The sequence below is a fragment of the Rhinolophus ferrumequinum genome, chromosome 18 (genome assembly GCF_004115265.2).
Source record: "Rhinolophus ferrumequinum isolate MPI-CBG mRhiFer1 chromosome 18, mRhiFer1_v1.p, whole genome shotgun sequence".
NCBI classification, from domain to species: Eukaryota; Metazoa; Chordata; class Mammalia; order Chiroptera; family Rhinolophidae; genus Rhinolophus; species Rhinolophus ferrumequinum.
The window spans coordinates 13,982,916-14,055,004 of record NC_046301.1 but is presented as its reverse complement, the minus strand read 5'-3'; the positions used below and the strand labels follow the sequence as shown (position 1 = coordinate 14,055,004).

General features: G+C 36.1%; 1 protein-coding gene across 2 annotated transcripts; it reads left to right on the top strand.

Moving 5' to 3' along the window:
- The first annotated feature begins 34,957 nt into the window (after window positions 1-34,957).
- PCDH18 (protocadherin 18) lies at window positions 34,958-47,634 on the top strand. 2 transcript variants are annotated; one of them, XM_033135367.1, is made up of 4 exons: window positions 34,958-37,947; window positions 38,740-38,825; window positions 38,916-39,079; window positions 45,717-47,634. In XM_033135367.1, the coding sequence occupies exons 1-4, from the start codon at window positions 35,461-35,463 to the stop codon at window positions 46,382-46,384; spliced, it is 3,405 nt and encodes a 1,134-aa protein (XP_032991258.1). In that variant the 5' UTR covers window positions 34,958-35,460; the 3' UTR covers window positions 46,385-47,634. The 2 variants fall into 2 exon arrangements, with proteins under 2 accessions (XP_032991258.1, XP_032991257.1); XM_033135366.1 differs by having other exon boundaries at window positions 38,737-38,825; window positions 45,717-46,535.
- Window positions 47,635-72,089: the final 24,455 nt, after the last annotated feature.

Here is a 72,089-nt window from a genome sequence, read left to right as displayed (position 1 = left end):
AGGATACTCCTTGTCCATTTTAAGTACCATGTACGGCTATTACCGTACCAGCCTTTTCCTCATTTGCATGCAAGTTAGCCTCCATTTCATTAAGCTGTCAGTGTCAGGCTAAAAGGAACTTTTCCTTATCTGAGCTGATAGATATCGGTGAAGCTAGTTCCCTTGTGTCTGCATCTTTCAGTGAAAAAGCAAGACGGGGAAACAGATTTATAACAATACATGGATGCAATGAATTAGAAAAGACAGTTTCAGAGCAATGACATGCTTTTTTCCCCCTCTGATGCACACTCCACTGAGATATGTCAAATACACTGTATTAAAGCTTCACAAGTTTTGAAAGCTTTGCCAACCTCTTTCTTTTGTTGGTTTTGTTGTTGTTGTTCTTTTCATTTTCCCTCATTTTGTTTTGTTGGTATTTCCTCTGAAGAAGGACTGCACTTTCTAGATTGCTGTGTTGTGAAGATTATAAATGATAGTTTCCCCTCTTACATTCCACATCTAATTGTTAAATGATCATTAACTCTATTTCTCAAAGGAAAACCTTACAAAAAAGTAAGTCTGTCACATCAGCAGAACAGCCCACATCCATCAATGAAGGCTGACGCTCTCCCAGTTTATCATAAAGAACCATGGCTAGAATAAAAATCATTTCAAAATTGGACTTATTCACTTACTTGGAGGAAACGAAAATAGGGTCGGTAGCTTTTAAGTTTTTAATCTTTATAGGCAGCATAGTGAAATAATGTGTCCCATAACACCTTATAACTATAATTGCCTGAGTCCAGAAGTTCTGTCCATTTGTCAGGGTTATTCAATCCTCATAAATAATGAGAAGATATATTTTCAGGTTTTGTTTAACAGGTATTATATTTTCCTAAGCAAGATCAAACGACGTAATACATTTCTATTTGGTGGTCAGGAATGTCCTTGGGTCCACCATTCCATCTAACATATGGACTTTTTCAAGAACATTGCAGAAGGAGTGCATACTATCTGTGTGCCATTCCCACTATGGAGAACTATTAAACTGAAATGCAACACAGAGCGGAAGCATGCAGATGGCTGTTGCGCTGATAATGGCCTTCCTTCTTGTAACACCCATTGTAGACCCAAATCATCTGGAAATACTAAAACAACTGTCATGAAGTTCAGCACACCTACCTCCCTACAGCTTCCTTGTGCTCCAAGCACATTCATTTTCTGAAGTCCATTTACACTTATTTGAAGTCCACTGTGGTCTAGGAAAGTGGTAGGTGCTAGAATGCACTGGTAAGCAGCCCAGAACTTACTCTACCCTTAGGAACCTTATAGTCTAATTTGGGATGAAAAATATGTGTAGGTTATTATAAAGTAATGTGATTTGTAATAGGATAATGATATATACAGATGGTTACGGAAATATATATGAAAAGGAGAACTCATTATTTGCTGGGATTTCTGGAAAACATTCCTGAAAAAAGAATGATGCATAATCAGGTTACTAAGTGATGAGTAAGAATTAGGAAAGTGAAGAGGCAACACAAAAAGAACCAAGAACATGGCTGGAACTCAAATCTAACATGACTGTTCTGTTCCTATGCTAAGCAGATTACAATGTTTCTACATTTATTCAGCACAGCAGTCTGATACAGTAAGAATTCTTAAATCTTATTGACAGGTAAGAACACTGAGACTCAGAGATATAATATCTATGGTCACACAGCTAATAAGGCAAATATCCATCTGATAAATACATTTCTCCCTCATTGGATTGTAATTTCCAGGAACACTGGAAACACCATACACAGTATGCACTCCATTTTTGATTATTAAATTAACGAACGTGTGAATGATTCCAATGCCATTCACTTATTGTTATATTATGCTTTTATTTTACTACGCAGAGGAAACAGTTTCTATAAATGACTGGAGGCTCGGTAAAGCATGATTGATGCTTTTAGAGATCTGCAAGTGCTTTAGCTTAACAAAAATTTTTATTTCTTATTTAGATGCTCCCAAATGTAATACAACACATTTCTTAAATTATATCTACGTTGCAAGACAGAAGCCTGTTACAAATTATTAGGTGTCTCCCTGAAAATGTGATTTAAAAAGAAAAAGTTAGACTTGCATTCCAGGGGAGACATTGACTAGATGTGTGATTATTGAGAAATAAAAACATGAAAGTTTTCCCATGTGTAAAATGCCATAAAATGATATCTCTCCACCAGCTTATTGTAAGGTTTAAATTGAACTGCCTTTGTATGTTATCCATCACAGTACCTGCCAATATTGAGAACTCAGTAAATGTGAGAATCCTTTCCCTTGCCCAATTTTTGAATTGAACTTATTACTTTTCATGAGTTGCTATTTTGTTTTATCTATCTGCAAATCAAGTTTTGCCAACCTATACAATCATTAATATGAAGTCTAAATTTTTGGTGGTAGGAAATTACATCATTTAGAATTGTTTTATAAAAACAACTCTAGTGTGTATGAGGTATGATCAACAAATGCGGTGAATGTTTAAATTAAAAATAGTTTATTACAGTAAAAGACACCTTGCCATTAACTCTCCTCAAAATACTCCTCTTCACTTCGAACACACTTATCCCATCAGTCTCACCACTTTCTGAAGCAGTTCTGGAAGTCCTCTTTCGTGAGTGTCTATAGTTGCACTGTCGTGGCTGCCTCAATGTCCTGAATTGATTCAAAATGTTTTCCTTTCACGGTCATCTTGACTTTGGGGAAGAGCCAGAAATCGCATGGTGCCTGATTCGGTGAAAAAGGTGGATGAGGACACACCATAATGTTTTTATTTGACAGAAATTGCCATATACCAGAAGGGAGGTGTGACACAGAGTGTTGTTATGATGGAGGATGAAGTAAAGATGCTCACGAAAGAGGACTTCCAGAACTGCTTCAGAAACTAACAGGAACGATGGAATAAGTGTTTGAAGCGAGGGGAAGTATTTTGAGGGGGATTAATGGCAACATGTCTTTTACTGTAATAAATTTTATTTAAACATTCACTGTATCTTTTGATCATAGCTTGTAAAAGTGAACTTTAATATCAGTTTCTAGTCATGTGATTTATTTGAAGAGAAGCTCCAAATTTTAGCTCATATTTTTTTGGAAAACAAAGACCATAAATTATAAACTATACAGCCTCTGTATATCATTTATTACAACGACTATATGTGTCATACCTAATTGATATAGGGCACTGTACAAGGTGCCTCAAAGAATGAAAAGCTAAGTGAGCCTATAATCTAGTCGGGGTTGGATAATAACTAGGGTAGTGTTAAAAAAATGATAAAGGGAGGATGGGAAAGATATTTGAGAATTTAGAATTACATATTTAAATACAGATTCATTGTGGTTGTTTTGGGAGAGTAAAGAATTAAATATGACATGTTTTACACCTAAGAAAAGGAAGAATGGCGGGATCATTAATGGAGAGAGGGAACTGAGAAGATAAAAGGTTATAGGGATAATGATGAGCTTAGTTCTATACATATTGGACTATCCTCATGAGATGGATATCATACAAAATTAAACAATTTTATAATGTAAATTATACAAAAAGCCCATGTGGAGTTTGATCTAGAAATGAGAATTTCAATGCTGCTTGAAAATGGTTAAGTGGCAAATGGGATTCCTACTGGAGAAAAATAGACTATTAATTGATAGGTAGATACGTAGGTAGGAAGGTAGGTACTAGGTAGGGAGGTATGCAGGTAGATAGATGGTAATAGGTAGACAGATTTTTAAAAGCCAAAGATAGAACATAAACTAAAGGAATATTTGTTTATGTATATAACTTTGAAGGAAGAAGCCTAAAGAGAAGTCAGCAAAGAAAAAAAGAATAAAGCAAAAAGAGAAAGAAAGAAAGAAAGAAAGAAAGAAAGAAAGAAAGAAAGAAAGAAAGAAAAAAAGAAAGAAAGAAAGAAAGAAAAAAAGAAAGAAAGAAAGAAAGAAAAAAAGAAAGAAAGAAAGAAAGAAAAAAAGAAAGAAAGAAAGAAAGAGGAAAAAAGAGGTCGACAAGAAAGAATTATTAAAGACTGCAGAGAATTCTGAGATGTTAACACTAAAAAGAGACCATGGAATTTGGCAAATATATTTTTGTTCACTACATAGTACTCAATTTTTACTGTTTCCTTCACACTATTTAAATTATTAAACTTATTAATATGAGGGATATTCAGAAATATTTGCAAATAGCAGAGTGACTAATCTTTTTACTATTTTTTATTTATTTCCATATTTCCTAAGTGGAGAGGGATCATTATAGCAGGTCCTACTTACTTTCACTAATCTAACTTTTGGAAACTTTAGGGAATAATTTCAGGTAAAATGGCATTTTACATATATAGGATAATAAGTTTTTTGGTAGTATGACTCCATTGATATTTTAATATTAATTTAGTATGGATTCTATTTTTATTAGAATATTTTCAATTTAATATCTTAAGATATGGTTGATTAAAAGAGTAGTAAGATAGGTCAAAATCAGGAGAAATAGTTAAAATTATAATGTTAGTCAATGTTAAAACAACATCCACTTCAATCTTTAATACATCTCTTCATAATTAAACCAATGTAAGCTTTTTTTTTCTGTTGTAAAAATCAAGCTTTATGTAAATTTGGTCAACAATTACAAATTATCTCATTCTACTTTAGCAAGATTTTTCTTCCCATGAAACTTATGTTTTTCAAATCTTCCCGAAAAGTCCCCTAAACATTCTTTCTTTCAGGAAGTTATTGCTTTTAATTTGTTGCCCCTGTATTATTAATGCTTGAGGCATAATTCAGATAAGCATTTTAGAGGAACATGTATTTTTAGCTAAGTATTTTACAATATTGTGATTTATTTTAACTATTATCTTTTGGTTTACATGGGAACTTTAATTGTTAGAAATTATGATGTTTTTAGCTGCGGAGAGGCAGGCAAATGCCAAGTAAACTGATATATAAAATAATGAGAAAGGATAAGTGCTACGTAGGAACTAAACAAGGAGTAGAGGAGACTGCCTTAAATGATGTGGTGTCCAGAAGAGTCCTGTCAGAGGAAGTGATCCCTACAATGATATCCCACTGTTGAGAGGGAACAAGCCAATCAGAGATTGAGGGAAGAACGTTGGAAAGGTAGAACGGCATGCACACAAAAAGCCTTGTGGTTTGAGTTTCTTCATCTGTTAAAGGGGAGTCATGATAATCTGTATACACATTTTTGAGAATGAAATAACAAAAAGCATATGTAGGACGAAGCACAGTTCTAGAAGCATAGTAAACATGAAACAAAGGTTATAACACTCTCCTAATGAGTAGAACTGTTAAAATACGAAGTTAGTACTGCCTTAGTGTTCTGAGCATTGGTTTGATTTTAGAAAGTGCTCTAATTATGAAGCCCATGTCTACCATCTACGACAAGCTTTATAATTGCAGGCAAATTGCTCATTAAGATCCTAGAATCTCAGATTCTTCTTCTGAAAAATGGGATCAGTCCTGGGAGTTTAGCCTCCCAGGCAGGGAAGACAAGGGCAGAGACCATGTGGAGGAGCAAAGGAAAATGATCCGCGCAAGGTCATTACCTCAGCTGTATAGATGAGGCGGTTGTGTAAGAGATTTTCCATAATTACTAAGTGCTAGGGGAGTCTGAGGCCAAAGTCCAGGATAGATTGTATAACTGTCTCTCACTGCCTCTGTATTTAAACACGTTCAATTCCCCTTGCAGTAAAATTCGACACCTAGAACTAGGTAGAGGACCCTGCATCCATTTAGGGAACTTAGAATGTGTGTCAGGCTTTAATATAGAGGTCCACAATCTAGGCTAGGGACACGGAGGGGTCTCCCGGGGGACACTAGGCAAGATGTAGAGACATATTTAGTTGTTGCAACAAGGGTGAGGAGAGGAAGAGTGTCTGTTAGCATCCAGCGGGTAGAGACTGGTATGCTGCTAAACCTCCTGTAATACTCAGGACAGCCTCCTATAACAAAGAACTATCCTGCTCAACATGTCACTAGTGCTAAAGTTGAGAAATCCAGGGTTAAGATAATAAAGAGGTACATATTCTATTAATGATGGAGGAGGTGGTATATAAAACAACAACGACAATTACAAGTATACTGGAAGGGGTGAGATAAGAAGATTTAAGACTATATAGAATGAGTTTCCTAAACCACAATAGATAAGAGTTTTTACTTTCTCTGGAAGCTGTAATCTATTAGAATGGCATGAGGGATGGCCTCTATAAATAACTGCTGTTTGATGTATCTCACGCTTGAAATATGATATTACTTTTGAGAAGTTGTAATATGGAGGAAGGGAATAAGTTTTAAAAACTAGCTATTTTGCAAACTCACTGTTCTTATGTATCATTTTTGAAGTATATGATGACAAGTAGATGAAAGATCAATGAGCTCTCTTTCAGGAATGAGGGATAAAAATTCAGAAGGCCTATATTAAATCTGATTGATATTCATGCTTCTGATTAGGAATTCGAGAAATTTAATAATTCAAAATCTTGTTTCCATCCTGCAGTGGCTTCTTGTCAGTGTTTTGGTCATTCAATAACTGAAAACTCTTGTATGACCTTATATTTTGGCAGGACGCACATCTTTTGGTGGAATCCATTGATTTTAAACTCCTAAGATGACAATGGGATGGGTAGCAAAAATTTATTGACTCCACTAAAACTGTGAGTCATGACAACCTACTCAGGTGTCTGACAGGAAGTAGGAAGAGCCTCAGTTAAAATGGACCTCTGCTAAAGCTGAACTGAGGCATGGTTACGAGCCTGAGGTCTGGAGCCAGACTTTCTGGATTCTAATCCAAATACAGCCTTTGACCATCTGCTTGTCCTTGAGCAAGTTACTTAATCGAGCTCCACTCTCATTCACTTGAACTCTAAAATGGGCATTAATAATAATAGTGCTTGCTTCATAAAGTTCTGGTAGGAAACAAATGATATGATGTGTGTAAAGTTACTAGAGGAAGGTTTCATATATCTTCATAAGTATTATCTTCACATAGGTCAGCTAATGGTAACTAGTATGTATATTTCAATTTGTTCCTCTGTAAAATCACATATTCAAAGCATATCTCCTTATAGGGGTGAATCCAAATTAAAGCTATCAAGTAGGTTATGTAAAAACAGCTAAACAGAATCTGCTGGGATTTAACAAAATATTTACTAACAATGCATACAGAACATCTTTCCTAACACATGGAACGAAAAGAAGGACCAAAGGCAATGGGCCTCTAGGAACACACGTAATGTGGTCTCAACTGATTTGAAATACAGGGCCCTTAAAAAGACTGATGCAACAGGTAACAATGAACAACGGCAAACTATAATATGGACTCCTCCTTTGTGAACTCTCCTTATGCACACTATGAAAAGTTCTTCTTCCTTTGAATAGAGAACATGAATTTGCCTAAGTAAACAACAATGTCTGTTCCAAGAGACAGTTTTTGGAAAGTTTTTGGTAGGACCTTCCTCACTTACAGGTAGCTTTGAATTGGGGAGAAGAGAGCTATGAAATAGTTGTCTCCTGGCGCCAAAACCAAGAAACATATGGGATAGAGAGGGTCAGGCTGTCTTGTCTGTTCCTGAGGTGGAGAACAATTTTTGCTGTTCCCAGCTGAGTTGGAGGAATGGGCTGTTTAGTGATTCAAACACTGTGCTGTTTGCTGTTCCTTCTCTCTCATCCTCACTCCACATTTGGAGAGGGGCAGGGAGCTTGTGAACATCTCACATCTGATCTAGGTGCCTAGGTCATTCCCCTCCCTTTTATGACACAGTGGGAGCAGAGGAGAGAATTCATTATCTTCCTTTTGAAAGAGGTAATATTCCCTGGACGCATTATAGAACATTCCTTGACTCTTTGGTCTTAGTTTTGCTGCAGGTAATGGGAGAATAAGGTCTGATCTAAAATTCAAAGACAAAAAAATGGGCTAGCAGCAGGAGCAATAGCATAGTAGGAAAGGTACACAACGGTATTCTAAGAGGGAAGACTGGGTCAGCAAGTCCAAGAGGAGTTCCCTGTAGCCAGTTTGCTGAAGTCTCAGAATCACACAACCAGACTTCTACAGTGCAAGAAGGCTATGGATTTTAATTTAGTGGCTACCCAGTTCTTAGATTCATATCTAGGAGTAGTGTAAAAGGTTGTGACAAAAAGTCTGAGACTTATATCTAGGACTAGTGTAAAGGGTTGTGACAATAGCACAGTAATGAAACTAGCACCAGTATAATAGAAGTTATTTTTCTTTTGGTTTCTGCTGAAGTAGAAGAAAAATAGGAATGAGCAGTCACTCTGTGATGAATACAGAACATCACAAAATCACTTTCCATCTGCTGACTAAATAGACAAATAACCATAAATCTTTTAAATGATAAAAACAACAAAATAAATGTAGTACATATATCAAGAAAACTCGGACAGCTCCTATCAGAAACCTAAGAGGAGATATTTGTTTAATTTTTTAATGTGCTGGTGTTTTGTTTTGTAATGAACTTAAAGCTAAGTTTACATTTTTTTTTTTGTTTTTTTAAAAAAGAAAAAATATTATTGATCAATGGAGAACTTTAAGTTTCATCTAATTATGGTACTCTCTAGGACAGATGATTTTTATTGACAAGTGTCTTTAGTTCATGGTTATAGTGACAATTATAAACAATACTGCTATTTCTTAAATAAGATACATTAAAAGTTTTACATTATTCCTTTTCCTTGTGCAGTATTTTTAAGTCAGTTTTATGAGGTTTAATTTACATAACTTTCATCCTTTTAAGTTTATAGTTCTATTAGCTTTAACAAACATAAACAGTTGTGGTTCCTTCATATTTTAATACTGGTTTCTAGAGTCTTTAGGGAGAAAATTGTCAATAAAAGACAAGATCCTAAATTCCCAACTCTTAAAAATTGATTATGAAGCTTGCTTGAAAATACTTTAGAGAATTTCAAAATTGACCCTTTAAGAGACTAAATATATATATTCAGTTCTCTCATAGAACTGGGGTGAAGAAAAATACATATATACATACCAACATTAAAAAAATATTAGTGACACCACAAGTGCAATACTTAGAAAATGGTCACTAATTATATTTTGATTTTAAAGTTCTACTCATTTGTTAAGCCTTAGATACCGTAGTTATGTATTATTAAACTTTTATAATATGACAATAACTTAGTATCTTCACTTAATATATATTGCCCTAAGAAAATTATATCTTGTTTAAACTAAATATTGGTTATTTTCCCAATATACTTTAACTTGATATGTTAAATATTCAGCACATGTATTTATAATGTAAAATGTCTTTCATAGCTTAATGGTTTTAAGAAAAGAACATACATTCTTTATTAAGATCCATAAATGTTAAAATTGATAAATTTTTCCAATGTTTTAGGTTGGTTGCACAAGAAAACAATAATGATAATGATATGATGTCAGAATAACATTATATATTATGGCAAACTAACAACCTCCAGGGAGCTCAACTTCCATGAAATTCATTTCATATCTCATCTATTATGGAGGATCTGTGAAAAATAGTTTACTATTCCCCTTCTGAGATATTTGGCAATGCAGGCCTGGCGCATGAAAGCAAAGAGATTAGATATTGTCATTTTCAAAGGCTAAAATCTGTGAAAGCTGTTTTCTAATTCAAGAAATGTCTGAGTGATAAAAATCCCTTTATGCAAACAACATGGGAGGAATAAAACCTAGTCATTTTTCTCAGCTTTCAAAATAGACCTATTTTTGTTGTTGTCGTTGTTTTAAGCAGTGCACTTCCCAGAGGGGTGCTCACACAGGTGATGTTTACTTCTTGAAAGCATCAAGAGTTGGAGTTGTAGAGTCCTGTTCAAGAGAAGGGTCTTAATCTTTCCACACCTAGGAAGTATTCATCAGAAATTTAAGTCTATGTTGTGTCCAGAATTCTAGTTGCTGCTGATGAGATTCACATGGAACAAAGAAATTATTTGCACTTTATCATTTTACTTTCAGATTTTCATGTAGTCCCCAGTGCCTGATATCAGACCTTACTGAAGGCCTAAGGCCTCCTGTGAAACCCTGACGCAATGTGTAAAAATATCACTAAATGTACACGAGTGCATAAGAAACAAAAGTTTTCATTGGATCACCACAAAAGAGCTTGTAACCAACATAATGTAAGTGCCGTTTTACAGATCCTTTAGATGATCGGAAGACTTGCATATTTCTTTTGTGGCCTGAATTGCCAGTTTTGTTCTCCACAAAAGACACCTTCCCTGGAAGTTGTCCTCCATCCTAACATTCCTGGGCTTGGGCTGATTCTGTTCTGCTTCTTCTCCATCTATGCAAGTTCTGCACAGTCCTCCGGGTCCAGTTAATAAATCACGTCACGCATCAGTCAGTGACATTTCCAAGAGGAATTAGACCTCTATGCTCCTATACCCTCATTTCCCAGCTATGGCTCGATTCAGCACTTGTGTTTGCTGTTCAATCTCTTACGCACATCTCATCCCCCCTTGCTACAGTGAACACCTGCAAAGTCTTGTTTATCTTGTATCTCCAACAGTGTGGTTCCAAGCCTTGCCAGAATAAGTCGCACATATTGAGAGAAATCACATTATTTCCAATTTATTTCAAACCATCTACTCTTCATACATTCCATGATGAAGTGAGGGAAGGAAAATAAGGACTATTTAATCTGAGCAAGTTTTGTGTACTAAGCTTTCTTAGTCTTCATCATCGTCTTCTTTTTTTTTTTTTCCTGCTACTTTATCCTTTGGGCAGTGGCATTGAAGAGTAAGTTTTGTTGAATGCTATTAATTTTCCTATCTTCTAACATCTCTTATGGAGCAGCACAATAACTTATTTGATGAAAACTTAACATTTGACAACATTTTTTTTTCAATCCCTTGCATTCAGATTGTAACTACAAGACTAAACATGCCATAGTTTGGTTTTGTTGATTTTCTTTCAGAATCTCAGCAGACGTGAAAATGGTAAGAAAATAACACAGAGGTTCTTACCCATTTGTTATTTTGCTGTAACTTTCATGGCTACAAAGGTAACACAAAAGTCCAAGTACGTATTTCTACATGTGCTCTCTCTACACTTCCTGGCTTTTATTTCTCTACAGTTTTGAAGATTATTCTGCAAAAGCTAGACTCCTACTGTGTTTCCCCGAAAATAAGACCGGGTCTTATATTAAGTTTTGCTCCAAAAGATGCATTACGGCTTAGGTTCAGGGGACGTCATCCTGAAAAATCATGCTAGGGCTTATTTTCCAGTTAGGTCTTATTTTCGGGAAAACACGATTCTAAGTCAATAATTGTCTCTCTTTCCCTCCAATGCGTATCTCCCAGACCAGCTCTTTCTCAATCCCATCACTTTATGCTGTGGACTTCCTTCTCCACCACACACACACTCTTCCACTTCCTGTCTCTTTTCCCACTGCGGGAAGTTATTTTCTCTACCACTGTCTTTCTTTTAGTCCCTCCCATCTCACAGGTAAATAGCATCAGATATTTCCTAGGATGATCCCTGACCTTCCTTGGCATAACTAATGCTAGCCTCTCCCTTAATATTATTGATTCTTTTACAAATCCCTTGAGTCTAGAACCCTAATTTTCCTGTGTCTCAGGTACATTTGATCAGGAGGTAATCCTGACATTCTTTTAGATCCCGCTGACACTTCCTCACCACTAATTTCCCTCTTCTGACAAATCTTTGATTCTTTGATGCTGACTTCATTTAATTATATTGCAAATTATATTATTGTCTGTATTGTTTCTGTCTACAAATGTTGCAATTATTCCCCAACATTCACTGAAATCTTGGGTACACTGAACCTTTGATTCTTTTCTAACCAAACTCCTTCTGTTACTAGAATAATTTTATGTCTATATGGAGGTCCTTCCAATACTAATTTCAAAGTTCCTTGAATTTCATTATTATATATTCTACTGTAATAAACTCAAAGATAGTATGATTCCTGGAACCAGAACAACGACCATAAATCATTAATAAGATCTCGGCCATTTCACTGAAGCTTCACATTTATTAAATAGGGATATGTATACTTGCTCTGCCCAACTTTTGGTACTTGTGGGAGGATCAAAACATATCACATATGTGAAAATGCCTTGCACACCAAGAAATCTTCATGACTATAAAGTAATATCACTTAGAAAAGTATCCTTTAGTCCAGTATGATTTTAGGTGGTCCATGGAGAAACTTTGATTTTTATTTCAATGATTATATGAGTGGTTTGTTGAATTTAAAATCTAGAAATACTTTTTTTAATATCCAAATTAGAGCTACAATCTGAAAATAATGGGGCACTATATTGAAATGGCACTGCCTGAGAGGATTTGCCGACTGAAGAATTCCCAAAATCAAAATTCTGAACAAAAAAAAAAATCACCTTAAAAACCCCCTTAATTGAAAAAGCAAATACAGCCTTTCTCTGGAAAAATATAGCAATGTTTCAAAAGCCATATCTAATTATCATTTGACTGGTCATCATATCCAAACTATATGTGTGTGTGTGTGTGTGTGTGTGTGTGTGTGTGTGTGTATACACATATATATATGTGTGTGTGTGTGTGTGTGTGTGTATATATATATATATATATATATATATATATTAGAATAACCACATCCTTTACTCCGCTTACTCTGCATCTTTCTCAGTCCTATGTTCAATACAGAGGGTGCCAAAAAAATGTATACACATTTTAAGAAAGGAAAAAAACTGTATTAAAACTGTAATACTCAATACATACCGATAACAAAAGGTGAATACAAGTCACGTTTGACTTCTGCAATTACAAGAAATGCTCAAAGTGGTTGCCATCAGCGTCCAGACACTTCTGATTATGGTGATCTACTGCTTGAGCAACGCTGACTAAAATGTCCACTTGTATACATTCTTCGGCACCCAGGTATATATGATTTTATGTATATATGATTTTGCCTCCTTATGTTTTCAAAAATATGGTAGAAGTACATTTATTCCTCTCATTTACTTAACAAAATATATTCTTGGCTGGGCATGATACTAGTTGCTGGAGACAAAATTATATGCATAAACATTCATAATCACAGCCCTCTTAAAACTTAGAAGCTAATGGGAGACAGATTAGCCAAAAGGTCACAAAAACAAATGAAAAATCATTATTTTGACAGACTCTAAATAGGAGAACCTATTATAGGGCAATTTGACTTGGTCAGAGAGATCAGAGAAGACTTCTTTGAAAAAGGTGTAAAGAATAAATCAACATTAACTAGATATAGAGAGGAGGAAAGAATATCCAGGTAGAGGTAATGATAAGTGCAAAGGCCCTGTTTAAGGAAACAATCATAAGTTCAAAGGATTGAATGACATTTAGATTCCTGCAGAGTGAGAATGGAGAGTGAGGGGAACTAAGGTATGAAATATACAAGGTCATATAAAAGTCCATGATGGAAGGATAGTGGTTATCATTATTTTATTTTTATTTTAAAATAATGGATTATTTTCATTGGGTATACATATTTTTTTAATACATGGCAAGTTATTTGACACCTCATTTATTTTCTTCTACCATGGTTTATAGTAATACTATAAATTTTCCCTTTTTTGCAATTTTAAGTGAAGATGTTGAGTCAGTTTAAAGAAAATATTATTTTGCAAAGAATAATATAGTTGGTGGTCAGATACGGTAAACACCATATAGGTGTTACAAAAATCAGTACAATTTGTGAAACATTGCTTTAGTCTAATAGATGAATTTTTTGAAGAATCGAGTGTGCAGAGATTGTTTATCTTTAAGGTTGGAATTTTTATTATAATCAGTCAAATTTGTTGGAGGAAAATGAAACAAGAGCAGTAATGGTGACACCATTTTTAAATGTCTGGAGATCATTTGGAAATAGAATTTCTATATTTCCAGAAACCTTGTTGAGTGATGACATATGAGATACTGGAGCAGATATTGACCCTTTTGGGTTCTTAGAGACATTTTGTTCTATAACGTGTATATTTCTATGGAAATATTTGAAGGATTCTAATCTCAGGGTCATGGTTTATGGCAAACTGAAGAGAAAGTTTGATCACGTAAATGTGCTCATTCTAGTTGTGGGGGAAATGTACACAGACTTCTAGACTCTTCTTCACAGGATTGGGGGTTTGGAATAAAATTTTTCAGGCTCAATAAGGATAATATAAGTAAATGAAGGAACAATATTGAGAAGAGTCTATTCTGAATTTAACCCTCTCCTCCAGGTTTTCTCAGTCTCTTTGTACATTGTACTTTTTAATAATTTATTTTAAAAAGCTGGGACATAAATTATTCATCCCAGCTTACCTGTGGTATCATTCATTAACTCAGTACTCACAGCAAAACTATGAGGTTGGGATTTTATGATCCCTATTTTAAGATGAGATCATTGAGAATCAGTGAATATCAGTAATTTGGCCAATTCTACACAACTAGTATGTGCCAGAGCCAGACGGCAATGAAACCCAGGAAAATATAACTCCTGAGTGTTTGTGCCTTTTACCACTGTGAGATGGCTGCTTCTTTCTCTCTCTTTCTCTCTCTCTCTCTCTCATTTCTACAAATTCATGTACACACATACATATATATATATATATATATATATATACATATATATATATAAACATACTCATATAGACATTTGTAAAATATAAGTATCTGGAAATAATATAAAGATCTGTCTTATAAACTGACAACCTTGGGTGATTAAATGAAATACTAAAGAAGGAGCTAAACTGAAAATGAATATGCTTCAGCTATCATTTACCATTTCACTCTCACGTAGTCCAGTAACTCTGTGGTCTATTTCCCACCTATTAATTACACAATATCAAATGTTCATATTTCTACTGACCAAAACACAAACAGGGGCACCAACAGTCTAGAAATTTCTTGTTAGCATATAAATCAATAAGAGATTATAAATTCCTAGTACTTTCAAGTTGTAAGTCAGATTCAGGAAGGACAGTTGCCAGAAAGCCACATTGCTTGGAATAGTTTCTGAATTACTGGCACTGAATATTGCCATATCGATTTATTGATTGAAACAACAACAATAATCTCCAAGTGTAAGTGACATCTGAAATAAGTGAGTGACTTTTGGTGCTATTCATTGTGCAGGTAGATTTTTTTAAAATATAAAATTATTATCATACATTTAATTATTTTTGTAGAAATTATCTTTTAAGGTGCTTCTCAGAAAAATTCAAAGGGTTGAAGTGATGCTTTTTTTTACTGAATTTTTTTATGATATCTCTTTAATCAAGCAATAAGACACAATGCAATTATCATATGTTAAAAATAATTCCTTAGTATAAAATTTTCTCAATTGTTTAATTTTTTTTGTTTGTTTACTTTATTTTCTTCAGATTTGAAGAAAAGAAAGGGCCATATTTTATGATTAATTGAAATATCTTTTAATGCAGAGTTTATTACTTCATCTCTTTAATTTTTCTGAAATTTTTGGTTGAACTTCCAGATTAGTTTTTCTGTAGAGTTTCCCACATTCCGGGGTTTTCTGATTGCATCCCACCAGTATCGTTAGCATGATTTTCTTTCCCTGTATTTCCTGTAATTTGGCAATCCAGAGGACTGATCAGATTCCTTTTCAGTGCTTTTGGCAAGTGTATTTCCTGAGTGGTGGTGTATATTTCCATAAGGAGGCGCATAATGTCTGGTTCTCTTTTTGTGATATTATTAGTCATTGATGATCACTGCCTACATCCCTTGTTTCACGATAGATTGAAAAAGGATGATATTTTAATTTTGACATTCATCATTTTTTGTTGGAAACAATAGTTCTTAAAAAAGAAGAATATTCTCATATCAACTCTGGTTAATTAGAAGTAGAAGTTATTTAGAAAAGGCAGAATAAACCCCATTCTTTCTCTTTATTTACAAGTTATTTGTTTATTTAGCATCTTTAAAAGGTGACCAATAAGGTCTTTGTATATTATTATCATTATAAATTCATGGATTAAATATTAATACATAATAGTTACCCTTAATGGTGCCCAAATGACTCCACCTTTGGCTAGTGGGGGTTTATTCATGCTTGTTCCTGAACCCTAAAGACATTATTCTTCTAGACAGTTGTGTTTTCTGTTATGACAAGATGATCCTGGCTCAGACCTGGAAGCAACCATTCCTTCAAGGAACCTGAGATCTTTTCAAATAGCAAAGTGGGATTGAAAGACCACAATTAGAGCAATAAAGTAACCATTCCTGTTAGATTGGTGGTGATTCTAGGTCTTTCCAGTGGCTAGAATCACCACCAATCCAACAGGAATATATGATTGGAGTGTGTGTGTGTTGCATGTGTATTTTTTAAAATATAAAATACATATTTATGTTAATTTGCTTTATATTATTTTTCATTTTTAAATATTTAAATTTTTTTTCTTGTTTTATAATTATAGAGTATATTTACACGATTCCAAAGTTCAATGTGTAAGGAAGATATATGCAAAGAAATTCAGCTTATATTGTCACCCTATCCTATTCTCTCCTTCCTCTATTAATAAGCTTTTTAAAATTCTGTGGATTATAACTCTGGGATAACCTGCCACATAGTCTATATAATTTTTTTCCCAAGTCGTGATGGTCATTCTATATTGGCTATTCATTCCTGCTGCATAGTCTTACACAGTGTGTTTTTTTTTCATAGTTTATTCAAAGAGTATACTATTGATAGGTATTTGAGTTATCTCCACTTCAAGTTTATTTTTTGTTACTATAAATAGTGCTGCAATGAGTAGTTTTATCCAAATAATTTATTTTGTACTATTGCCATCTAATGACTTAGTTTTTATAATAATCAAGTCATTTTAAGGTAGGCAATTACTCCATTTAATAAAGAAAAATAACTATTGGACAGAAGTGCTAAGAACATAACCGTAATTAATTGACCAATTGACTGATTGATTAATTTAGTCAAATAATTGTAATGCATACTGATGAAAGAAATTAGGACAGAAAGAGGGTAACATCTCTTCACATTTACTTTGTCTGAAGGTCAAATCTCACCTCAGTGGCAAAGCCTGTAATAAAGCAGACCACATACCTCTGCACAATGTCTATCAGAATTATGCTAAGAGAAACATATCAGACAGAAAAAGTCGAGAACCATGTCATTTCACTGATATGTGGGATATAAAATTGAAAGCAACAAAGGAACAAGACAAACAGAGAAAGAAAAATTCATAGACACAGACAATAGTTTAGTGGTTAGGTTAGCAGAAGATAAGGGGGGAGGAGAGTGGTAGGTGAGGGTAAAGGGAATAAAATACATGGTGATGGAAGGTGGTGAGCACACACCATGATATGTAGATGGTGTGTCACAGAATTGTACACCTGAAACCTATGTAACCTATGTAACCATTGCCACCCCAATAAACTTTAATAAAAAAGAAATAAAGAAATACTTATTAATAAACTTTAAGGTAACGATTTGCAAAAAAAAAAAAGGTCTTCTCTAGGCTGACACATCTCCAATTCTCTGATATCATACCTCTGTTCTCATTTGTTTTCTATTGTTTTAACACTTGCCCCTTGCCCTTTTCTGTCAATTGTCATCCATAACAAACCATTTGAAAGAAAAAAAATTAATGATTAATAATTTCAACTTGAGCTATAATGTGAGGTATCAATTTCACATTAGTCAAGTAACTTGGCACACATTTAAGGTATTATAACAAACAGTCTTCCAGGCACTCTCCCACAGTGTTGAGAAAAATAAATCTCTTTAACTCTTTAAAACTCTAGATCATGCCATCCCTGTTCACCTGGCCTAGCCTAGATATCCCATCTCCCTTACACAGATAACCTAATTCAGTTTCTTCAAAGAACCATTGTGCTTAAATACATGTTTCATGGGGCTGGATGGCTTCCCAGTGTGTCTCAGAGAGTCCTTATTTGTCCTCTTTCATGACATTTTAAATTATTTAGAATATGACATTTGTATTGTAACACATCTATCACCATTTCTCTTTGGGATTGCCTCCGAATTGACAGTTCATTTTTTAGGGAGCATGAAGGTGACTTTTAAACCAGAATCAAAGATCTGATTTTCACACTGTTAGAGAACTTGCGTGGAAATAGGAGACATCATAGGTGAATCAGTGAGTCCTGACTTCTCCTTGGTCAAAAAGCAATTCATATCTAGAGCATCACTGAAGGCAAGATTTATATCCAATTTAGTTATATTTTTTTTAACAGAACAGCAAATAGCTATTGTTTAATGTTGGTGTTTTCTTGTTTTTCTTTTTTCAACATGTGATCATTTATACATTATCTGTGCTCTTATGTGAACCACAAGCTTAAAGATTGTAAGGCAGAACAAGTTAGAAAGAAACGCTTTTACTCACTGTATCCTCGTCTCCCTCCATGACACACCTGCGCACTCTTCCTTCCTGCTCTCCCGCAGATGTTTGTGCCCTTCCCCTCCTGTTTCCTCACTATGATCAGCGGCCTTTATGTGTCTCTTCCATTGCTCTACTCAAATGTAAAAAGAGATATAAATAATACCAATTTTGCTATCAAGTCAGAAGTCAGTTTGCTTGTTTCAATATTTCACGCATAATACAAACATAATCTTCTTCATATTGAAATTGCTTGTTTTCAGATGGAGTAGAATGAAATGATTCTCAACCTTGACATAGTTCTTTTCAATAACCCAAGAATCAAGACAGAACAGTTAAGGCAGAATCTCAGGGTAAGAGCCAGGTATGAGTATTTTGTGAAACTCTTCAGATGATTCCAATGTCCAACAAGGGGAGAACCACTGAAAAAAAATGTGTTTCTGTAAGGCTCACAACTGGCAGTTGAGAACCACTGCTTAGTAATCAAGCCATGGCTAATATGGAAGTTTGTCATGACCCTGAGCAGACAAAGTTTTAAGAATCAGTGTCATCAGATCATTCATCAAAACCTCATTAACCAATCTACTATTGATAATTAAAAAATAGATAAGGCAAAATATAATTTTGAAGAATAAGTATGAACTGTCTCTATGTTCCAATTTCTTTTAAAACACAGTTAAGTGTTAATATTTAAACTACCTGTTCAAGATACAGAATAAAAACTCTAGGAATAATAGTCAGCTTACCCAAGGAATTTGACTAGTGTAGCATTCATAATAGTTATCCTCCAAATCCATTTAGATTCCGATATTTCATTTTATAGAATTGTACTTTTATCCACGTACAAACTTCTTTAATGGAAATTGCCCATATGCCATACAATGCATGGTTGACTTATTTTACATTTGCTTAACAGCCTTATTTCATGATTTAAGGGGACTTTTGTAAGGGCAAAACAGTCAAATGATATCTTAATAACATGATGGTTTTAAAAGGGCACTCAAAGGCAAAATGTGAATATGACATTTTCACATTGATTAGTAACATGAGTATAATGCAGATATTCCCTCTAAACATTAAATTCAGCACATCAATTTTGTTGGTGACATACACAGATTTTTTTTTCCTAAGTAAATGGTAAGATTTTTATTTTTTATAAGGAAAGTGATTTTTTTCACACGTGAACAATGAGGTAACATTTGTTTATTTTTATATGTATGTTAAAGTTTGAAAATTCAGTTTACTTTCAATTCACATCATGAATATATTGAAATTTGTATATTTTTAATTTCTAAGAGGTGATATCAGCTGCTTTGTTATGCCTTGTATCTGTTCAGGGACTTAACTCATGTGCTTGGCAGCATGTGCTTTTTGGAAAACATTTCAGTAAATATTTAGATGTTACCATACTTATAACTCTAGAGAGAAAATTCACTCTATTATTTTAATTGTATTTTAGCATGCAGCTTATGTCATTATATTTCCTTTAAGAGTTATATTGATATATGTCTATTATATATAAGTAAATAATGAAAGTATATATGTGTATGTATACACACATATCTCTCTCTATATATACACATATATATATAGATACATATATATATACATATATATAGATATACATATAGATATATAGATGTAGATATATGTGTGTGTGTATATATATATATGTATACACTCATACTAGAATCCTTAGAGAAAATATAGAAAATGTTTGCTGTAATAGTTATACCCAATTCTTATTTCCTTTAGCATAATAATGATTTAACTATTGAAATTGGCTTAATTGACATGTCCTGGATTATATAGATTTTTTTCAGTTACAATTGAAAAAAAAATAATACCTGAAACATCACTAACATGATTCACAAAGATAAGACATGATCTTTTGTTTTTGAAGATCTAACTGTATTACTACAATATATGCTTGTGTTCCATTATTTTTAGCAATATTCTATCCTCTAGACTTCTGCAATACCTTAAATCAGGAGTGTCCAGACTGCGGCCCACGGGCCAACTGCGGCCTGCGATCTATTGTTAATTGGCCTGCAGCAAATTCCAAAAATATGTTTAGTTTACTTAAATAAACCAGGTGAGGCAATACGTACTTCACCTCGAGAGAGTGGTCCGGCTGTTTATGTATTCTACTGCATATGGCCCTTGGTGAAAACCGTTGAAAAAAGTTTGGACATCCCTGCAATGTAAGCAGTTGGCATGTGTTCACTTTCTATGAAGTTCACATTTTCTGTAATGCATTAACGAGCAGAAACATTGCGAAAATCTCATTTATGTTATGGACTTAGGCCAGCATGGCAAGGCTTGGTTGACCATGTTAGAGGGGAGAGCAAAACCTCTTCCTGGAGCAGAACAAATGCTAGGAGACTCATCTAGAGCATTGGAAGAAGGTCCAGTAGTGGGCAGAATGTCAGAGGGTCTGGCAACAGACCGTCCCTCCACGAGCACTTGGTAGTATAACATGAGATCATTGATAGAACTTTCATGGGTAGTCGGTGGAAACAATGAGGACCCCAGGAAGGCTCCCAGAGGAGCATCACAGAATTTCATCAACTGATAAACGGGCAACAGCCCAAAATGTTTGGAGTAGGATTGAGTACCTTGGATTTGAAAGAATAGGAGAATAAAACTAGCAAAATTAAGGAGAATCTGAAAATCAGCTAATAGAATTGGTATAGTAAGAGAGGATGATACCGTGTTTTCCCAAAAATAAGACCTAACTGGAAAATAAGCCCTAGTATGATTTTTCAGGATGACATCCCCTGAATATAAGCCCTAATGCGTCTTTTGGAACAAAACTTAATATAAGACCCGGCCTTATTCTAGGGGATACATGGTAGATATAAGGAAGAAATCTAGTTAAAGCCAGAGACCAGGCTTACAGTCAGACTTAATGGAGCATCAATTATTGGTGAGCACTTACGTTCATACATCCTTCTTGACTCAGGAAAAGATTTGTTCCAGATACACTGGGGCAGAGCTCGGAGGGTGTAAGGGGCATGGTTCAAGTGGTCTGGGGTAGGAGAGAAGAGAGACACAGAGGTTGTGAACCAGTCGGTATTTCATATGGATACTAGAATTCAAGAAACAGATAACATCAACTTTCATTCCCATGGATGCAACTTTTGGAACAATCTGCAAGCACTCTTCTGCAGAGTAAAGAGCAATCAGGATTTGGGTCTACAGCCTCCCTGTCAGATCCTGTGTGGGCACTATAAGAACCAGAGATGTTCATGTTAGACCCCTAGCAAACAGAAATCATTCCAAGTGTTTTATTCTAGGTGCATAAAGTTTCTTGACGGAGTAAAATCAAACATATGAAGACAAGATACAAAGAACTCCTGTGCTCACTTCCATTGTGTCTAGGCAGCCTGGGGGCAATGCATTTTCTGCAGATTTAGCTACACGGCACCTATCCCCTGCACATGAATCACAACAAACGCGAAGCATGAGAATATCAACAGTGAAGTTTTTCCCTCCATTCACATGATGGCGAGTTTGAATTATGTATCAGATTCCAAACATTTATTTTTCTCCGGTGTTTGTTTGAGAAAATGGACCGTTTGGAAGGCAATGAAGAATGGTGTATAAAATTAGGTAACGAATGTATAATAAAAAATTTATAATCTTAGGGAAAATGTCTTTATTCCTAATGCCAAATATTAAAAAGATGTATAGATATATAAATACGGAATTGTATGTTTTGACTTATGGAATTTAAAGGAAAAGCAGTATTCTCAGTTTCAATAATATGGTTCTCTATTACTAAGAAAGGATAAGCTCAATAAATGCAAAATTTTCAGTAGTAGCATAACAAATACTATAATTTTTTCCCAACCGTAACCATTGGGGTGAAGTTTTACTTATTGAAGAAGAGACATTAGTAAACTTCTCTTTCACAACCGAATTTTTTCATAAAAGAATAAAACTTCACAGCTTTCACCTCATAAAACTACTTTCCCAGCTTTTAATAGCCAAATCATTCTTTTGTTTTTTAAAACAACGAAGCCTTATTCCTTTTGAGCCAGACTGTTTTAAGTGCTTCTTTTTAAAAAATTAAGTTTCATTTTTAAGAGAAGATGCAGTTTTTATATCACTTATTGAGTAACAAAAAAGGAGGTTTTCTTTTAACTTCTTTGTAGTTAAAATAAATGACAGACTTCTGCTATTTAAGTTTTTTAGAAAAAAGTCACATATTATCACCTCTGGCCTAATGTCAACTTGTTAATAACTTCAATTTGTGAATATTTATCATGAGACAAAATGGTTAAAGAGACAGTACAGCTTTAATTTTCAGGTTGCATTTCTAATAATTTGAAATTTAACATGAATTAATCAGACTGATGGAGGCTTTAAAAATATAGATTGGCCTGAATACATCATGTCTTTTGTGAGTCTTTCCCTCTTTGCATTTCAAAATATTCTGCTTAATCTTTTACGAAAATTCCTCAAAACCCTTTCTGGAGATAGAGTTTTGGTCTTGACCAAAGCTTCTACAGGAGGCAAAATTACAGCTGGAATCCTTGAGGACAGTTGAAATAACTATTGTTAACTGATCACAGTTCCTTAACTAAAAATATTAGAAGACCAAACATAGGCCTTTGACGTGTGATGCAGTCTTGGAAGATGTGACATGGTATTATGAAGTGAAATAAAATTGCAAATGCCTGACCCTCAGTTCCTTCCAGGTGTTGCTTCAGGTCCATAGCCACTTTTCTGCTCCTTCACCTTTCATTTCTAGTGCTTGCCTGTGTGTGATCTATTTTCCTCAGAAAACTTTCCCCTGAGTTGAAAGCCTGAGAACTCCTAAGTTCAGATGAATCATAATGAGCATTGTCAAAGAGGCAGTAAAATTGAGTCCTTGGTTCTGGCTGCTGAGCCAGGAGCCGCAGGAGTTAATTGTGCGAATGGTAATGAGACCAGGGAGGCAGCAGATGCTCGCGTGCCTTTACAATCCAAATCCCACCAACAAATTCCTCCCACAGAAATTTTGCGGGACATCTTGGCACCCTGGAGATGGAGAGAGACCCAGCCATAGCCACATGCCACCTGCTAGACCTATTGTAGAAAAAAAAAAAAAAAGCCCATTACAATTACAAAGTTGTTTGCTGTCTTTTGCCATGACTTTACTGCACTGGTTTTTTTTTTACCATACTAGAGGAATGGAAGGAAAAGGACCATCTGAGTCTTTATAGAGAAACGTTTGTACCCCAAACGGTTAACGACTCACATGGAAAGACTGATGTTCCCTAGATGATGCATATTTTTCTCATAAACCCTTCTCCTGTAACTCCTCCTGGCCTGTTTATTTTACATCAGATTTACAAGGCCACGTGGTTTTTGGTGACATTAAGAAAAGGGGCCATTTTTATCCCTACAAAAAAATCAAGAGAAAAAGATTAGGACGTAGAATTGTTATGAATATTTATTTCTTAATAAAAATAAAACCGCTTGACCTTTTGAATAGTCTTAGCCAAAATGATTTGTTTTGATCGAGTCAAAGTTGTTGCTCACTGACCACATAGTTATTTTCATTGCTAAATATCTAAGACTAGGAAAGCCAGAACACCCTGTTTTAGGAAAATGAATGAAGAGAATGGAGCACACAGAATCAGAAGTGACTCTCACATACAGGGCATTTTAAGTTTGTGCGGCAGTGTTTTCCATATGGCAGTTTAGGATTCTCCATGAGGACAGCAAAATGGCATGACTGAGCAATTCTATTATATGTTAGTTACTTTCACTTTTGAGGGTGTATATACCTGCTTAGTGAAAATTTGGTATTATATTCCTCGTAGGAAAAAGTGGACCTATTTCTAGTATTGGAAAACGGCGTTTGGTTCAATGGTGACTTCAGATATGGAAGATATGTCACCTTTATATTGCCTGGGAGAGAGGTTCAGTGTCTCAGGGGGAGGTTAAACAAAAGCTGGTTATGTTCACTTTTGGTTCAGCTGGTTGACCCTCATTATTACAAAAGCAGTTAGTTAGGCTGGAATTTCTGAATTTATTGTGGACAAGCTTTGACGATCTTGCATTAATAATACAGATTTTAGATTGAACTATTTACAGGATTTGTAAGTTTATATCATTATTATCAGTTCAGGTTTGGAGAAGCTCTATGGTACTGGATTGCTCTGTTTGTAAAGACCCAAGATCCTATAGTAAATAAAAAACTGTGTTCTTTTCATAATAATAAAGTATGTGCTTTTGACTTACTGAGAAGTCAGATATGGACGCATCTGGGAGCAGTATGTAAATGCCAACAAGCTGTTTATACTGGGACACACTCCTGCATTATAATCATAATCCAATTCTAGCAGAAACCTTTTGAATTTAAAACACTGCAGAGTTACAGTAAAACAGAAAGAACCATAGCAAATGTTGTAGTTGCTGATTATTTGTGAAAAAGCTCAAATATGTTAACGTTTCTTTGGGCAAATTTGGGATTTCTATAAGTTTAACAACTATCCAAGTTTTTAAACAATTTTATTGTGCTGTGGTGAATTGCTTTGGTTAAAAATGGGAGGGGGTTACATAAAGACACGTGTGCTCCAATGTTCAGTGCAGCTTTATTTACGGTGGCCAAGACATGGAAACAACCAAAATGTCCTTCGATAGATGAATGGATAAAGAAGTTGTGGTATATATACACAATGAAATACTATTCGGCAGTAAGAAAAGATGATATAGGAACATTTGTGACAACATGGATGGATCTTGAGAGTATGATGCTAAGCGAAATAAGTCAGACAGAAAAAGCAGAGAACCATATGATTTCACTGATATGTAGTATATAAACCAAAAACAACAAAAGATCAAGACAAACAAATGAGAAACAAAAACTCATAGACACAGATAATAGTTTAGTGGTTACCAGAGGGTAAGGGGTGGGTGGGAGATGAGGGTAAGGGGGACCAAATGTATGGTGATGGAAGAACTGACTCTGGGTGGTGAACACACAATGGGATTTATAGATGATGTAATACAGAATTGTACACCTGAAATCTATGTACTTTTACTAACAATTGTCACCCCAATAAATAAATAAAAAAAAATGGGAGAGGGTGAGATTTGCGTTTTCATATTCCGATTGCTGAAAGAATACCTTAATGCACAGCCATTTTGTCTAAGAAAATTTGTATTGGAGGTTGTGGAGAAAGTGAATATTATATTATGATTTCATTAAGTTAATGTTAGAAATTCTGTGCATACTTAATGACATGCAGGCTATAAATACTTCTTAAATCTAAAGGAAGGATTCTTTGTTGTTGTTATTTATTTGAATGATTAAATTCAGTACTTTTGGCCGAGCATTTGCTTGCCTTAAATTATACTACTTTCTTTGCCAGGAATGTTAGTGTCTCACTTAGCCTCACAACAGAAAGCAGAATTTCTAAAAAAAGTTTGTCAAAATGAATAATACACTCTTGAGTATTCAGTGTTAGCAGGATATCCAGGTGCACTTTTTAGGTCTTCCTTCCAAATTTAGGATTCAATACTTTATACAAAAGAAATATTTGTGGAGAGAGACTTATCACTGGGAAGCCTGGTGATGGCATGAACAATGACGCGATATCAAAGATTTGTTGAGACAGGAGAGGGTTTCTTTGATCTCAGGTCAGTTTCTCTTGTACTGCATTACGCTATTCCCCTGGGTCAGTCCCTGGTTAGCTTTTGCTCACTGGAAAGTTTCTGATTATAACATAAATGAGAATCTGAATGTCTACTGTTCTTTTCTCAGTTTTCCAGACTTTCTATTTGCACCTTTTAATCTACTGATGTTCAACTATGTTTCCTTCTAGATTCACATGTTCTCAGAGAAATATCACACGTTAGGTGAAGATGTCCCAAGATACATTTAGAGTCAGAAAAATATTACCTCTACCTTTATCTTCTCTGTTTTCCCCACATCTACCTAGGAATCACTTCAATTAATCCTGCAGCTTTGATGAGTTTTAAAGATAACATCCAAAGGACAGAGCAGTGATAATTTTTATTTTTTGTTTTTTTTTTATTGCATGGGTGGTAATATTTTTCCATGACAGTTTCACCTTGATGTGTACTGATGCCTTTCTTCATAGCATCATCATTTTGAAAAAGGAAAGAATTAAAAAATGGGACATGTTTTTTCATTTAATACCTAAGCAACAAGTAGTTATTATTTATAGGAAATATATTTTAGAGGTAGGTAAACAAATTCAAGACTAACTATATATTAGCAATGTGAAAATTTGCTTAAACTTTGTGAGTCTCTGTTTCTTTACCATAAAATGGTTCTAGGATTAAGGTGGCAGATAATACTTGGGTTCTCCACTCAACATCCACTTTCCACTTCACTTTGTTAACTGAACCCCCATTTTTAGCACTTTGTATAAATTGAAGGAGTTATTCTGTAATCCAGGGCTAAAATTTTACTAGTCTAAACCAGTTATGACAATTCCACTCTCCTTGCTAGAGATTAAAGAATAGTCATGTGACACTAATCTGACCAATGAACTTTAAGAGGATATTAGTGGAAGGCTCCTAGAACTTCTTCTTCTTCTTCTTCTTTTTTTTTTTTTTTTTTTTGGATAAAAGATCTCTAAAGGAAATAGTGCTTTTTTGGAGTTCTGTATTCAGCTAAGGGGGGTGCTATTTCCTGGAATCGGGGCAGTCATGTTGAGAAGGTGAAGGAACCCATGCAAGGAGGATAAAGCAGTGCATAGAAGAGGCAAGTGCAAGATGGGAGAAACCTGGTTCGTGGGGGCATTAGAGAACTGCTTAATTGTTCAGTGTCAGAAATGTCCTAGCTCTGTGCATGTTGTGTTTGGAGATAATAAACTCCTTCTTGTTGACATTTTGGCTGGGTCCTAGTACTTGTATGCCACATGCTTCTAGCAATGATAAACATTTCATTATTAAGATTATAGTAAGAGTTAAATGAGAAAACATATATAAAGCACTTGGCAACTAACGGTTTTTAATAACTATTACCTTTATTTTTATTGTGTGCTAAGACTCTAACATTTAATTGTTATGTGAGATGTTACTATTTTAGATGGTATTTTTTATGAGTAATTCAATCTAAATGTAAACTCTTAAATTTGCCATCTTAATTACATTTTGGAATAGATATTTTCTACAAGGTTTTAGTGCTTTTGGGGCAGACATTTTCTAAAATGCTTTACTGTTTAAATGAGAATCTTTTTGGAAATCAAATTCCTGTGGATAGAGGATATTGGCTAGAATTGAACAGTTTATTATAACTAAGTTAACTCATTCAAATTCAAAATAAACACTAGATGACTATAAAGAGGCACAATGTTGTCACAGATGGTGGCCTATTATGTGCCTTATAGGAAACAGACATTATTTTCAGTGAAGGTCTAGTAACTTTCTTCAGTTTTGTTCCAACTGAAACATTTTCTATGTAATTAACATACATTTATTATTTAAAAAGTCTTTTAAACTGTTTACTTCCTATATGGGTTAATAAAGGATGGCAAGTATACATACTGTGTTTCCTGGAAAATAAGACCTAGCCGAACAATCAGCTCTAATGCGTCTTTTGGAGCAAAAATTCATATAAGACCCGGTCTTATTTTACTATAATATAAGACCAGGTATAATATAATATAATATAATATAATATAATATAATATAATATAATATAATATAATATAATATAATACCGGGTTTTATATTAATTTTTGCTCCAAAAGACGCATTAGAGCTGATTGTCCGGCTACGTCTTATTTTCGGGGAATCATGGTGTTTCCAGAGACCAACTATATAGCTAGGTGTATACTCGTATGTTCTATTAATCACTTATTTATTTTATGAAATTTTAATTATTATTGATAAAAGTTGCTATTTGACAGAATATCTTGAATCTTTTGTTTTCTTTGTAAAATTAAGCATCCCCCAATTTGATAACATTGCTCTTACTGCTCTACAAATCCTACATTGCTCCTCATTGAATGTGTTTCAACTGGTGGATAATTGTGATGTGAATACTTTCCCATAAATTCTAAGTAAATAAGCAATTTGGACACTGACGTTACAATTAACCTAGCTGTACTTACTAATAGTAAATTCTTTGTGCATAATTGATGCTAATCAATAGACATTTATTTAAGCTTAACATACTATATTAAAACCTCCTTTCAAAAAGTTTTCATCTAATCTATCCTACAATAGCATTGATTTGGTTTTCATTAAGTAAAGGCTCATACTTTTAAGTCATGTTAGTTTTTCCTTTACACTTTGAGAAATTTTATCTTAAGAGTAGACACCAGTTTATTTGGGGTGGGATGCTCCCAGTTGGAAAAACAATAGTTGAATAAATAAGATATTAATACTTGTTAGAAGCATCCAGAAGTATTGCACCTGAAATGGATTTTAACATGAACACAAAAGATTCAGGCATCAGCAATAGACTTTTTGTCATACTTCAATTTCTTTTCTAAATCCTAAGCTAGAAATAGTTAAGGATAAATGCACACTGTACCCAAAATTTGCTTTCCCACACCAGTGAAAGTAATATTGGCATGAAGAAAATATAAAGCAAAGTTGCCATTTAGATATACTAGACAGATGGCAAAACACTCAATAGGATATTCCTCAACATATACATATGTACAAATATACATATACATAATGACATTGGGAATATTTTCACCAGCAGAAGTAATTCTTCAAAAAGAGTTAGATCTCTTTCTGAGAAGTATTCCCCTCCTTAAAAAAAAAAACTGCACTGCCTAAATGGATGGGGATAGGCTGATAACTGATACAAAACAGTGGATCCAGAGACAAGCTTAATGTCCTTTCCTTTACCATGAATTTAACTAAATAGAGAAGTTTTCTTATATCCCTTTACTTATATTCTTGAATCAGTGGTGTCTAAGCCCTGGCCCTTTCTATGATAATCTTCACGATATGCCAACTGTCTAAACTCCCCCAACGAGCAAAATCTCACAGCACGTGGAACGTGAGCACCACCACGTTGGGATTTCTACCACTTCAGACAATAGCTCACTCTTCATAGCAATGTGTCCCAAACTTTATGTGCATAGGAATCAGCCAAGGAACTTATTAACATGCAGAATCTGTTGGAGTAGGTCTGGGGTGCTGTCTGAGATTCTGCATGTCTAACGAGCTTCCAGATGATACCCGTCCTGCTGCTCTGTGGACCGGCCACTGTGTAGCAACGCTTTTGACTCAGAAGTGAGACTCAACTCACTTGAAGACTGACAAGCCCCTCACGGATCCTCAGTAGCAACTGTTGGAACACAATGTCTGGGCTTAGCTTCCTGCTTCAGGATTCTGCTGTGAGGAGAGGGCACTTAAGAGACCTGGTAACAGTTCAGACAATGAATGCTAACGTCAACCTGGCTGCCATCCAGTTTAACTTTGGGATCTGGTCTCACAGTTATGTGCCCATTTTCAGAAGACTGGATCTCGGGTGCTTGTCTTATTTCATCCATTTTAATCTCTAATTCCATATCCTGCCTGGCTCAAAAGACCTGAAGTCCTAAAACGAAGAGCAGCTCACCTCCATGCCTTGCGTCTGGACTCTCTTGATTGCCTGTTGCCAGACCCTAAGTCACCTGCTGGAACTTGGGGTGCTTCCTTTGGCAGGACACCCCAAATACTGATTGCCCACTCAGACAAAATTGACTTCGCACCTGCCACCATGTATCATGGACTCCAGCTCGTTATGCCCCACCCCCTCCTGTTGATACCGCCTCCTGGCCCCTGCACAGCAATGCAGGGTATGGGCTCCCCAGGTATGGAGCCCCCCTGTGGGCATTCATCCCATCCAGTGTTGACCAGAATTCTACTAAATTCTATTTTTATTCTACCAGCGTAAGGATACTTTAGGATCCATTTTCATTTCCCATCCCTTGATCTTATGTTGATAATGTTGTTCCAATAAAGAGTTCACATTGTTCATTTTTTTCATTATTATCCTCCTGAATAGATTAGTATGTGGAATACAGGGAAAACAACATAAAGAGATGTACTGTGATTGATAAAAGGTCTAATAGTGCTTTTAAAATGAAAATCTTGTTTGACAAGTTTTATCTTTCCTTGTCATTGCCAAGATATATCAAAATATATCCTTTTGTCTTCCCAGCATTGGTGACATGATATTAAAAAAAAAATGTTTATATCAAAGTATTTGAGAACAGGCAAATACTAGATGTGTATCCTATCAAATATAAGATATAATAAGCACCTGACAGACATCCTTTAACTATATTATTAGATATGTTCCAATGGCTTAGAGTCTGGTGGTTTACTGAGGTATACCTGATAGATATTTTTGAATTTTCTTCAGTGAACCAGCAAGTTTTCAAGATCATCATAGATCAGTGCTATTAATTTTGTTGGTTGTGTTTCAAAGGTGACCTTCATAAATCAAAACTGGAGAAAGCTTAATCTTCCCAGCATAGAATTATATAAGCATCTAAACCAAAAGTTCAAAAACAACAAGGACTGTGAATATAATACACGTGGGTTTTTTTTGTTTATTTCTTCAATGGATGTTGGCAAAAAGACAGACACTCGGAGGCTAAGGAGAGGAAACTAACCTTTGCTGTATGTTTACCCTGGGTTAGCCTGTGTGCAAGTCCCCAGTTACAGGTATACGTTGTTTTATCACACTATGCTTTATTGCACTTCACAGATATTGCATTTTTTACAAATTGAAGGTTTGTGGCAACCATGTATTAAACAAATCTGTCAACACCATTTTAGCACAGGCTCAGATGACGGTTAGCATTTTTAGCAATAAATTATTTTTTAATTAAGGTATGTACATTTTTTTAGATGTGATACTATTGCACACTTAATAGACTACAGTACAGAGGAAAAATAACTTTTATAAGCGCTGGGAAGCCAAAAAATTTGTATGACTTGCTTTAGTGTGATATTCATGATAGTTTATTGTGGATGTCTGGAAGTTAACCCATGTTATTTCCGAGATATGCCTGTATTTAAATCTTATAAGAATGTGTTATAGTGAATTACTATTATTCCCAGAGCACTAGACAGACTTGAGAAGTTAAATAATTTGTTCAGGATTACATAGCTACCAACTGGTGGTACCTGCATTCACACATGTGTTGGGCTCATAAAAAGTCAAGTTTTTAATCTTAAACAGTTCCAGGGTATTGGAAGTCCTTAACTTTACTATCTTTCGCGTGGTAAAAATTTGCTCTTATCTAATTTCCCAAGATACATAGTAATTACTTAGGCTTAGTACAGACATATGCTGTCAAGCAGGATCTTGAGTTCCTCCTATAAGGCATTTTACAACAAATGCTATGACGAAAGATTGTGATATTATGTCAATCTACAAGAAGATTGTGACATCCCAGATTATTCTTTTGATGATGGGAAAGATGATAAAATCAGATGGTAGTGAATATTTATTCTTCCACCTATGTTTGTATTTCATATGTTCTAATAAAATACGAATTCATGACTAAAAATTTTAAAACAAAATCCACATCTGTTTTTAAGAAATTTTAGTGACTTTAATTTTGTGTTCTACTACCAAAAAAGACACTATTCTTTACATGCTGGAGAGATGTTTGCACGTTACAATTGTCTTAACATTTCCCTTCCTCTTCAGTAGAAAAACATTCAAGATTTAGAATTATAAAGTTTCTTTAAAACAAAAGTAATCCAAATAAATGGCATAATAAAAATGTTATTAGAGGTGACAGGATGTATTGACAATGCCAGCTGGTATCTTTTCTCCGGTTTAGCAATTGTCAGCCAATTTAAGCTAACATGGTAAAAGGAGCTTTGTGGTGACAACACACATGACAGGATGGAAGTAGCCACGCTTCTCCTCCAGGAGCCAAGGAGCACGCTGTCCTGCTGTCTAATATCACTCCGAATGCCGCAGTCCTCAAGAGGTGGAACCACTTCCTTTGTCAACAAAGGCTGCCATGTCCTAGGTGGATGGACGTTAAGGAACATGCAATCCACTGGCCTTCGCTGGTATCTGAGAAGTCATTTTAGAGGGTCTACCACTTCTTCATGACTTTGTAAAACTCCAGAAGAAGGAGGAAGTCCAATCAAATCACCATTAGATGACAACTCACAGGAGTTTATCAGTTCTTCTCCCCTAACGCAAACCCTTTCACAAGTAGCAAATGATATGGGAGAGGATTTTTCTCAGTCTTTTCTCTTCAGGGCTACCAAATAAGGATATTTTGAATTGCTGGAACTAATCGAAAGTGCAAAGGAAAGATTTATTTTCTATTCTGTACTTTTGAAAACAAGTGTGAAACCCAGAGTAGTGGTGTATACTAAGGACAAATCAAAAGCACATTACTATGAAGTAGGCTTTCTCAGGGAGAGATTGGCAAGATAAAAACGAAATGATATTCGATGAGGATGATATCCCAAGTGTAAAAAGCCATCCTCCATGAAAAGATTCCAAGTTCTTTAAAGACATATTGATAGAAACATATTCTTTATGAATACATACTCATTTACAACCTACTTCAAATACTTCAGTAAGTTAATCAGAATCTCCTTTCACATGGACTAATTCTGTTCCAGCTCACTGTCAGAAATAAAGATGTTTAAAAATTAGTTTTTACTTTTTTAGCATTAGGAAAAATGACCTCTACGTTAAGGTAAGCAAGCCCATTGCTCTTGGAGTTTTGGGGATAGACTTATCAAATCCACAAACAAAACTCTTCTAGAACTAATGGAATTAGATTATCTTTGAATTCTCACCCCAACTTTGAATAGTCACTAATTTCTTTCTTTGCTCTTTTGGTGTTTGCAAAGGGGTTCACTAAAGCCTGAATTGATATAATTATTGGCTCAGATTGTTAGAGATCTAGGCCAGATGGCTATGGGTTTCTAAAGTCCCAGTGGCGTGAAGGAGTTTTCCTAGTTTGCCTATAGGGTTTGGGGATCAGCAATTTGAAAGGGCTACAAACTTGTAAAACAGTATTATTCATGGGGGCAGGATGTTCATCAACGTGACCCAGTACTAAATGCATTCATTATAGGCATTTCTATTCTGCACAATTTGCCACACAGCACTGGTTTCTGGAGGGGGAAAGAGACAATGGCTTATAAAATGCTTTTGATTGCCTAAAAAGAAATAGAGTTCATGCTGAGACTCCTCTGCTTTCTTTTTTGGAAAGAACCTTCTTAGAGACTTTAGTTGAACTCTGCTGAGAGTAAGCAAAGTGGAAAAATCAGAAAATTACTTTTTTCTTTTTTTATGTGTTTCTGGGGGGCAAAATAGAGTGAGAGAAATAAATGGGGAAAAAATGACAGTGAGATTATGTGAAACAGCAAATATGCAAGTAGATGAAGACAGCTGAGGAATAATGCAAGAGGTATGAAAAGAGGCAGCGAGAATAGAGCCACGATGATAAACTTAAAAGGGATTGCAGAGCAGAAAGAACATCATAAATAATCATATTTTCAAATAAGAATATCATATCAGTTTCTGTGACCTGGATAGCGCACAGCCTCCCATGATATTTCCTAGCATTTTGATGCACATAAAATGCAATTTTCAGCTCAGGCACTTTATTCTTCAATGTAAACAAGCTTTGGGTTTTTAAAATACATATCTGAAAAGTGTTTTTTTTATAAATAACACATATATTGTAAAAATTTGACTTGCAAACTATAGAGTCCTCGTTGACCCAGTATTTATTGTGAAGACTCACCATGTATGCATAGTACCTTCTGGTAGAAATTGGCATGCTAAAGCATGAAATGTCTTTTATCCAAGATAAATAGGATTTTTTTTTTCAACTACAGGACAAAGAAATATCATAGCCAGTTTTGCCCAGACTCAAGGAAAGAAGTGATGTAAGATAGAACTATATTGTTAATTAGTTTCAAATCCTAAGGTGGTCCTTTAACTCTTGCTAATTAAGAGAAATCAAGAGTGGAAAATAACCCTTTTCTTATCTTCAAAGAATTAAGATGAAAGAAAAACAGAGAAAGAAACCTCTTTCCTGGTTCTGTTCTTTAAAACAGAGCCCCAAGAAAATCTTCGAGAGCTCACCGAAGGAGAAAGACCCAAGTATTTACAGAGGGGGAGGGACAGGCGGTCTGAGAAGCCTAATTAGAAGGAAGTCTTCAAATTGTATTAAATTCCTCCGCCAACAAAATGCATTTAGAGGTATTTTAAGTTAAACCAGGACTTAAAGACTATGAAAAGCAAGATGATTACATGTTTGTGGAAGAAGAAAGGGCGATTAACAAAACCAGAGCAATTTAAAATGCCATATAAATAAAGGCGACCAGAAGTTGATTTCAAGTTTTCCTTGTGTAATTTGTCTCCCCTTTGTCACGGCACGCTCGGAGAAAGTAAACGCAGTGGATGGGAAGGGGGACGGCGGGTGGGGAGGCGGAGAGGGAGGGAGGGACGTCGAGGAACTGCTCCCATCCTCCTCCCCAGCCCGCGCCGGCCCCTCGTCCTCCACGCCCTCCCGCGCCCCCGGCCCCCGCCTTCCTCCTCTGGTCTCCCTGCCTCTCCCATCCTCCCCTCTCGTCCGCCCTGGCAGTGGGGACTCCGTCAGCTTTTGATTTGGAAGTACGCTGATTGGCTGGAAGCGATTCAACACACGCCGGGCAAAAGAGCTTTGTCTGAGTTGAGGTGAAGTTGTACAGATTTTAGGCTGGAGTCAGCAATCACGGCTGTTTAGTCTGCAGCCGAGCAGAGAAAGGGAGGAAGACTCGCTCGGGGAAAGATCCGCTGCAGACTCCGCCGCACCCTGCGATAGATGGATTCCGACTGCACGCGGGGACAAGCACGGCGGTGACTCTTCTGCCTGCAAAGAGGACAAACAGCCAAACAAACGCGAGGACTGGGCTCCGGAAGGACAATATCTGCAAGTCGTGACACGGTGTGTATAAAACAAAAAGTTCGCGAGCTGTTAATTGCTGTGCTGTGTTCTTAAGAGCCGCTTTCAAGTTTCAAGTACCCAATGTAGCTTAGCTTTAAGTTGCCAGAGGAAGTTGAGGGAATTGCTTTTGCGTGTTAATTTGCTCTGTGAGAGGAACCTCGTACGCTGACCGATGTACCAAATGAATGCTAAGATGCACTTTAGATTTGTGTTTGCACTCGTGATGGTGTCCTTCAACTCCGCCGTGTTGGGCAAGAATTTGAAATACAGGATTTACGAGGAGCAGAGGGTTGGGTCAGTCATTGCCAGACTATCGGAGGATGTGGCTGATGTTTTAGTTAAGCTGCCGTATCCTTCTACTGTTCGTTTCCGAGCCATGCAACGGGGAAATTCTCCCCTGCTGGTAGTCAATGAGGATAACGGGGAGATCAGCATCGGGGCGAAAATCGACCGGGAACAACTGTGCCAGAAAAACTTGAACTGTTCCATAGAGTTTGATGTGATCACTTTACCGACTGAGCATCTGCAGCTTTTCCATATCGAAGTTGAAGTGCTGGATATTAACGACAATGCTCCCCAGTTTTCAAGAGCTCTCATTCCTATCGAGATATCCGAGAGTGCAGCCGTTGGCACTCGTATCCCCCTGGACAGTGCATCTGATCCAGATGTTGGGGAAAATTCCCTGCACACCTACTCTCTGTCTGCCAACGATTTTTTTAATATCGAGGTCCGGACCAGGACCGATGGAGCCAAGTATGCAGAACTCATAGTGGTCAGAGAGCTGGATCGGGAGCTGAAGTCCAGCTATGAGCTTCAGCTCACCGCCTCAGACATGGGGGTGCCTCAGAGGTCTGGCTCGTCCATACTAAAAATAAGCATTTCAGACTCCAATGACAACAGCCCTGCTTTTGAGCAGCAGTCTTATATAATACAACTCTTAGAAAACTCCCCCGTGGGCACTTTGCTCCTTGATCTGAATGCCACCGATCCAGACGAGGGCGCTAATGGGAAAATTGTATATTCCTTCAGCAGTCATGTGTCTCCCAAAATTATAGAGACTTTTAAGATTGATTCGGAAAGAGGACATTTGACTCTCTTCAAACAAGTGGATTATGAAATCACCAAATCCTATGAGATTGATGTTCAAGCTCAAGATCTGGGTCCTAATTCGATCCCAGCTCATTGCAAAATTATAATTAAGGTTGTGGATGTTAATGATAACAAACCTGAAATTAACATAAACCTCATGTCCCCTGGAAAAGAAGAAATATCGTATATTTTTGAAGGGGATCCTGTTGATACATTTGTTGCTTTGGTCCGGGTTCAGGACAAGGATTCTGGGCTGAATGGAGAAATAGTTTGTAAGCTTCATGGACATGGTCACTTTAAACTTCAGAAGACTTATGAGAACAATTATTTAATCTTGACGAATGCCACACTGGATAGAGAAAAGAGATCTGAATACAGTTTGACTGTAATCGCTGAGGACAAGGGGACGCCCAGTCTCTCTACAGTAAAACATTTTACTGTTCAAATCAATGATATAAATGACAATCCACCCCACTTCCAGAGAAGTCGATATGAATTTGCAATCTCAGAGAATAACTCGCCAGGGGCATATATCACCACTGTTACAGCCACAGATCCTGATCTTGGAGAAAATGGGCAAGTCACATATACTATCTTGGAGAGTTTTATCCTGGGAAGTTCCATAACGACGTATGTAACCATTGACCCATCGAATGGAGCCATCTATGCCCTCAGAATCTTTGATCATGAAGAAGTGAGTCAGATCACTTTTGTGGTGGAAGCAAGAGATGGAGGAAGTCCGAAGCAACTTGTAAGCAATACCACAGTGGTGCTCACCATCATTGATGAAAATGACAATGTCCCCGTGGTCATAGGGCCTGCACTGCGCAATAATACTGCAGAAATCTCCATCCCCAAAGGGGCTGAGAGTGGCTTTCATGTCACAAGAATAAGGGCAATTGACAGAGACTCTGGTGTGAACGCTGAACTCAGCTGCTCCATAGTAGCAGGTAATGAGGAGAATATCTTTTTAATTGACCCCCGGTCATGTGACATCCACACCAACGTGAGCATGGACTCTGTTCCCTACACAGAATGGGAGCTCTCAGTTATCATCCAGGACAAAGGCAATCCTCAGCTACATACCAAAGTCCTTCTGAAGTGCATGATCTTTGAATATGCAGAGTCAGTGACAAGTACAGCCATGACCTCAGTCAGCCAGGCATCTCTGGATGTCTCCATGATTATAATTATTTCCTTAGGAGCAATTTGTGCAGTGTTGTTGGTTATTATGGTGCTGTTTGCAACTCGGTGTAACCGAGAAAAGAAAGACACCAGATCCTACAACTGCAGGGTAGCAGAATCAACGTACCAGCACCACCCCAAAAGGCCATCCAGGCAGATTCACAAAGGGGACATCACATTGGTGCCAACCATAAATGGTACTCTACCCATCAGATCTCATCACAGATCGTCTCCATCTTCATCTCCTACCTTAGAAAGAGGGCAGATGGGCAGCCGACAGAGCCACAACAGTCACCAGTCCCTCAACAGTTTGGTGACAATCTCATCGAACCACGTGCCAGAGAATTTCTCATTAGAACTCACCCATGCCACTCCCGCGGTTGAGGTAAGATCATGCACTGCACCAATTCACTGCCAAAGTCAGTATTCAGGAGTCGTGTTAGTTCTTAGATGCTTCCACTAAGAAGTAACAATACTAACAAAATGCAAATTAAGTAGGTTATATACACAAGTTACACTATGTGTATATAGCAAGTTTACACACCTTAGCACACTGTTTTAGGTTTTTCTTAAAGAATTTACTTGCATGTACTATGTATAATATTGAAAAGGAAACATGAAACTCACAAAGAACTATCAGATTAGAATCCCCTTTCTTCCCAGATTAAGATACTGGAAGCCAAAAATAAAGAGGCTTGCTTTATTCTCATAGTTGTGGTCTCTATTAAGAAATCACAAGCTGAGGCCTCCAGAATCCTATCTCAGTGCATGTTATATTTGTTCAACTTTTGAAAATGTTCTGACATGATTTTAACTACATATGTTAGAATGTTGTATTTTACAGCATTTTCCATGTATTTTTATAACTGATTACTTTAATCTGAACTATAAAATAAAGGAAATCAATGTGTTATTTATAAAGATGTCCTCTTCCAAAAAGAAAAAAAAAAAGTCAGTTGTATTAGATCATTCAGATCTCCCTGGGATGTATTCAGTGATATTTGGTGGCCAGCTGCACAGTCTGCCACAGTCCAGCACATGTAAATCTTTAAAACAGAGATAACATGTTCAATGAATTAGGATGAAATAGTGAGTGACTGTTTTTCCTTGCTGAAAGCTTGTGAGTATTTGGCGGTTTGTCTCCAGGAATCAGTTCTGTCTATTTGGTTTCCAGCAGGTCTCCCAGCTTCTCTCAATGCTTCACCAGGGGCAATATCAGCCAAGGCCAAGTTTTCGAGGAAACAAATATTCTAGGAGCTATAGGTATGAATTACCTTTGTGTTACCTATTAAATCTCAGATAACCTGGATGCCAAAGAATAAAAACTATACTTTCCCTGATTTATCTTTCTAGATATGCCCTTCAAGACATGGACAAATTTAGCTTGAAAGACAGTGGCCGTGGTGACAGTGAAGCAGGAGACAGTGATTATGACTTAGGGCGAGATTCTCCAATAGATAGGCTGCTGGGTGAAGGATTCAGCGACCTGTTTCTTACAGATGGACGAATCCCAGCAGGTAAGAGGGTAGTGACAGATGAATCCTTATTTTCAGATCTATTACAGCAGTGAAGTGAACCATTTCTCCCATGCTTATATTCTCTTCCTCCTTTGAACTAAGTCTCTGTAATTTGCACACTCTGAGCAATGAACGTAAACTGAAACACTGTAAACTTGTTTTCTTACAATTTATATGAAGCAGTTGGTAGAGAAGGACAAGCATGAGAGCCTAACAAGAAGAAAGGAGTGGGCAGAGGAGGGGAAGGAACCACACTGCTCCCCTCCTCTCTCTACCCCGTCTAGTGCTGCCATAGGACACTCTTGAGCAATTCTGTATAAAATTACTGGGTGGTTGTTTTCACTCAGACAGCCTGTTTTGGTGCATAGTGGTGAACTGGACTATAATTTGGAGGACACATTTCCTGTGATGGAAACCAACTCACAGAATCATAGATTAAAATATACTAGGAAATGGTATACTTTAATCACTAAAAATAGGAGAAAGAATGCATCTTAGTAGGTGGTAAGCAGAGAATATTTTTTGCCACCTTTCATTTCATGGCTGCACTATAGAAGAAGAGGAGCAGGAGTCCAAGAGAGGAATTTAGAACTACACAGCTGGATGGAGGAGATCCTAGTAAGTTATGAGCCACATTTTCCTGAGAATCCCTTCTAATTGTGCAGTCAAAACTCTGACTAACCAACTGAATAAACACTGACTGCATCAGTGAAGCAACCTGGTGACTAAAGAGGAACACTAAGTCAATTCTTAGGAACACACACGTGGCTCCTTTGGCTACTTATGTTTCTCAATTCCACTAAATGTTGATAGAGTGATTGCCATGTGATGAATGAAAGAAAAGCAGAACAAAACTATACTACCTGTCTGAGTTGTTTTCTAAATAACAGAGCAGTAAATGAGGTTAGGAACTAGACATGAGGGCGCTTCAGAGAGCCACAGAAATTTAGGTGAGATCAGGAAATGGCAGATGTAGCACTCCTCAGTAAGTGGTAATCATGGTGGCAGCAGTTGCAGCAGTATTAGTATTAGTCCTAAGGTCACAGAAGTACTTCCCAGTGATGGCCTCCCGCTTACTCCAGGCCCAGGAGCTGCTCTGCACTTGCATTGCTCCTCCCAGCACTTTGAAAGAGGGATTAGCAGTGGTGCGAGGAACAGTAGTGTTCTTATAAATGAATGTTTTTAGATTTGAAAACTGAAGCTTATAAATGTGAAAAAAATGTGTACAAAATCAGGCGATTTGTACATGGTAGAAGTGAGATTTAAGCCAATCCCCATACTCTTAAACATTAATCGAATCAAGAGTAATATGAAGTAACAGGTGGCTTTTTGTTTTTTACTATGTTGCATGACAAATTTGTTCTTATGTTAAAATATTACTGCCCTCCATGAAACTATTAAATGTTGCTTATTTAATTATGTTATTACAGTAACAGATACTGCATTCCTAGCAGAATGAATGTATGGAAAGGACTTATGAATGAAAGCACATGTTTGCATAGTCACCCATGGTTTCTTCCTTTCTTTCTTCCTTCCTTCCTTTCCTCCTTCCTTCCTTCCTCTCTCTCTCTCTCTCTCTCTCTCTCTCTCTCTCTCTCTCTCTCTCTCTCTCTCTCTCTTTCTCTCTCTCTCCTTTTTTTAATTTGTAGACTCTCTAGACCAAGTTAAAGAGAAAGCTCTGAAAATCTAGTGAAATATATATGGCTTCAGATAAATTGCTCAAAGATAATCAGTTTTATTTTTCTTACCTATGAAATGAAAGAGCTGGCTGACTTTCTATGATTCTCTGATACTGATAGAACCCTAATTTTAAATATTGATCTCTAAATTTGAATAGTCTGATTTCCCAATTATATTATTTCATGAAACAGGAAAGTAACACAATCAGCGTGATATCACTATTTCATTATGTGTTATTTTTTAAATTACATGGAGTCTATCCATAAAAACCATAACTTATCAGCATAGTTAAAAAGAGCACCACTGCCCCAACTCAGATAACCTTGCCATTTGTGGGCCTCAATGATGCCCAGAGTCCTTTTTCATTCTGAAATCCGATAATTCTAATAGCTAATCATGGTCTAACTTTTAAAAAAAAAAAAAAAAAAGATTGAGACTTCTTTTTCACTCTTTCCTGTTTTTTTTGAAAGCTACTAACATCGGGTATGTTCATGGCAGGAGAATTATCTAATGTTTGAGTTAAAAAAATAAAAAATATATATAAAAATAAATGTTAAAGAATAAAGACACTGGGGAAACACTGGTTAGATATAGAGAAAGTCTAGATAATAGTGAGTCTTGCTTAGTGAGTGACTTTAAGCTCCTTCCAAGTTACATTTTTTTCAAAGTTAGAGGCTCACGTTTACATTATCATTAATAATACCACTTAGTATATACACAACCTTTGAAAAACAATTCCATCTTTAGACAATCACACTTAATGCAGGTGTGTAGTGGGAGACCTATATTGCTGGTGTATCACAACCAACTGTGGTACAGTAGATACATTTCTGCCTCACTGGCTACCAGCCCTCAGGTGGGGTGTGGTAGAAAGTATTCTGCAGGCATAGAGCACCCGGATATCACCAACGATCCCCAAAGTATTTTAAGCTTTCCTCATGTTTAGCTAGTATGGAAAGAAATGTGCACATTGAGTATCTACACAGAGATAACCATCCTTCAATTATGACCATCATTCTGATGATACCTCACCTATTTTCTGGCTTATTCTTCACCCTGGAAGCTTCTGCTGGTACATTAGGGTATAAAACTTGAGCTTTGTAAATTTATACTCCCAGGAATTATCCCAAGTAGGAAAAAAATAACAAATCCACATCTGAATGGCATTAACAGAAATCAGTGCAGTTTTCAAAAGCATGTGTATTTTTAGGACTTAAGTATCATCTTCTAATAGTTTTTCTGCATTAGACTGTGATCAAATATAGATTATGTTATGTTGAGTTGCCTGCCAACAGGGTCATTTCTGGTTATTCATTCTATTAATTCCCACAGACATATCCTGCTTTGTGAGCAGTAAAAGCAGCACACATTTTTGTCTGTTAGCTCATGTTTGTCAACATAGTTTCTTCCTTACTCAGTCAGCTGTGAACTACAGTACTACACATATTCCTGCAAAACCTCCACTTTCCCATAGTGTTAGCTGCACCAGGATGATTTATAAAGGCTTTTGATTTTGTTTCTTGTGACATTCCTTTCTGATTGAGCTCATTCCACTTTTCATCCATTTGTCCTCAGTGATTATTGAATTCAAACATTCCTCTTTAAATCCGAGTTCTCTTCATTCTTATGGCCGGTATCCTAGTTCTGGCCTTTCTTCCATGGCTGCTTCACTGTGCAAGCATACACACTGTTATTTTCTCTCCAGAAATGCCTCCCTTTGTCAAATCTTTCTTTTATACAGCTTGAACGACTTTTTCTAACATTTTAATTTACATTTTTTGGTTCAGAATCAATAATTGACTTTTGTTGCCCAGCAACACCTCATTAAAGCTACTTATCTTGGCATTCCAAGGTCAATGAAATCCACTCCTAGCATATTAACTGGCAATTTTGGCTTTTTTGTATCTTTTGCAATAGGCAGGGCCATCTTTTCACATAACACACCAACCCTTTGCTCATGTGCCTTTCCACCTGAAAAACTGGCTTCTCTTCACTTTATCTAAATCCTCTTCACCTCTCAAATTTTGTTTCAAGTTTCTGTTTCTTTAATTACTTCAGCCTCCGTGTCCACTATTTTGTCTTTTCTTGACAAGCCCTCAGCATCACATAGTTTGGCACTCTAACGGGGCATTTAGGGCCTCATTTGCTACACCTCCACTCAGAACTAGATCTGAAAGCTTTTGAGGGTGGGGAGCTAGCATCGCACTTCACATATGACAGGCTCTTAATATATACCTGATGGATCACTCATTATCTAATGGCTTGGTAGAGGTTAGGTATATGTTTTTCCTCTTCTATTTGATGCTTGCTTTTCGTCCTACCTATAAGGTGCAGGATAGGGACAGAATTGATAGTCACGTAGTGACTTCCCCTACATCCTCCCCTCCCCAGGGGAAATTTAACCACCTGGCAGGGCTTTCAAGGAGGGACAGGAAAGTACCCACTTGCACCACTTGCCTACAAGTCCTACTCACTGGATGTGATATGGAACCTGGGTGGCACTGAATTACACATACACCAAGAAGGTTTTCAAATAGTTAGGTCTCCAGGGAAAAGACTGAACATGTCAATGAAACTGCGAAATGCCCTCTCCTGCACCACTGCTCTTCCATCTCCATTACTTTTGTCATCCCTCTCTCTATTGGGCTTTTTCAATGTTTCATATTCTCTGAGGTTTTAAATTTGAATTTGTTATTTTATAATTAAAGCTCCATTTATTTATTTTGAAGTTGTAAAATAGCATCCCCTATTAAAAAAAATCCCCATGACCAAAGTTATTTTTTAACATGAATTATCATTTTAATCACCCAGATTGTTCATTATATTCAGATCTCTAAAAATTTGATCATGCCCAGGAGTCTTAGAAGCCTACATAATTTTTCCTTTTATCTCCCCTTTGTCATTAATCATTAAAATAACACAAAGTCAATCAAACAGTTAAGTCCTTCCCACAGTGTTAAAGGCTAGAAAATAAATGAGAAATGTCATCAGGTTTGTTCCTCTTTCCTTGTAACAGGATGTGAGTAAGACAATATAGACAGGTCTCCTTTCCATTTTCAGAGACCCAGAGAATTATGAAAAAAACAATTCATTACCACTTTGATAGTTACTTCACTGCTGAGAAAATCTCACTGCTATTAAAGTATTCCAGTTACTTTCAACTCCTTTTGGTTTTGTCCACACTAAGTGATGAACAATAATTGGTAAATATTTCTAAGTAGTAATAATGCATGAAGTCAGCACATCTAAACAGGCTTTTGTTCTTAAATTATCCTTCCTTATTTAAACTTAACCTTTCTTCATAGAAAAATTAGGCAAGGATTCTCCAAGTTTGCCCTCTGTCTCTTACCCTACAAGTGATTCCTATGGAATCAGGGTTCACACTATCTCTGTAGTGTTCATGCTTCCTTTATATTTTTAGCTTTCCTAACAAGCAGACTTTTTTCTCACTCACAATAATTGCATTCATTCATTCTTTTGGATAAATATCCAGAAGTGGGATTGCTGGATAATATAGTAGTTCTATTTTTATTTTTTGAGAAACCTCCATACCATTTTCCATAGTGGCTGCACCATTTTACATTTCCAACAATAGTGCACAAGGGTTCAGTTTCTTCACATCCTTGCCAACACTTATTTGTTTATTTATGTATTTATTTAATAATAGTCATTCTGACAGATTTGAGGTGATATCACAGTGGTTTGAGTCGCATTTCCCTGATGATTCGAAAATACGTAGTGAACAATTATTCTCTGCAGACACCCTACCCAATGCTGAGATACAGTAATAAACACAATAGACAACTTGCTTCCTCAGACAAGGTATTTGGTATTGGAGTCATCCTTTTCAGCAATATTTTTGGAGAAATATACATCTTTCTTAAGTAGACCTAGCTACAGAATTAGCTCTCAATATACAGGTACGGCTGATATCAATCCAGTTTTCATTCATATCCAAGATACTTGCTTTACATTTTCTGGATTCTGTCATTCGCTCTACAAGGAAATCATGGTACTGGAAAGACCTAAGCATCACTGAAAGAGATGGGTGATTTGTGGAGCATATTGTATATCTTCACATTTCCTGGTTGTTATGTAGTTTAGTTATTGTTATTTGCCAGAAGTAGAGATTTTTCTCCTCTTTACATTTCTGCTTTTCTCATATCATCTATCATTTTCTGTGAGTGTGGCCACTCACATTCCAACAGAACATCATAACAACTGGAAGAACTAACCAATAGGTTTTTCATATTCATCATTTGATGACTTTTCCATCCATTTGAATTTCAAAGCTTTAAAAGAAGACTTCTTAACAGAGTAACTACAGATGCATGGTAGTTGAGGATAATTTGCACTAATATTTTAAGTAACAAGTCAATAAATAATCCAGAATACCTTTAAGAGAGATTAATAAGTATAATGATTTGATAGCTCGTTATATTCTCAATACTTTCATTAAAATTAAAGTAGGTCAGATAGACCTCACTATCTGGAAAGTTACTCAAAGGTATGACTCAAGGACTATCTGATGGCATTTCAAGTTATGGCTTTTACCTTACAGCTCTGGTGTTTTTCTAGAATTTATGTTCAGCAAATATTTCATCACCCACATCTTAACTCTTTTTTCTAGTCATTGTCATGTATAAGGTATCAATCCATTTTCTCATTATTTGAGTAGCAGAAATGACATTCCTGAGAAGTCCATGAGTCAGAAGCCCCCCCCCCCCCTTTCCTTAGTTGATAAATAAGGAAAAAATATGCCGGGTCCATAAAACTAGCCCTTAAAGCCATAACTGTAGTCCATCTAATGTATAAAATAACGAGTTAGTATCACGGTAGTAGTTTAAAACTGCCTCCCTCTCATTTCTTTGAAATACAATTCCATTGTTTCCCCCATCGTTTGGAGGCCTGCCGCGTGCGCCTAGTAACGAATGCCCCCTGTTTTCCTTGAGCGCAGCTATGAGGCTCTGCACGGAGGAGTGCAGGGTCCTGGGACACTCAGACCAGTGCTGGATGCCCCCGCTGCCCTCGCCATCCTCTGACTATAGGAGTAACATGTTCATCCCCGGGGAGGAGTTCCCAGCACAACCCCAGCAGCAGCACCCTCACCAGAGCCTTGAGGATGACACCCAGCCTGCAGATCCTGGTGAGAAGAAGAAGAGTTTTTCCACCTTTGGGAAGGACTCCCCAAGCGACGAGGACGCTGGGGACACCAGCACGTCGTCCCTGCTCTCGGAAATGAGCAGTGTGTTCCAGCGCCTCTTACCCCCTTCCCTGGACGCCTATTCTGAGTGCAGCGAGGTGGATAGGTCCAACTCGCTGGAACGCCGGAAGGGACCTCTGCCAGCCAAGACTGGGGGCTACCCACAAGGTGTGGCGGCCTGGGCGGCCACTACTCATTTCCAAAACCCCACTGCCAGCGCTGGGCCCCCCCTGGGCACGCACTCCAGTGTGCAGCCCTCCGCCAAGTGGCTGCCGGCCATGGAGGAGATCCCTGAAAATTACGAAGAAGATGATTTCGACAATGTGCTCAACCACCTCAACGACGGAAAACATGAACTCATGGATGCCAGTGAGCTGGTGGCTGAGATTAACAAACTGCTTCAAGATGTGCGCCAGAGCTAGGCGATTTTCGCGGAATAGTTTTGTTTCCATATCTATGGAAGTAGGGGACACAGAAAACCCTGAAAGAACTGGCATTGCCAAATAGTTGCATTTATCATAAATGTGTCTGTGTATATTGAATATTAAATACTGTATTTTCGTATGTACACAATGCAAGTGTGATTATTTTAATCTGTATTTTAAAAATACATTTGTACCTTATATTTATGTGTAATTTAACAGACAGATTTTATTTTTTTACTCCCATGACAAACATGTCTTTTCCTAATCATGTAGAAAATAGCCCCTGTTCAAATCTGATATACTCTTCAACCACAAAGTATAAAGGCACTGCTTAGAATAGTTATGTTGGGGAAGAAATCGTTATACTCTTCGAACAGCCCCACTAAAGCGTTGTAGAATTCTTAGTTCTTTGAAGTGATCCAACTTTATTTTTCAATACTCTTTTTTTAAAAATTAAGCATCAATAAAAATGTTAAACTTTTATTATTATTGTTGTTATTACTTTTACTGCTCTCTGCTAATTCTGATAGTTCAAGTCTTACAGCAAAAATTGAAACCTGAGTTGAAATTTCATTTCAGAACTGGGCAGTATCTTTCACAGTCAATGAGGAAATAGGACTAGAGTCCATGTTTCCTAACTCCCAGGCCCCTGTGATTCCAGGGCATCACATTGGCCTCTTCTGGCTAATGTTTCCTCTGAATTATTATTGTCTATTTATAATCAAAGTAAACAATGATTTCATTCCATTCTTGTAACGGGAGGTGTACTCCAAGGAAATGGACTCTGTCCTTTACATGGATAGCAGTATGTATTCTAACAGCATGAAGTACTCATGGACAAAGACCTTCTAGGGTAGTAAATACAAGTGATTTATTCAGAAACTATTCTATTTAAATCTTCCCTTTTCGCTCACAATACTTGAACATTTTTATCTTTTGCGTTTTTTTTTTTTTTGCTGTAACTATTCACTTTTAGCTTTTGTCTCCAGTGCATGATCTCATAGTTTTTTTGTTTTTATTTTTAGTATAAGAACATTTATGAAATTACATTTTTGCTATGGCAATTCTGTTTTATTTGTTGTGTGACAAATGACAAATTCTTTATTTATTGTGCTGTTATCACTCTGTGTGGAATGCTTTTGGTAAGGAAGATTGTTATTATGACTGTTCTCATTTATGACCAAGTTTCTATTAATGTTATTTCTATGAATACACTATCTTGATTGTACTCTCCAGAAAATTTTACTGTCAATGAAAATAAAAGAAAAATTAAAGCTAAAGAACTGTCCATAAATCAGAGTCCTGTTCCTATACATTCAAAAGCTTTGTTTGAAGCATATCCTTCATGAGAAGATTATTCAAGGTTAATAAATTAGGCTATTTGGACCACTGAAGATGCACGTCATTCAAGTTAGTTTATAGACAAACAGTAAGTCACTTTTTTGAAATAAATGAATGATAGCTAAAGTACTACATTGCAACTGAAAAAATACTTTATTATCCAAATTGGGCTTTCATTCTTCATCTGTGTAGCTGGGCTCATAGTCAAGTATATATACTCTGTATACCAGAAATAATAGGACCCTTCAGATAATCTAAACCCCCCAAATTACTGAACAGACAGGCACAGGGTAATAGATTTGAAAATGAGTGTATATACTTCTCACTAATTTATATTTTTATTATGTTCCAGCTTATACAACTTGTGGAGCTGTTAAAAGAATTTTATGGGGAGTTGGCATTGCAAAAATTGCTACCAAAATTTACATACTTCCTGACTTTTAAAATTGCAATTCCACATTCTATCCTGCTACTTTAAAATAATAGTTTTCTATTTCCTTTTATGACTTCTGCAAGTTGCTCCTAATTCTTGTTTGCTTTCACAGATTTTATCTCTTCAATTTATTTATTTTATGGTATTGCTCCTTCATCATTTATCCTACTGCCTACATTTTATAGCAGTCTTCTCCAAAATTTTGTATGTGTATAGTACTTTATATAACCACCTAGATCTTATTCATTTTTTCATGCATCTTCATTTTTATTAATATAACAGGGATCATATTTTTTGAGGCATGAAGCTAATACCTTTTCATTCTCAATAGCCTTGCTCCTCTAATTCACAAGTTTAATGGAAGGGTAAAATTATACAATTAGGAACACAGTGGTCATTTCTTTTGTTCTATGTTTTAAATTAAAAGTTTTTGAGTGCCTAGGGAGATGCTAGTGTAGAAAACTCGACGTATTGAGGAAAGAAAAAAAATTTTTCTAAATATATGTATTTCTAAATTTAATGTATTAAGGATTGGGGTGGGAATAGTGAGGCTGGAATTTTACTATAAGACAAAGTGAAGTGCAGGAAAATGAGCATTAAGCAAGAAAAGGCTGCTGCCACAGAAAAGAAAGATAATTTAAGAAATTGTTGCGAGCATAAAGCACTAAAGGAAAATAAATTGGGAAGGGTAAAATATCAGATGTCAGTATCTTCTTTATTCCCACCTTCACTGATCTATAGGAGAAGCTATAGAACACAGTGGTACTTTTGGGGTAGATTCTCCTTTCCCTGGCCTTCTGCAGAGGAGTGAAGCCATGGAAGGAGGTAGTGCCAAAGTGTAGAGTGCCCGGAATAGCATCTCACCTCGTCACTGCCACTGGATGGCCTGTGGGAGATTCAGACTTTCTTCCTGGCCCAAATGGGGGAAGGGCTGATATTATAAACTGTTTCACATTGCAAAGTCTTTTATCTCAAGGAAGGCAGACTTTCTAAAAGTCTCAGGTACAATCTTGTTTCATGAAAAGGTACATTCTGCAGTTTAAAATAACTAACCACAAAATATTCTAGATAGAGGAAGCACAGACTTTTCCTTTGAAAGTAGATCTTTGTGTTAGATGGAGTTTTAGGTTCTAAATAGCCTACACAACTTCCAGTAAGTCTTGTTACATGAGAGATGACATATCCAAAATAACGCAACTAGGAATGTCTTATGAATTCTAACCAGGAAAATATTTTGCCAGTCCCTGCCTGTGATTTCCATCTCTTCTGCAAACTCGTGCCTGGAGGAATCTTGAGAACGATTTTCGGTAATTACTGAGAGTGTTTAGTGGCCAAGAATGCCACCTGGGAATAAGTGAAGCATCACAGGAAAATTCTAAACAGGACCAACCACTACAACTAACTTCGCTTTTCACTATTTTTTCTCCTTACTTTCTCCTTGAGTGGCATCTGAGTACAAGAGCAACATATAAAACATACCTTAATTCAACAAATATTTATTGTGTACTTACTATCAGACACGATCTCAGGCACTGTTTTAGGCATTTGAGACACACGGATGAACAAAACAGACAAAAAAGAGATGAAGGCCACTACTGACCTATTAGAATGGCCAAAATCCAGAACACCAACAACAGTAACTGCTGACGAGGATGGGGAGCAACAGGCCTTCTCATCCCCTGCTGGTGGGAATTTAAAAGGGTGTGGCCATTCTGAAGGATAGTTTGGCAGTTTCTCACAAAACTGAACATGTTGTTACCATACCATCCAGCAATTGTGTTCTTTAGTATTTACCGGAAGGAGATGCAAACTTATGTCCACACAAAAACCTGCACACAGATGTTTATAGTAGCATTATTCAAAACTTGTAGCAACCAAGATATCCTTCAGTAAGTGAATGGCTAATAAATAAGCTGTGGTACATCCAGGCAATGGAATGATAGTCACAACTAGAAAGAAATGATCTAGCAATCCATGAAAAGACCTGGAGGAAACTTAAATGTATATTACTAAGTGAAAGTAGCCAGTCTGAAAAGGCTGTATACATGCTATTCCAACTACATGACAGTCAGAAAAATGTAACACAATGGAGACGGTAAAAAGGTCAGTGGTTGCAAGGTTTCAGGCAGGAGGGATGAGTACGCAGGGCACAGAAATTGTAGGGCAGTGAAAATGCTCTGTATAATACTCTAACGATGAATACATGTCGTTCTACATTGGTCCAAATCCATAGAATGGAGGACACTGAGTGGACCCTAGTGTAAACTGTGGACTTTGATTCTGATGTGTCAATATAGGTTCACCAATTGTAACAAATGAATCATTCTGGTGAGGAATGTTGTTAACAGGGGAGGTTTTGCATTTGTGCCTTAGCGAGTGATATGGGAAATCCCTGCACCTTCCTCTCAATTTTGCTGGCAATCTAACCAAGAGCGAGGGAAGGAGAGAGACAGGGTGGGGAGGGGGAAAGGGAGGGGGAGGGGGGGGAGAGAGAGAGAGAGAGAGAGAGAGGGAGAAAAGCAGGGAGAAAGCACCAGGCCATAACTGCCATGACAGAACAAGACCACAGGGATACCAGTAGTGCAGGCAGACCTGTCACATCAGGTGTAATGAGCGAGAGGAGGACAGAAATGACAGAGGCCTGCTTGGTTTACAATATACCCTCATTTCCTGAAACAGTAGCTGGACCCTTATAGATGCTCAGTAAGTATTGGTTGAGTGCACGGATTATTGCATGCTTCTTCTTGAACCCACATGCTTCCCAGAGAGAAAGACTGAAAAAGAAATACTAAATTGTTACCACAAAAATCAGAGTTATTACCCAAATAGGCTTACTAGTATTAAGCCTCAAGGAACTAAGATAGCATAAAATGAAATAAAATTTGATGAAGTTGAAGATGATGATGATGATGATTTTATTAGCAGTAGGAACTGGAAATTGAGGAAAACTGAGACCATGTCTGAGTGCATAAGTTTATATCTTTTTCACCTTTCTCAGAACCATACTTGGGAATAGTTCGCCCTTTGCCTTGGTCATTTTTTTCCTAGATCAGGTGGTATAGTCAAAATCTCAAAGTTGATGCTTCAGAGCCAGCCCTTTCTGGAGGTATGACTCTAAATAGGCCACATAACAGTGGACAAGTTGGTCTCTACACTTGTACTACAGTGTTAATTATAGTAATACCACCATTCCCCTTAAGTGAAGCGAATAACGAAACCTTTAAGTTAGAAGAGGAAAATGGGAGAATTTATAACAGGAACAATCTGTTTTCTTTTGTCATTTTTCTGCAGATGAGCTCATCAGCTCAGGTGCCGATACAAAAACTTAAATAATAAGTGTCTTTCCCAGCTGATATTTTACCCGATGGATCGAAAGGCAAAAATAATTTTATATATAAAAAGGAGAAACCATGGTGTATACTGGCATTAATAAGGAAAGCTAACAATTGCAAAAAAAATAAACTCAAAATAAAGATAACTTCTCAAATAATGGCAGACGTTTCTTTCTTCTTATGTAATTGTTTTAAGTGAAGGTCACTTGAAGACTAGTCTCATGGAGACCTTATCTATTAACCTATCATTTCCAAGGTTACCTTGGGCGAGATCTCCTTTCCAGCCAGACACAAGGGGAAGGGCCACGGAGCAGTACAATTAGGAGGTCAGTAGAAACCAGGCCTTGAAGTTTCTCATGTCAATTCCACTGAGAGCTCATTGGCTAGAAACAGTCATATGGCCACGCCGGGAGGCTCTGAAAAGTTGCCAGCAGCACAGTTTCTACCACATCATCTTTAGGAATTCCAGCGCTCTCAAAACGTCACTACAAGTCAATTATATAACTTCTACAGTAATTTTCAGTTTATTTCTCTAAGTCCCACACGAGAATCTAAGGACCATGAAAGAGGGAGTGCGTATCCTTCTACCTGACTTATTTTTGTGTCTTCAGAGACAAGTACAGTTTTGACCTATCAAAGTGCTCACACTATGGCTAAGTAAAAAAAAAAAAAAAAAAACCAAGAAAAAAAAAAAGAATAACATTTAAGTCCTGCACAGTATCCTTAATGCCTCGGTAGGGGTGGCTGGGCAGGGAATGTGATGGGGAAGGGATGGTAATTATTATCATATGACTTTATTTCAAAATAAAGATGACCACTCTTTCTCAAATTCTGAGAGTTATCTCAAAAGGGTTTCCTTGATGGTGGGAGTGGGGAGTAGAGGGGTGTGGAGATTGCTTGAAAAAGCAGAGTGAGACAACTTTTTAGGCTAAATAAAATGTTCTCTAGCTTGATTGGGGGTTACATTACATTTGTCAAAACTCACCAAAATGTATACTTAACATCTGTGCATTTTCTTGTTTGTAAATTACACCTTTATTATTTCAATAAAATTGAAAATATTCACAATTAAAAAATATGGTCAAGAAGCAAAAATAAAGAATATTAGGACTTCTCGCTGAATCCAATCAAATCTTCTCTAATTCAACAAGTCAGTTCAGAGAAAATCCCCGTCAGAATATTCTATACAATATTGCATTGGCAGTGACTCAGTTCTGTAATCTAATTGCTTGCCTTCCTGTTACAATTTAGGTCTCAGGGAAGAAAGCATCTAATTACATCTAATCATCTTAATCTTTACACCATCAGTTATGACAAGAGAAGCAGTGCTGAAGAAACCATCATAAATACTGAAGAACGAACTTATTTAAGGAGGCTTCCCATATTTGGGAAAAATCTTATGATTTTTTTTTTTTTTTTGGTAGAAATCCAAATTGTCACACAGGGGAGAAATCTGTGTATATTACCAGAGTAGCAAATACTGTGGGAAAGTAAGTATATCCCCCACCCCAAGTATGTTGTGTGTGTGTGTAATATGTATAATGTATATAACAGAATTCTTGCCAAGTTTTCTGAAAGTACTTTTGGAGTATTTCGTATCAGCTGTCATATAAGAGAAATCTGAGATTTACCCAGATCTATCACATGAAGATTTTGGGCAGAAATGTGGTTGCTGTTTCCTCAAAATGAAACAGCCAAAAAAGGTTGAAAGAGCAGCAGACCCCAGTCTGTCAGTACAGAGCTTACACCGTGAGTTAGGTATCCAATCGGCCCCCAGAATATTAGGGAACACATACAAAATTAACAGAGATGCCCCTGGCCACTGGAAAGCGTTTGCAGAATCCTTCCTCTCCTACTGAGTGAGTCATCCTTAAAGGTTTGTGATTCACAGCATTAGCTCTTTTAGGAAAACAAAGAAGCAAAGCCAAACAAAACAAAACAAAATCATAATCTCTTCCTCTATATCCCTCCTTTTTATTACAATGCATCCAATCTGATAAAAGCAAAGACATGCCATACATTAAATTAATGTCCCAGGTAATGGAACACATATTGCAAATGATTTATAGACTACCTGGCCCACCATAGAAAGAATCTCTCATCTCCATAACTTTTTTAACATGAAGGATACTCTGTACTCATTCAGCATCAAAAATCTCTATTGACATTTACTCTCTGAGTTTCAATGAAAATATCCAAATTTAAAAGTATGCAATATGTAATTACTCAGAGTTTGGGTGCTGGTTTAGAATGTGACTCAGAATAATCCATTTTATTCCATGACAGAATAACTTCTCTTAAATTAATCTTTATTCTGTTTTTCAATTTTATTTTTTCTGCTCACATGCCATCCAAAAGTTAGCTACTCTTCAGGAGATCATATTGAATATCACTCCCTTCTATGAGAAAAAAAATTTGATTTAATCTCATCTCTCCCTGACTCTTCACACGTTCCTCATTTTTATTTGGTTCTAGTTCAGGCAAAAAGTGACTGCTGATCGATGTACCCCTTCAATTTGTATAATTGTTTTTTTTTTGTAGAGCTCTCAACTGTGTTTTTCATTTAAAAATCTTTTGAATAAAAACATAAAAAATGAATCACATAATGCTGGGCAATTGATTAGATTCAGATTAAAAAATAAAACCTAACAATAACGTAGAAATATCAATGCTTGAAGTGCTTAACAGTACATAAATCGCCTTTCTATACAGTATCATGCTGTTTTAATTATTGAAAGTTTTAAAATGATAGGGCTAGAAAAACATAATTCTCTCCTTTTCTTTCTCTTTTTTTGTCTCTATTTTTAGGATAGTTCTGATTATTTTAGTCCTATTTTAACTTTGAAACCAATCTATTTTCCAAAAATATGCTGCTGCTATTTTTACTAGGATCACATTAAATTTATAGATTAATTTGCGGCAGGACTGACATTCTTACGATGTTGCATTTTCTTTTCCAAGAATGTGTCTTTCCTTAAGTTAAAGCCTACTTTTGTGTTTCTCAGTGGCATGTGCAGCTTTCTTCAAAATAGATTTTGCATGCTTCTTGTTCAGTTTCATGTTTTATTTTTTGGTGTTTTATTCTAATACTAGCTATTGTCCATATGAGAAGCCTGTTTTTTCCTATGTATCAGCTTTGTACTCAGCCTTATAACAAACTGCTTTGTCTTATTCTTTATAATAGTCTTCCACTTCCCCCTTCTAGATATTCCAAGGAAAAAATATACTATTCTTAAGTAATAATAATTTAAATTCTGCTTTCCAATTTTGTTTCTAAATGCATTCCTCAATATCATTGGCTAATACTCCAGAAACATATATAATCAAAATGCTGATATGAAATTTTGTTGCTTTATTATTGATTTTAAAGAGATTCTTTCTAATATCTTCTAATTAGCATATATATGCTTTTTCACATGTATAAATATCATCATATAGGTATTATCCTGTATTATGATTGTAAAAATCAAGAATAGATGTTGGATTTTGTGAAAAGCATTTTTTTTTTTTAACATCTAGTGTGATTGCTATGACAGTCTCTGACTTGCTAAATACATTGATTTATATTTATAACTATCTTGATATTTAACCATATTAACATTCCAGGAATAAACTGTACTTGTTTTATTGCTTATTAAATAAACAACTGAATTTTGCTAGTTAATTATTAAATGTCTTATTTTAATAACGTCTGAATATTCTGTAGTTTTCTCTAATGGGATTTTGGTATAAATGTGATGCACACATTCTAAAAGAGGTAGAAATTTTTTCTGTTCTATGCTCTGAACAATTGAAGTTTAATTGCAGTTATCTATTACTTGAAGTTTTGGAAGAATTCCCTTGTGAAACCATCTGGGTGATAGCTATTAAAATACTTAATCTTTTGAATGGTAAATAGTGTGTGTAGTTTTCCAGGCCTTCTTTCTGGGGTCAGTTTTGGTAGCTTATATTTTCCAAAACAAAACATTTATTTTATTCATGTGCTTACACTAATTTTCAAAGATTTGATAAGATTGTTTAGAATTTTACTAATTTCTACAATATCAGCGGTTATTTCTTTACTGTCATTAATAAAGTTAATTAACCGTCTGTTTTATTCATGTAATACATTTTATTTGGAGAAAGAACAATAGGCTTTATTTATTGACTCTAACTTTTAACTGTTTATACTAAATTAATTTTTGCTTTTATCTTTATTACTCACTTCTTCCCTTACATTTGTTTCATCTTTTTTCAAACATTAAAATTGGATGCACACACACTGCTTTTAATATTACATACTATATTTCCTCCTATATGTATTCTCTTAGCTGTGTTTTTCATAGCTTTAGAAAGGTATATTTTAATTGACAATTTTCTAACTCGTTTCTAATATTAGTTTTATTTACTGTTTTATACAAGAGATGTGTAACAGAAAAAATTGATATTTCCTGAGCTCTTCCAGAGCGGTTTTCATTCGTGGATAGTTGTCTAATTGTCCTTTGCGGGGAGATGGAGGCTAGGTGTCCAGTTCCACCATCTTGGTGACATTACAGTTTTTCTTATTACTTTTCATTGATTTTTGGGTGATATGCAAAAAAGGGGGAAATTTCTGTGTTTATGCTACTATTTAAAAATTCCTAGTCTCCATTCTTTTGAACATGTAGTTCAACTTTACAGAGGTAATATAATCAATCAAATACACATACGTTAACTTTTTGCATGCAAATCTATCTCCAACTGCAACCATAATTCATACTTTTAATTAAGAATGAATAGATGTGTCACCACCAGTTTTTTGTAACTTTCTTTCTCCAGGGATATTGCCCCATCTTTTTTTCCTTGTGTTTTCAGACTCTCTATTTCTTCTCTCTACTTGCCAAATCCCACACTATGAAAATACACTCTGGTCCACTGCACCTTAAATAACCCTCTCTGGAACACAGCTATGGCTCTTATCATCACTCTTACACCCCCTTACTCTACAACCAAATTTCTTAAATACACTTTTCATACTCACTAGCCACATTTTTAAACCTTGTACCTCTTCATAGTCTCCTACCTTCCATTCACACTTTTCCATCAACCTATTCTGACCCTGGCTACGAATAGCCTTCGAGTTGATAAAGCCAACGGATGCTAATCGATGCTCATTTTACATCACCTGTATCGCATCTGACATTGTCAACTTATACAGTCTCTTTTTAACTCTTATTGTCCTCTTGGCTCTTGTGTTAATTGTACATGGTGTGTAACAACAATTACCATCTCACTTTCAGTGGGTTAGGAATTCAGGAGTAGCATGCGTGGTGGTTCTTGTTCAGGAACTCTCATGAGGTTGCAGTCAGGCTATTGGCAGGGGCCACAGTCATCTGAAGGCACAATCAGGGCTGCATGAGTTGCTTCTAGGATGGCTTTCTTGCACAGTTATTGGATGGAGGTATTCACAGGGCAATTGAATGGAGACCACAATTGCTCATTCTGTGGATGACTCCTCATAACATGGCAGCTAGCTGCCCTCAGAGTGAGTGAGTCAAGAAAGCATGAGTGATGAGAAGGCCACAAGACCTTTTGTAACAGAGTCTCCCAAATCGTACCACATCACTTCAGCTTTGTTCTAGTCATTAAAAGCAAACCACTAAGTCCAGCCACACTTAAGAGGAGGGTTCTACCTCTTAAAGGAAGGGACATCAAAGAATGTGTGGAGTTTTATTAAAACCACTGCAGCCCACTGTGATTTTATTAAAATTACAGCATTCTGAAGGCCCTTTGGTGGATTAGCTGGGTGCTTCTTTTCTATCACTAAGACAGTGTTGGGGCACCTGAGAGATTGGCTCCAGGTGCTACGTGACTACCTGTGCATCCCACAGAATCCATCCTGGTATTATGATATGTAGATATCTAAATTGAGGAAAACACAAACTATCATTGTAGTTTAGATTTGTATATCTAAAATGAGAAACCCAGGCAAGTCGTATTCTCACAGTGATTCTCTTTCTGGGGTACACAGGGACAGTTGGGAGAATGTAACAGATTTTTGATTTCACAGAAAAGGCATGCATAGTTATAAAAGACACATTTCACTATTTATTTCTTCTTTTTTTTGTAGTCATAATATTTTCTCTAATTTGAAATTTCAAATCATTATAAGAGAGGAGCAGGTTTCACTTCTTAATTTTTGTTGTCTGTTTTTCAAAATGAGGCATGGACTAGAATAGTTTGAAAAGCACTGACTTAAAGAATGCTGTCTGCCAAGGCTAATTGCTTTTTGAGAACACTACACATTATGTAAGCAGCAATATACTGAAGGAAATAATAACAAAATATTATGCATATTCTTATTTTTTGCCTAAAGAAAATGGGTAGAGCTTAATGAATTTAGCCTTTAGAAGAGGACAGGAAATATCTGCAGAATACAAATTGTCTTTTAACAGAGAAAAGGGTAGTTAGCCATTATTGTTAAAACCTCTGCCTCCCTGCTCTCATGTTTTCATGCTAAGGCATCTGGAAAATTTAACCTTTTATCCTCAGGCAATATTTTGTCTTGATATTCTGGATCCCTGAAACTCTGTGAAAAGATCACTATCCATTTGTCTCTTTTCAATGAATTTTCAAAAAACACAAGTCTCAGATTTATACTCCACACCAGGCCTGGGTCATCAGTCCTTTCAGTTTGTACTTCTAAGCTGCTCTACCTCATTTCTCAAACTACAGGCTGCGTGTTACCTGTCTGAACATTTCTTTGTTTTCTAAGTGGGTTTGTTTTCTTCTGGCATAAATATCAAGGCAAAAAGGTTGACTCTGTGTGCACTAACAGTTATTCTTAACTTTCTCCAGTTAAAAGAAATAGTCAAGATACATATCTGCCAAAGTAGCTCTAGCAAAAACAAAAAGTAAAACAAAAAACATTGTCTTTTAGCTGGTGGAGTAATATATGTTTCATGCATTTTCTTCCCATTGGCAAGATCCACCATGGGAATCTTAGCTTTTTAATTTTCTTTCAAGTAAAGAATAAAAATGGCATGGGGCTATTTCAGAACAGAATTTTGGAGAATCATTTAAATTAGCATAAAGTTAACATTTCCTAAATGGTTATTTCAGAAACGAGACCATTAACCTTTAGAAAAGACAAAATAAAAAAAAGAAATATATTAGAACTTTCCTCTAGTATTATTGGCTTCAGACAGAACTTGGAATAAGAAGCATATCTCTTGGACCAACTGAAGACAGTACTGTTGATCAGAAGCTAATGAAACTTTATAATAAACACTCCTACCTATAAGATAACCCCACCCAATACAATGTATTAAAAAGTATTATCTAGCGTTATGAAATAAAATGGCATGACAAGTTAAAGATACATGTTTTCCAAGTTAAATCAGAACATTTCTAGAAGAAATTGTGAAGTCCAGGATAGTATGTAAAGGAAACGTATAAAATTTAGGTGATTAACAATTTTATAGAAAAATGATGAAAACTTCTAAATTAAAATATTCTTCCATAAAATAATTGTATAGAAGAAGTATAGATCGCATGGAGTCTTCTAAACATGACCTAAATAACATGCTTTTATATTGAACTCAGACTCAGGTATATCAGAATGATGCAGCATTGAATGTTAGCAAATAGCTAACATGGGTTGAAATGGTACGGATTGCTGATGGGATGGGAAACAGAGGCCATCCTTTGGAATCCGGGGGTGTTGGCTGAGAGTTAGGGGCTAACTCGTCCAAGAGGGAATTGACCTTTGGCAGGATATTTGGGAATTCCATAGAAATCTCTTTTATTGAAACCAGCTGTAGACTTAAGAGCTAAGGTAACTCATTTCAGTAAAGTACTGAGGGGATGAATTAGAAGCCACTGGTCCAGCACATCACACAGCTGCAAGCTCAAGGCTTGAATGTCATCTGTGATCGAGCTGGTGGAATTGCTGGTGTTTCCTCTAATACGAAGCTATAGAAGCCCCCAGCCCAGAGGAATAATCTCTCTTCCAGAGTCTGAATTTGAACCCCAGCATTTCACTACGTGCAGCCTTACGGTGTGATGGGCAACAGGAAAACTGTGTGACTGCGGCCCCTGTCTCTTTGTTCCCCCCGGTAATGCTGTTCCAGCTCTCATGTGCCTATATGCTAATCAGCTTTTTTTGCTGAACAGTCATTTTGGAGGAGTAAGGTAGTATGCTTTGTGCTGCCCAGTTCCTCAGAAATCATGCATGTTATGCATCCTTCCTCATAAATGAAATGAAAAATGTGTCAATATGCCAGGTATTATTACTCAGGTGTTGCAATAGTTACTGCTTATTGTCATATTTTTGTTGCCAGATTTTACACTCTTAGAACAAAGAACCGCTTTATTCATGAAGCAAGTTATTCACTTTTACATTAGGTCACCATGTAAACTATTGCCCAGGTGGCTCCCAGTTATCTCTGGTTTCTGCGGTGCATGCTTTTGTATGATCCCCTCTCCTTGAGTGTGGGTGGGATCTGTGCTTTGTTGCTAACAACTGAATATGATAAAAATCATAGCATATTATTTCCATAATTATACTACCTAAGAATGGACCTTCCATCTTGCTAGCGGACACTTTCTATTGGCTCTTTCTGGCTTTGATGAAATAAGCTGCAATGTAGAGAAGGCTAAGTGACAAGGAACTGGGCGGGCCCTCCAGGTGACAGTGAGGAAGGAGCAGCTCAACCGGACAGAACACAATGGACTGAATGAATCCTGCTTAAAACCACATACGCTTAGAGATGGATCCTCATCACCTGCGTGTCAATTGAGACCCCAGCCCTGGCTGTCACTTTGAGTGTCACTGTGTGAGAGAACTGAAGCAGAACACTCAGGAAAGCCATGCCTATACACCTCACCCACACAAAATGTGGCAATTTATTGTGCAGCAATGGATAACTAACACCACTACATCTGGTCAGTCTCATTAAACTCCATCTATTGTACGTTGTTTTATGAATTGACTTATTTTTATTGATACAAACTTTTTAACTTAGTGGATACACATGAATAGTCAAATAAGAATATTTGTTATTCAACAAGGTTGACATGAAAACTTTTCATTGTAACCTAGCAAAGAGCACAAAACAGGGGTTCAGTCCTTTGTTGGAAAGTCAAATGAATTTCCTGATAGCAACACTGAGATTGGTGCAAGGATAGTTAGAAATCAATCAAGATAATGATGTGTCTCTTCTCAATATTCTGGACTCATTCACTACCTATCATTTAAACTTGTCTTGACATTAAAAAAACAAACAAACAAAAAAACCCTTCTCCCCATTAAGATAAGTAATAAATGTATAAAACGCTTTCAGAGGACCCTTTCCTTTACCCAAGTGGGCAGACTCAAAAGAGAAGTCATTGGTTTTGCCTGCACAGAAGTTATGGGGAGGTAAACAATTTCTAGTTGGTGGAAAGCAGTCAAAGGGTGGCAGAAGCAGAAGTTAAACTAACCATATTCAGTTAGAACTATCTATGCCTCGTCCAAATTGGAAAAAGTACAAACAATATCCCTAGTGTACACCAACATGGATGTACTCTGTGCCACAACCCTTCATTTATTTGCATTACTCTTGACTCTACTTGAAAATGAAGGCCATGTCATATTATTAAATATCTTTTAAGTAAAAAATAAAGAAACATAATAATCTATATACACATTTTGGATCACAAATCATGCTTTCATGTTTTGGGGGGTGCTCAATGTTTTACTCTCTGGCAGTTTAATTCAGTGTTTACATTCTCTGTTTTTAATTTTTCTTTCTACAAGTTTTATGTTTGGGGTATTTTGTCTTTCTGTCCCCCCCCAAATTATTTATATTCAATAAATTAAAGAGACAGTATCCATGTTCATCCCAGATCCCTTACAATCACTTTTATCATTTCTGGGTGTCTTTCCTTTGGTTTCATGGTGTTAGTGTCTTCCCCAAACTTCTCTTGTTGCTGGAATTACAGTGCTCAAATTTAGAAAGATCCAGAAGGTCCTGGCAGTTTACACCCTTTTGAGATGACTAATCCATGCAAGAGTACAATAGCCCAACTCTGTCACTTCTAATGAAGATGAATTATTCTGGGTCGTTTACCCACAGAGCTGCCCAGCATGATTGAGATCAGGCTGAGACCTGGCCTGAAAGCTGCACCATAGCTCGGCTTCTTCTGCCTCCCTTCCCTGCTTCTTCCTTTCACTTTGTGGATTTTCCTGGGGCCATTTCCTTAAAAATTAGTGGCAAATGTACCTCTCGGGCTATGCTTCTGGGGAACTTGACCTAGGATTCAAACCATGACTAGAATTTTCTACTTTGGCAGAGTGTGTGCTATGTCCTGGATTTAGGTATGCACTGCTGTAGGGTCAAGGCAGGAACTGTATTTCTGCCAAATTAGAATTAAGTTCTGTAATGGCAAGGATTTTGACTTGTCTTCTTTACCACTGTGTTATAAGAGGTACCACAGGCCTGTTACATAGAAGATACTAAATAAATCTTGAATGCATTAAAGGCGATACATAACGGAAACCTGAGTAGTCAAAAAAGTAAATGAATAAGTTAAAAGGCACACTAATACATAATATAAAAAAAAGGGCATGATGCCATATTCCGCTATGTTAATTATCTAATACTGTGTAATAAGTTTCCCCAAAACTTAGTAGCTTAAAACAACAATGATATTTTTATTACTTCTCTTGGTTCTGTGGTTCAGGAACTTAGAATACAGCGGGAATGGCTTGTCTGCCTGGGGCTTCAGTGAGAAAACACAAAGACTGGGGACTGGTATTATCTGAAGGCTCTTTAGATAACGTATCTGACAGGTGATGTGGGCTGTTAGCTGAAAGAAGCTGTCAAGCTGTCAACCCCCTGAATGACCATACACAGCCTCTACATATGGTGGGGCTTCAACAGAATACAGTATCTGCACCACAAGGGCAAATATAGCGAGAGAGAGAGAGAGAGAGAGAGAGAGAGAGAGAGAGAGAGAGAGAGAGAGAGAGAGAGAGAGAACTGCTAGTAGAAGCTCTATTGTCTTTAAGACTTAGCTTCAAAACTCATGCGATGTCAATTTTGCCATACTGGTTGAGGCAGACATTCCACCCAGGCTCAGGGGAGATAATCCTCATAACAGGACATGTGAATGGCACTTTGTACATTTGAGGGCATACAATGAGATACATACTGGTTAAGCCATCTTGGGGCAAAAATTCTGCCATAATCCCTCTATCTATAAAAAGTAAATTTTCTTTCTTTTCTTTCTTTCTTTTCTTTTCTTTCTTTTCTTTTCTTTTCTTTCTTTTCTTTTCTTTTTCTTTTCTTTCTTTTCTTTTCTTTCTTCCGTCCCTTCCCGCCTTCCCGCCTTCCTCTTTCTTTCTTTCTTCTTTCTTTCTTTCTTTCTTTCTTTCTTTTTCTCTTTCTTTCTTTCTTTTCTTTCTTTCTTTCTTTCTCTCTTCTTTCTTTTCTCTCCTTCTCTCTCTCTCCTCTCGCTCTCTCCTCTCCTCTCTCTCTCCTCTCTCTCTCTTTTCTTTACTTTAAGAAAACTGAAAGAGAAAGAATACTGGCGTTGTAAATCAGTCCAAAGATTGACTTCTTTCTCTAGAATTCGTAATTTACTCTGTAAATTTTATTAATTTAGGGCTCTGCTTTTGTAAAATTTTCGTTCTCCATCTGTAATAAAATGACTTTTCCAGTTCTGGATTCTAATATGTGTCAGTATTATCCATAGTTGAAATACAGTGGTTAATTCTCAAGGTTAAGTTTAATAAAGGTATTGTGGTCTCAAATTTTTTATGGATTTTGGAAATATGAGTAAAGGAAAAGGGATAAGACTTTTTTTCTGGATAATCTTCAAGTTACATTACATGAAATGCTATAAAATACAGATGTTAATTTAAGAGTGAGGGTTCTGAAGTCAGCTTGTTTGAATCTAAACCAGAGTTCCTTCACCTGCATAAACTGAACAAATCACTTTACATTTCTGTGTCTTTATTTCCTGATCTGTACAATTGGTATAATAATATCTACTTTATAGAGTTGCTGTAAGGAGTACATAAGTTAAAAAAACAGTGTTTTACACACAATGAAATATACAGTAACGGTCATAGGGATTATCATTAAACAATTTAGTTGGGTGTGTACCACGGTACTGGAGAAGACAGGCAGGAGGCCACTACAAAAGAAAATGTAACATGACCATTAAATTCATATATCGCACAGTATAACAGAATAGGTAGTGATAAGTCGTTGCATTGGGTGGAAACTTACACCCATCCACCACCAAGATACGGCCACATTCTAACCCCTGGAACCTGTAAATGTGAAGACTGTGCAGATGTAATTAAGTGAAGAATGCTGACATGGGATCATCTTGGATTATTTGGGTGGCCCCTAAATCCAATGACAAGTGCTCTTTTAAGAGAGAGAAGGAAAGAAGATACAGAGAAGAGGAGGAGGAGGGCATGTGAAGACAGAGGCAGAGACGAGAGCTCTGCAGCTAGAAGCAAACAAATGCCTAGAGTCACCAGAAGTTGGAAGATGTAAGGAAGGACTCTCCCCTGGAGGCTTTGGGGTGGGGTGGGGAGAGACACAGCCTTGTACACAGCTTGATTCTGGACTTCTGGTTTCCAAAACTATAAGAGAATAAGTGTTTGTTGATTGAAGCCACCAAGTTTGTGGTGATTTGATAGCCTAAGGAATACATTCAGTAGTAGATCTGGGGTTTCCTCCTTTTAATACACAGAGTATATTACTTTTTTCCCTCTGTTTTTTATTCCCCCCCCCTACATAAAACTGACGGTAAGCAGCAGCCAGCATTCAATTTCACAGACTAGTAGCTGTATCTGCTAAATGTTTTCGACAAAACCGCTATGTGTGGCTCTCATTGGACCCAATTTGAAAACTAGAACTTGGGGTATTTGCTTGGCCCACAATGCAGCCTCTAAATTGTTCTAGGTTCAGTAAGTCAATAATTGTAGGCAGTGAGGGGTCATACAGCTGTGAGGGATGCAAGTCACCATGAATGTGATTGAAGTAACGTGTATTAATACCCCTAGAGAACTGGTGCTTTTACTAAAAGTTTTATTTTCCCATAAGAAAGCCAAACATTTGTAAATATGTTTTTTTAACTGTTCTTGATCGTTCTTTCCTTCCCCAAATAAATTGTCCTGTTAAGAATATATGACATCTTTAGTTTGAAATTGGCTATTAATGTTGCGAGAAAATGTGTTTCAGAAGCCCAGGTGAAAAGGATCATCATTCATATTAATATTCTTAGTACATGTATACTACTCCCTGAATGTTCAAATATAGAAGAAAAATCAATGTATGTCTCTGTTACAGTCATACAACTTGTAGTTTAGTTTACCTAGATGCATTATTTACAGAGGTTTATTTGTAAAGTTAGGAACTCTGTTTCCTACAGCTCTGATCAATTTACCTTTACATAAAAATAAAGTTAGAAAGCCGCAGGACTGCAGAAAGCCTATCTGTAAAAGCAAATACTGAGGCATTACAGCAGTTCTCTTAAGCTACCGTGTGTCTTAAAAGCTACTCTCTGCAACAGGCTCTAGAAGAGCAAATTTCCAAATATTTTCCTCACCAAACTTAATTGTAGAAAGTGTCTGCATACAATCCTGTGAAAACATTCTGAATCATGTTTAGAAATACATAAGCTACCATAAGGTCTTCAAGGTTGCTTTCAATTCATTACCATAAATTGTAAACCAATGCTTGATCTCTTCTCTTTACCTCCACATTTTCTGTGCTTTGTAAACAATAGAGTGGAAACATTTCCTGCAATAATTACAGTACAAGGACACATTTTGTTTCAATAAATATTTAAATAAAGATAAACAATACAATTCATGTATCTATGCCCATAGCACACTTCAAAATAACTTGACATGAATTTGTGAATATGAATTTTATTAGGTCAGAGCAAAAGTAATTGCGGTTTAAAAGGTTAAAAATAACTGCAAAAACCACAATTACTTTTGCACCAACCTAATAAATTTTGACTTAAAATATGAGGTTTAGGTAAACAAGTTAAGATACAATTTGCATATAAAATATATAATATTTTTTTAATTGTAAAAACATCATCCTAAAGTAAGCACACTTTCAGATGGTGTGGATAGGCATATGTTTATTTTTTCCTTTCTTTTCATTTTTGTTTATATTTTAAATTTTCTATAATTACAGTATTTTTGTTAGTGAAAAAAGACTTTTTATTTTTAAATAAGACTCCATTGTGTAATTCAATTAGATGGGACATTAAAATTTTACAAACTTTATAAAACTACAAAATAGAATGAAAAGTACAAAATAGAATGAAAGGGTAACATCTTTTTCAATATTAATTGAAGACATGTAATCTCAGACTTTTCAAATTACTAAACTCTCACCTTTGTTTTTTAATCAAAGGATTAATTTCTCTTTAAACCATAGTCATATTTCTGAATTAATGTTATTAGAAAAAATATCCATTTTTAGGGTTAGAGTAGTTTACACTGAGCACAATTTAAACACTTTTTTAAAAACGTTAACTGTTCATATTGGGCCATCTTATAATACAATCTCAGAAGTAATTTATAGACAAGGATAAACTTTATTTAGAAGGAGAACAGACCACTGAAATCAGTTAGTAAATCATAGTCTTAACCAAACTAATAAAGTTAACTTAATTCATATTTAAAATTGGGAATGCTATGAAAGTGTTTTTTATAAATAGCATAATCTCTTGGGATGATGTTTGCAGTTGGCTGGTGGTGATGGTTGCAGAACAATGTGTGCTTCATACCGCTGAATTGTACATTTAAAACTGGTTAAAATAGCAAAATGTTATGCATATGTTATTACAGTAAAAAAGAGAGAGAATATATCTGTCTCCCTTTATCAATAAGAAAAAAGTCACTATTAACAATAACTGCTGTCTGTTCTTAATGGACTCCCATAGATTGCCCTTATGGATGTGATAATGCAGTAACAAGACAGAATAAATGGTTAAAAGCAGAGTTTATAAAATTATTGTATTAGGATTTCTTACTTTTTTGAAATATATGCTCTCTGAAAATACGATGCAATTTATAGATCATGATCTCAGAGCAATGCACAAGGTCATAAGCACTTAGTATTCAAATTCAGTATTCAATTTCAATTAATATGTGATTTCAACAGAGGACCTTTGAGATCTATCCATGAATGTTTGTGTTAAGAATTGTTTCCAAAGTAGACAAAATGTGTCCAGGTCAGTAAGATGTGACTGCTCTCTGATTGTATGTGCTGTAGTTACAACTCTAAAATTAATGTGTTACTTAAAGGGGGTTAAACAACCTCAGATTGTAATGAAAGGTCTTATAACCTAGGGAAATACCAACACCAAAAGATATCACTCTAACTCAAGAATTCCATCTCCGTTTTGCTGTGATGGATGTGTGGGGCATTCTTAACCTGATGTCACAAAACATGTGTACTATGGCAAATCAACTTTACTCTTGCTCTGGGGATTGACATTCAGCAAACAAATCCCCGGCTTTGAGCAGATTCCTTATGTGGAATGTCTGCATGGCACTCATGTACTTGCCAGATTATGTGACCAATTTCATTCCCTGGGAAATTTACAGTCCAAGAAGTCTGCATATAAATCTAATCCTATAGTTCTCGCCAGTTTTGTAACACAGAGATTAATCATGATTTATATAACATTGAAGGTGGAGGTAATATATTCTCCAAACCACTTTTAAGCTTCTTTTCAACATAAGTTCTAGAACACTCAGAAAAATGAGAAAATTATTAGATTTTTCCTCTCTCTCTCTCTTTCTCTCTTTCTCTCTCTCTCTCTCTCTCCTCTCTTTCTTTCTTTTTACCCAATGACTGAGGATTTATTAAGTAGGCTGTGCTATTCTATAGGAGTATATGTTGATATTTAAAATGAAGACGTATTTAAGAAAAACATCTAATGCCATGGGAGGATCCTCATAGCGCCATGCTAAGTGAAGAGTAGACTACAAAAATGAATATATACCTCCCTATGGGATGTTCACAGCCCTTGATATGTGGCAGCCCTGAGGCTGTGTTTGCTGCATTTATAGGTACAATAGACCTTTTTCTCTTCCTTAGACCACATGAAAGAATCAGTTGGCAGTATCCCCCAAAACTCTGTACCCCAGGTACGACTCCCTCAGTAAAAGCTTGCATTGCTACCTATTCTGACTCAAAACCATTTGAAAGAGACAGCATAATGGTCTTTAGAATTTATTTTAGAAAAGATAGTATGAACTCTCTAGCAAAATTGTATTCTATATTATGAGCTAGAAATTTTATGGGAAAACTTTTAAAGTCATATGGGAAACAATTTAGCTTAAGAAATTAACTTCTTACTTAGCTTGTTTTCTTTAAAAAAGAAATGTGTATTGTAAAAGACCTATATATTTAGTAACAATTCAAAATATTAATATTAATGTTGCGAACAAGGAATCTAACAAGTTATTCTCTAGAGGCAGAAGAGTGTTGCAGATGAGCAAAAAGTCTCTTCAAATTCCAGCTTAACAGTTACATGACTTAAAACAACGACTTGTCCTCTCTGTGCTTATATTTCCTTATGGAGATAAGAACATTATTTGCCACATACAGTTATGAGTCCTGCATATATTAAGTGCTTCGAATAACTTTCAGAAGTACTCAATAATTGCCTATTAAGTAGTTGTCATGTAATTTTGAACTGTCATTTTAATTTTGTTTTCCAACTTATACTTGACTACATCAATGACTGTCCACTTAAAAAAATCTAGCAAAATTCCAAAGAATGAAATCAAAATTGCCTTTCTATGAGATGTCAGATGATGCATAAATTTGAGATTTTTCAAGTTTTAAATTAGTTTTCCAAATTTAGCTACACTTTAAAATATAAAGTTTCTAATAAACCAATGTCTTGAGAGTTGTTTATGGACCCTTTTTGATGATATTTATGCAATCGTTAAATTTTGAAATGGGAGTGGGGTGGTGAACTTGCCTCTCTGCCTCCCCTTGCATCTTGGAAGCAGATGACACAGTTTGCATATCCTGTTTTAAAATCTTTTAAAAACAAAAATTCTTTTGTCAAATCATGTGCACCATGGTTCTTTAACATTCTAAACTTGCTATGGTTGCTGGAACAGTTTATCATGAAAAGAAAAAAAAAATGCCTTTGGCATATTAAAAAAAAAAAGAAAAGAAAAGAAAAAAGAAAGAGAAAGGACAAGAAATAAAAAGACAGAAATCCTGAGCTCCCAAGTAGGCTATTGTGCAGAGCTAGAGCCTAAGGAGGCACTGCTATTAGGTATATTTCATAATATGAAAAGACAGGCCGATTTGGGCCCCCCTCGCCTTCTGGGATCACTCCTGTCAGTCCATTTATTTGCAATCCCTTGTGATTTCTGTATCCCACAACCTTTTGCATGAAAATGAACCATAAAGGCAGTCAAAACACCTGCTTTACTGACAAGACCTATTAATGCTTTGATTTATCCTCTACGTGTGAGCTAGTCTGCTGCTACATGGGCCTTGGGTTGGCATATATAATTCATCAGACTTTGAAAGTCTTCTTTTCTGTGTCCTAGAGTTTCAGCTGTGAATGTCTTTTGCATATTGCTAGAAAAGTTCTGTGAACCACCAGAACACTTGGGCAGTGGGAAGCCAAAGTTTTTAATCAATATTGGTTCAGGTATCTTAAGCTTTTAAGTGACTGTAAATTATTGGACTAATTTGAAAGGCCTCTAATATATTTAGGACTGCATCTGTCAGCACCCCACTTAGTCCCAAATAACCTAGAAAAAGGAAGTAGAGAGACCTCTGTAGTTTACTTTAAATTCGATCCTTTGTGGTCTTCCAAAGTTGACACTTGTCATTTTTTACCTGTGTTATAAATAGGTAGGCTTGAGGGGCATGTTCACATCGGTAAAGCGGGGACCTAGCACCTGCTCTTTTCTGAAGGGGAATAAACATTCCCCTTCCGCCAATAAATGGGCAGCATATTGATATTACAGGATATAGTTGTAGAATTCAGTAAGATAAGCTAATCTTTAACAAAAATCAATAAAGTGCCTGAGTTCAGAAGACATTACCTGGCAAATGCCTTTCCCACTTTTCAGACTTGAAAGAACAAATCTGTTTGTCTTTCCTAATGAACTGTTTATATACATTTCTTTTAATGAGACTTGGGAAACACTCCCCTCGCCGCTCCGAAACCTTTCAAGCCTGTTTTAGGAATTTGGTACTTGAGGCTATTCTCTTCTTCGGCTTAAATAAATTTGAAATATTATTTCATGAATGCTCTAACATTGGAGTGCTTTACTTTCTGTAAAAGATGACCCTTTCCATACAAATGAAAGTGCAAAATAATAGTCATTAGAGAGACAGTGACAGTGAAGGCTGTTTCCCACTGGAAAAGGAAAGTAAGCTATAGGAGAAAGATGTTTTAAAACGTCTTAAATAAATGAATATCCAGAAGGATACACTTCTGAATACTGGTGGTGCAAAGTCACACAACTGATTAAACTGTATTTGTTGATATTCTGTTCTATTCCCAGAACACACAAAAAAATCCATTAGGTATGATAAACCGAGGATAAAACTTCATTGATTTGCTACAACTAAGTGGCAGACCAGGATTGCAAACCAGTCAAACTCCAAAGCTAATATCTTTCCAACATACCCCACAGCAATGAATAGTTTAGGCATAGACATAGGGGGTTTCTATGCTTGCCTTGGGAGAAGTCAAGTAAATAAAGTTCAGAGATCATCCATAATTTTCAGGTTTGATGCAGTGCTAGCGCTCACAGTTTCAAAACCTTCTGCAGCTGGTTCTATTTCTGCAAATGTGTCTTTCTGCTGAGAATTTGGCTCTAATCCAAGAATGTGCACAGATAGAACCAAAATCCTGGGCACGGTCTTAGCTTCAAGTCAGTTCAAAGGCCTGAGGGAACATCCAATTTGTTCTGTATTTATGTTTAGTTAAAATGACCTGGTTTAAAGTACCCTGCAGCTTCCTAGCAGGATATACTTGTAAGGATTAATAAGTCAAAAAAATAAAAACCAAAAAGCTTTCCTTTTTTTTTTTTGCTTTGCTTCAAATCGCATTATCAGCAGACAAATAACAGAGGACTTGCTACAGTATTTGTGGGATTTCTTGTAGTTAAGTCAAGGAGAAATACTTGTAAGTATAATAAAAGCAGAAGATTGGCTGAATTTATGAATCTCTTTGCATTTGAAGTGTAAAAGAAATGTTTTTGATAGAAAAGAAACTGGAGTTAATCAAAATCTGGTGACAATAGTGAAACCAAAGTATAAGTATTAGCAGATCAGTCTCGATGAAAACACCAAACCAAGTTTCTTTGAGAATAGGAGGATGTAGCCATGGAGGTTATAAGCTTCAACACAAATATGAAACTGTCTGGGTGTGATTCCTAGCGATAGTCCTACTATTATTATTTATATGACCTTGACCTAGTTTTTGAACCACTCTGATCTTCAATGCTCTCTTCTGTAAATAGGGACTCTACTATGACCCACTTTAATTAGATATTTTTAATAGATACAAGGTGACTGCCTCACAGGAAATAGTCAACAAAAGTTAGCTATTATTGGGACAAATGCAAATCAATATTTAGAGGGAAATGTAAGAGATTTTAACCCCATTTTTAAAGATGAAGAGGCTAGGGCTAAACATTTGGGAATAATAAGACAGAAATTAAAGAGACCCAGTTTACACCAAACCTTTTTGTGAGAGGGCTCTTTCTAAGATCAGTTAATGCCCCAGTTAGAATACAAATGAGGGAAGATACTGCTTTTTCATGAACATATTTTCATGCTTATTAATATGCTTCCCTATGTCATTTGTCCCCAACAGGCTAGTGAGCATAACTTAAGAATCATTTGCTTATATTAGTATACTTGCTCTATGATAAAGGAGAGTTAATATCATTGGAAATCAGCAGATTTGGGTTCTGATAACATTTATTTTTTGCATCTAGCTACTAGCCTTGAAAGTATATTTTCTTCAGAATTTATAAATCAATCATTTTATTTTTAACAGTGTCATGGACATGCGGTGGAAATTAAATTTAAGGTACACAAATCTTTGAAAAAATCTAATAATATTTTACCCTTTTAATATAAAGTATATTTTTATTGAAAAAAGCAAAAACATTTTCTCTAAAGTACATTTGGATAACAAAGAAATTAGATAAGAACAAAAAATACCAGTAAATCATCAAAGAAAACCAGATTAATATTTTGGTGTATTTCTTTCCAGTTGTTTCTAGAAATAAGTGATGGTTAGTAACCATATCCAATTAGATGTTTTGTTTATACAAGACGATGATATTGAAAATATCCCAAACAATATTATTCGCATGTCTCTTTCCCATGTTTCACCCACATTTGCACCCCAGGTAAGCAACATGCCTCCCAGAAAGGTTTATTGAAAGATACTATATGAAAGGTAATTTAATTCACCCCTTTGACTATTTAAGAAGACATACAGGAATAGTTGTCATTAATAAATGACATGATCATTTTTCCATTCCATAATCATTTGGAAATCTTACTTTAGAAAAGCAATCTTTGCTGTGGAGGGTTCAAAACAGTTT

What these genes read in the sequence shown, in the direction of transcription:
- PCDH18 (XM_033135366.1), top strand. Translation starts at nt 35,461, where the DNA reads ATGTACCAAATGAATGCTAAGATGCACTTTAGATTTGTGTTTGCACTC. An exon ending in ATGCCACTCCCGCGGTTGAG is followed by an intron (nt 37,948 to 38,736) that starts GTAAGATCATGC and finishes TTTGGTTTCCAG; the next exon opens with CAGGTCTCCCAGCTTCTCTC. An exon ending in AAATATTCTAGGAGCTATAG is followed by an intron (nt 38,826 to 38,915) that starts GTATGAATTACC and finishes TTATCTTTCTAG; the next exon opens with ATATGCCCTTCAAGACATGG.